The following is a 72,089-nucleotide window of genomic DNA, read 5'->3' on the forward strand; positions in this document are numbered from 1 at the left end:
AAGAGCCGAATGGCTCACAGGGCTATTACCAAATTAATGAAACTGAAACTCTCTCCCCCCTTGCCCGCGTGGAATTTTCTCCGGGTCCTCTGGTTTTCCCCTCCACATTTCGAATCAACGTCACGCGTTTTAGAGTATTTGGCCGCTATGCATTCCCACGTGATAAGCCACTTCAATCTGTGATAGCCGAGTCGCTTCTAAAAAAAATAGATATGTAGCTCAGTGGACTTTACCTGGGTAAAATAAAACATTGTTTATATTTTTTAAATAGTTTATAGTTTTATACCTGTCAACCCCTGATGAGTGACTGCCTTATTACAGACCAATTCAGAGCTTATTGGTCACCCCGTGCCCTTATAAATCTCAACGTTCATCCTACAAAGTGCCATCACAAGGGTATGGACCTGAAAACTCAATCTCCCCTGTACAAGAATACGGAGTAAACCGTATGGTTTGATAGCTATGTAGTTTTCACAAATGCTGAAAAATTAATGCCTAAGAGATGGAAAAAAAATCCTCTGTTCTGACACCCAGTAGGTCCAGGGGCCCCGCGTCCAGCCACATTAGAAACGCTACAACTATTGCGCCACCCCTCCCCCCGTGCCGTGGTTACGTCACGCCCGGCCCCTGCCGCCTCGGCTTAAGAAACCCCGCAGGGCGCCCTCCCCCACCTCGCCTTCGTCACCCCCCCCCACTCCTCCTCCCACCTCCGTCTTGTGCGTGACGAGTGAACGAGCGAAAAAGATGGCGGCCTCGGACAGCGACGATTCCCTCTACCCCATCGCGGTGCTCATCGACGAGTTGCGAAATGAGGACGTGCAAGTACGAAACGTCGTCTCGCGGCAAACGATAGTCGCGAACGAAGAGCCGAGGCGCTTTCCTTGGGCCTACGCGGCGGGGGTAGGGGTTCCCCCCGCCCGCCCCGCCACGTAGGCCTGTAAAATTGGCGGCGAAGCCTTCGACGTTGCCTGGTTCATTGTCGCCGGCGTCGACGTCGCACGAAGGCGCCCAAATTCTAGGAAAGCGCGGGGGGCTGGGGGGGAGTTGGCTCGGAGGGCCTTGCGGAGGCGTTCTTTGATGGCTATTTGGGAGCGGCGCTGGTTGTGTCGATTGATTCGGGAGCTATCCCCTGAACGATCGCGTCTTAATATGCAGGCGATGGTTTAGGAGGAGTACCTTATACAGCGTGGGTTAATATCGGAGTGTGTGCGTGTGAGACTTGGATATTGATATGCCGAAGAGAGTTGCCGCTCCGCAATGTCAATCACTGGGTTTTAGGCGCTGCAGCATTTGGGAAGAATGCCTCATGAATCAATAATTCGTCACGAATGTATCAATTGCAGCAAACAGTTGAGGTATTGTAAGTCACTTGGTTTACGTTTGCTGAAAATGCGTTAGATTAATTGCGTCCATAACGCTTTCCCGGTATCAAGGATGTCTCGATCACTGCGTTTATAATTACAGTACGTACCATATTTGTACTATAAAGGTGGGGTTGGGTAACTTGTAATCTTCACGTTTGTACAAAAATGCGATTGAGAATCCTAAGTAGCTGCAATTCGGTAACCCGAGTTAACATTTACTGTAGCAGTGGAATGAATGTGATCTAATTTTTTCCGAAGCATAAATTCGTTTTTAATTCATTGTGAGAAAATAAGGACGTCCATGTCACGGGATAAACCAGTAACCTAGAAATAGAATCAACAATTCGTTTACATTCGTGTTTATTACTGAGTTTACAATTAGAAGTAGAATAATTATGCCACTTATACCTGGATGGACAGATATCAGAATCGGAATCTTTATTTCGACTGGAAGAATCCGATGAGCCATGAAGCTCTTTCACAGTGACTGGTCAGAAAGTTACAACAACCAAAAATGCAACAGATAGGAGTGCAAAGTATTGAAAGCTAAGCAAGTCACTAAATATAAATGAATGTAATTAAAGTATACAAGTACTGTACAAAATGCATAATAACATAAATTATCGCCGATTTTTCAACACCAAATGCAATCTTGGGCAAGGCAGCAAACAAAAACAGTCGCATACCACACGACAACATCAATAAAATTGCACGTTATAATTGAACGAGTGCTTATTTCTATTTTGCTATTGTATAAAGATAACATCACCTTTCGAGAAATAAGGATGTGTAATGTTTGCTAATTAATGTACGCAGTATAAAATTACGTTGCCTTTATAACTAAATAATAAAAGCATCAAAAGAAAAAGCAATTTATTATCTAGGTAAGGCAAAGATGCACACACACTTCCTTGCACTTGTGTGCTCACCACTACTGGCCAAAGGGCCTACTCAAGGATTAATAATATGCATAAATGCATCTTTGCAGCTTTACACATTGGTGCGTTTTTCATAATCCTCAAATTCAGTTGTTAGAAAGCACTCTTGCTATTGTTGGCTTTATGTCATAATTTTTAAAGTGATGTTTTAAATAATGGGAAGATATTGCATAGTTTTTGGTGTTCAGTTATCTCCTGCCAACAATTATTTTAGTTTGCATAGCAAACTTGTACATCACTTGATTTGCTCATAATATTTCTTAAGCCTACTTTTTTATTATTACCAGTAGATTTTCAAAATTATTATACGAAGAGGGAACAAGTTTTGGAATCTGAATTTGATTGTGAAGAGCAACAGCGAAGTTGCGTGAAGTGCCCGAAATATTACCACTGACATTGAAAATTGGAGAAGTCTGGAAAATGCACAAACAAGGGTGGAGAAGATGTGTGCTTAGATTTACACTGAGACCTGAAGCGGAACACCTACATGGATTTGGTAACTTGTGCAAATGGTGCATTGATGGACGATCGACAAGATGTTATAATATTATTAGCCAAAGGAGAAAACGTGCCCAAAGAGGATGATGACTGCGCAGGTGGAGATAAGTTCATGTCCAGGAGTGAGATGGATTCTGGCATCACAAGATGTGAGGAATCGTGATATGGAAAGGCCCGCATCCTGCAGTGGATAAAAGTGGATGATGATGACACATTACTTTCAACTATTGCAAAAGAGGGGTTACCTACAATTCAGTTAGACAATCATATTGTGAATGGTTGGGACATTACTCCAATTGTACAAATTGAAGAGTTTTTTTATATTCTCATTCTCCCAAATGCAAATGACGTAAATAACTGGGGTTTCAAATAGATGATGGCTGAATGACCACTTACACATTATTGTCTCATTTACAGTGGCCTTAATTTATTTCATGTGCAGTTCTGCATCCTTTGTAATACAGTATACCGTGTTGAAGGCCTCCATGCCATCTGTTACCATGATTGATCATAACTTCACTGTGGAGGTCAGTGTGGTTGTCCATTACTGGTTGAAATGTCATTCCTCACTTGTTAGCCATGGCTGGGAATCGGGCTTAGGTAGCTGGGTTCACAGTGCTGGTCACTAAACCACTGCCATTGGTAAATTAATAAAAAATAAGAACGTATGTACATTGTGGGTCCTTTTTTGCTAGTATCAAAGTATGATAAATAAGAATAGGTTTAACCCTTTCTGGCAATAAAATATTTAAGATGTTCAAACGCCAAACAAAACCTTTTTGCAAGGAATCAAGTTCGCATTAACCACCAACTTGTGGTTAACATGCAAACAAACATGCCCTGATAATATATGCATTGTCTTTGAAACTGATTGGCCTACACCAGAGACAGCCTTCTTTAACATCCTTATTGGCAAATCTGCGTGATACTTGGTTAATTCATTCACACTATTGTCAAACCCAAGAAACCTAAGATCTCTAGAACAAGAATTGGAATAGGTGACATTTTGTCGATGCAGCACCGACGTTTTGGAATAACTTTGTATCCTCCCTTCGCCGAGTAAATCTTCCTTTAAAAATACCGTTAAACAGAGCATGTGTGCCAGATTCATCCACATTTGCAAGTGTAATTTAAAACTATGAACCTTACTCATGTATTTATAGTTCAATTATAAAGTGCAATGTAATCTTGGGTTGTTGCATTGCTGCCTTGCCCAAGCGGTGCATTCTTGATTAATTTGCAGCAATTCATATACGAGTGCAATTTTGTACTAACATGCTTTATATTTACTCCTGACTTGCTTAACTTTTTTCTCTCTATCTTACTCTTGTATCCATTATTGTATGTTTTCATTGATGTAACTTGTTGACCTGCCCCTACTGGATCTCTGAAAAAGAGCTTCATAGCTCATCAGATTCCTCCCTATTAAATAAAGATTCAGCTTATGACGAAAAAAAATCAACGGTGTAGACTTTTTTAGCCATCTTGGTTTTACAAGTCTTTTAAAAAGGGATACTGTACCAATGAATGTCAACTTGAATTACTGTTCCAGTTGATATGCCCCCTTTGTGTATAGATCCCTGTTTTGGTTTTCAGTAACCCAATAAAACGAAAGGATACGTGAATTGAAGCAAATTGTATATTAAGATGAAACAACCGTCAAGTGCTTTCACAGGATATTGCATGTAAATTTGTATTGTTAAAATATGAGATGGTTACTTCAATATGTAATAAAAGAGGGTTTTCTGCTGTACATATATTCAGGGTTAAAAAAACTCTAGTGGCAGATTTTGCTTATCCAAGTATTATTAACCCATGCTTAGGTCAATAAACACATTTTAATTTTTTTAAATATAATTTTGAGCACTATAAGTTAAAGTAAAAAATGGCCAAGGTGTTTTATGTAAACGACTGCTGTTGTGAAGCACATTGATGTAGTAATGTGATGTGGATGCCACATGCATCCCTGTATAGTACTTATTACATAGGCATGCCCTGTTTTGGAAGATCGGTTAATGGGGGCATTGCTTGGTAAGTGTTGTGCCAATTGCATAACAACACCGCTAAAAGGCTTGTGAGATCATGGAAGAAATCTGTCATTGAGTTACACAGTCAGATCTAGAAGATTTCGCCTCAAGGTCAAAATCAGACTTGTGCTGTGATTGCAAATCATACTGGAAATCCTGATTCCCTTTTCAGCACTGTAAATTCCCTCCTGTATCCTCAGAACTTGACTCCCTGCATTAGTCATCACTGCTGGTTCTGACGGTGGCTTGAGAGAAATTACATTCATTTGGGAGCCACAATCAGACGGGCCTGGTCCTTGAGCCCATGTGATTTTGGGTTAGAAATGATAAGGCTGTTTTGGGAACCCAGAAATTGTCCACCAGCCAAGTTTGTGAACTGAACTGGCTTACTTTCCTGTAACCTTGAAATGATGCATCGGTGTAGAACCTCTCACCTGAGGCTGAAAGAGTTTTTACAGTGCACCAGAGTACAGGTTTCCCTCACTTGGAGGATTCGGTTTGTGTGATTTTTGCATACATGCGGCGAATCTATTTCTATCCAAAGTTCGCTATATGCGGTTTGAGTTTGCTCTTGTGCGCCCTTTTGTTTTTGTCACGCATCTACCGAATAGAGCGAGGGAAACTTGTACCATCCATTGAATAAAAAATAAATCTTGAAGTTTGGTAATTTGCAGAGAAGTGCATCAATATGACTTAAGTAGCATGTGGACAAAGTCAATGCTGTATATTTAAAGGGACATTACGATGTTAATGAATTTGGTCAGGGTAACACAACAATGTATTTATATGAAAGTGAGCCTGAGGTTGGCAGCCACGTTAAATTCCAGACAAAACAAACTGGGCGGCAGTGGTGCAATGGTTATGCTTGTGCCTCGCATCAAGAAGGGCCTATGTTCGACTCATAACTCGGGTACCGTTGGAGATTGCAAACGTTCACAGCTTGTTATAAACGTGTTAAACTGTCAAATAAATATTGGAATGTTACGGTACATCATAAGAAATGCAATTCTATTACTTTTAATATATTTATAGCAGATTTGACTTTGAAAGAGATTTATTTTATTTCCAAATTCTGAAAATGAATGCAAATGGCCTCCTGTGTAGTGTTGTTTTTTTTCAACAGCAACCTTCACTCGGGCTAAGCATTATTCCTACAAACACTACTTCAACATGTACAGCTATTTTTCAGTCCATTGCTTGATAAGTGTCTCCACACGCAGTGTAAGTCATTGGGGTTATTTGACCATCTCTCACCACGTTTGTCAGTGTGAGTTCGTGATGGCAGAGAGCGTAGATAGGGGGCCATAGAAGTACAGTACAACCATGGATTTTCCTGCATTGTTCTTTGTTGCCCACCTCGTAGTCCTACAAACATTTCCACCTGTTATGCCTGGTGGTATATCCAAGCACACTAGGCTCAAACTTGCTTAGCTTCCAAGATCTGGGTAATTTGGTCATTGACACATGTCAATGTTCTCCAATTATAGACCGAAGTAAAATTTTTGTTGCCACATTCTCGAGTCATTAATCAGTTTGTTGCGACTGTGAAAGCCAGTACACACTTGCCATTAGTCTGGCGGGAATGTTTGTTACTTTTTGTAGAATCTGTAGTTTTTTTCTTTGACTTAATTGGAGGTGACGTCTGAAAGGGCCTAATCAGGAGGCTTATCTTTCCCTTACAGCTGCGTCTTAACAGCATCAAAAAGCTGTCGACCATCGCCCTTGCTCTTGGAGTGGAGAGGACGCGCAGTGAGCTCATCCCCTTCCTGACCGGTGAGCACATGCGTAGACGGCTGCTATTACCATGCATTATGTGTCATGTTACAGTGTAATAACATGTGGCCAAATGACATGTTTTCTTTGGCCACGGTGCCTGGAAACAGCCCGAGACGCCAGTGGTGACCTTGACAGAAAAGTCAAAAACGCTCGAGGGATGATTGAATCTCGCCCTGTTCCCGTGTGGAGTGCACCAGGTGTTTCAGATGTGATGAATTGAACGAACATTAGTTTTCCATGTAATTCATGTCTTATGCATTGGCTACATTATACTTCGGGTTGCTCTAGAAAAATCCGTGGTTAATTCGAGCATTAAATTGCAACCAGGTTCAAATTTTTTGAATGCTCTTGTTTGGAAATTTCTCTTTTTTTGTTTTTGAAGTTGTAAGACCTCATGAGACTTCCAGAGTTAAATTTTAATGTAAAAAAAAAATCAGTTTAAGTCATGTGTTTAACTAATATTCTTTTGGCATTACAACTGATTACCAGCTATGGATATGTTGTGAATTCCAGTCTTCTAACCATGAAATACGTTTATTGCTTGCAATATGTTCCTTTTTTAAACGTAATCTTTAAGCCTTCACTTTCTTGTGACAGTGTGTGGGGCCATTTTGATCTTGTCCCTTTGACCCCATTCTTTCTTTTTGTTGTGAGTAGCAAACAAAAGTAACAAAATGATACCAGGGGAACGCTTGGCATTGTTTACACCTCGGTTTACCATATATGATGGTGAACAAAAGTCCACTCTAAAATATTATAGCTTTATTGTCTAGACACCCTGTAACCAATTTGTATTGCGCCAAGGTTGCTGTTCACTCGTGTTATGAATGTTTGAAAGAGGGCAGGCTTTCGAATGTCGTATCAGTCATTTTAAGAGTGCACTGCAGTCTCTGTAGCTGCACTAAATTCTGTTGAGTGCCATATAAACAGTCTTGTGTTACATCACCAAATACCTTAGCTGTTCCATTACATATTCAATGTAAGTTCTTAATGTTTCAACAAAATATGTTTGTACAAGCATGAACAATTGTGTGATGTCAACTTGGCAAACAGTAGTATTTGCAGAGTTCATGCATGGCAAATGTAATATGGAGTGCAGATTGTCAAAATTAGTAGAGATATAAAACAGGACTACATAAGTTCCTTGACCACTCAGGGGTACGTTGGGAATAACGCTTTTATTTTACTCCTTTTGCAGCCGTTGGCTAATGAAATATCATATTCTTGGTTCTTTCGTTAAAGTCACGTAGAAGGGAAATAATAAAATAATACGAAAGCTTTAAATAAAAATGTAATGAAATATCATTACAGCGATATTGTTAGGCTCATGTTTATAGTTGATTTTATCCTCTGCTAGGTTTTATTTAACTGTCGGGCATAGTACAAATGGGTGTTTACAGTTGCAAACAAAAAATAATACACACGTTAATGTTCTAGGAATACACAATAGATATATCTTAAATGTGCCCCGTGTGAGTTTGTCAAGGTCTGTAACAAGTTTTTGTTGGATTTCATTTAGTTAATATTTCCAACGTGTTTGGTTTTTGAGAGTTTTATCTTGTTATTTTTAAACATGTAAGCACTGATTTAACATTTGCAAATAACTATTTGCAGGTGGGATAAGCCACTCCAATGCGTGAATTAAATGTTAACACTGAAAGGTGTCTTTAGCCTGTGATCAAATTGCCCAGTGTCGTAAGATGTCTGAAGCTAAGCCGGGTTGAGTTTGTAGAACCCTTGAATGGGTGACCACCATGCATAACCACAGGGCTATGTAAGCAGAGGAAAGTGCACAAACAAATCATTGATGGGCTGTACCATTATCCAATGTCTATCCTCACTTTCACCAACCCACACTGAGCAGCATGGTAATGAATGGTCCAAAAACCCTTGCACCCCCACATGACGTGGGGAGGGCCCTCATTCAGTAACTTTCTGACCCGCCACTACTGGACATCTCTGAAAAAGAGCTTTATAGATCATCGGATTCCTCAAATGAATAGATTCTGATTATTTGCATGTACGCGTATATTCATGTCTTTTAAAGTATTTTCTGCAGTTTTTCCATTGGATCAAACCGTTTTAGAAACGTGTTGCCGCTTGTTGCAATGAGTTTTTTTAACCGTACATTTTTTTTTTACAAAACAAGAACGTGTCAATTTGAGGATTGCCTTATGGCAACATTTTGTGGGACCAACTGCGTTATCCAAGTACAGGCCCAGGCACCCGTCTGCATGCACCCATTTTGCCTTTGTGTGAACCGTTGTCCTCATTTCATTCGTGCCGCATTTCTGACGTGCGTTGCTCCAGGTGGTCTCTCTAACTGTGCAGTTTGCATCACAGATTGACGCAAGTACATAATTGAGTGCATCTGACCGTGAAATAAGGCAGCGGGCTTGCCTGCGGAATGGAGTGGAGGGTTTGTTTTGGACGTGTTTTTTGCGTATTTTCCCATCTGTTATATGTATATTGTAGACTTGCATAGGCACAAAGGAATGCTGTTGACTTTTGCACTTGTGCAAGACCTTTTTACTGCCTCTAATTCATGTTACAGGTGTGATAGCTGTAATCAAAATATCGTTCTAGTTAGAGCTGTTACTTTGCTGCAAGAACTGTGATGCATCTGTTGGTGTTTTCCATGTTAAAATCTCCATTAATCTTACAGGGATTCTATCATGAAAGATGTGCCCACTAAAATATGTCCTTTGCCATTCTTTTGCAAATGTAGCTTTGCAAGGCTTAGCTTATGCTTAATGTAGCTAAGCATTATTCTACTTAAGTTTTCCTTATTCCAGATCGCCAGAATGTCGATTCTGACTGTTTCCTGGTGGCCAATATCTCAATTTGAAATGTGTTATCAATGCCTAGTGTGCAGAATTGGCCCAATTCCACCCTGGTGTTCCAGCGTTGTGTTCAGTCAAAAAAGGAAAGCCCACAGCCTACATAAATATCCTAAGCATCCTGCCCATACACGAGTAATCAAGATGTACAGAGGATGTATGGGTATAGCCATGTACATGTAGCTTCCCTGTATATATATGTAATGATTCCAACTGAGTCGCAGACGTTGTCTTGGGAGCAACACTATATATTTCAGTAACTCAACATAACATAACACAACCTACACTTGGGTGTTGAACGCCCATCTAGCCATGCTACGGCAGAACTAGACACGGTTCGCTATCCCGGCCCGGACCAAAAGCTGCGTCCCGGACCGCGTGGCTAGAGGCTGCTTTTACCCGACGTGGATCTTTATCACCAGCAACACGAAGAACCCCGAGCCCCTCACGGGGCCACCGTTATATCCGCCCGGGCTGGGGCTGGCTCTGCCCTTCGCCCCGCCCACCTTCTAGATCTCTCTAGCTCTTTCCCGAAGGCTCACGAGAGCTCTTTTATACCACATGACCGCCCGGCGACCCCCGTCCACCGGTGGCCCCACTCCAATATCATCCGGTCACGTGTCGGCAGGTCAACCAGCGTATCATGCCCCAACGTAACCCTGGCTGGCTGACGCTCCCTCTCGCTCCCTCACGGCACACTACGTGGTGCCTCCGTGCTGACCAGTGCTCACCCAAGCCCCGCTAGGGCTGGTACTACGCCCAGTAAGTGGGCTACACATAATGGCAACACATTATCCGCCGTGGCTTCGTAAGCCCGGCACCACACAGTGACATACACAGTCACTACATATATATAGCCAAGGCTGTATATCCATGGATTGTACCCCTAGTATATGATGCAAGGCTGCCGTCAAGGCTACATAGACACGTAGCTACCCTGTGTATATACAGTACGAGGCTTTGGCCAAGGATACATGTACATTAATTGCCCTGTGTATATATTAGGCCGTACACTTAGATGATCTTTGTATAGCCTTTGCTTAGCCCTTTCATTCATGGATCTTGGCGGTTTAATAGCTCGTATTGGCCCCAGTATCGGTCAATCTGTATGAGAATCATCATTGAAATATGTTACATCGGTATCGACCATATGATTCCACTTGGCCTGCCAGGCCCCATGGATCCTCCCTTCTTGCCTGAATGCCCTGCAGAGCTCCGAGTAGCCAGACCCATTATGATGCCTTGATTCTATTAAGTCCCCAACCCTGTTAGGAATTGGGTTTAATATTTTTTTTAAAAATGGAATCGCCATATCAGCATACGTTCGATACAATTGCGCAACTCCGGTAAGCAAACATGATCTCTCTAAAAAACGGGTGTTTGTTTTTTTGTGTTCTGCATGAATGCGCCGATTATAAAATCGCCCAGAATAGATTCGATCTTAGCTAGACTTCGGAAGCGAAGCAGTCATGATCCTCGATTGTACTTGGATGGATGACCACCATTCGTAACGGGTATTATAATCTGTGCGATTATATGGTGGGCAGCAGAGGCCACTGCGTAAGAATGTTTTGTACTTTTAATTTTTATGGCTCCCACTACTTAATCCCAGTGACATGCTTGGTTGAGTGTTGGTTGAATAATCTCTGCAATCCATGCAGCATAGGGAGGCCCTCGCCCAGCAGTGGATTGACAAAGGGCTGTACATGTATATGCATGAATGCATCAAAACATAAAAAGGGATTTTCATAAATCCAAAAGTTTCCATATTCAAGCCATTAAAGTTAAGATTTCAAAAATGGTATGTTATGAGATCTACCAATTTCAGTCATTTATGAACAAATGCAGCCTTGTTTGATTAAAGTGTTTGGCGTGCTTTTTTACTGTGTGAGGTTATTCCGAGCTAGTTAAAGATTTTGTGGTGCTGGATGTAGCTTATCTGTAATCCTTGAATTACAGGGGAACCGAATACGTTGACTGCTTTGCTGTGTTCCATGGTACACCCGCACATTAAATAATGATGTAAATGCAGAATTACTGGTCTGAGGAGCATAGCACTTTTCTTCTTGGTTCTTTCGGTAAAGTCACGTAGAAGGGAAATAATAAAATAATAAAAATAAAACATAATAAAATACAATTCTCACGACGTTTCGGCCACAACGCAAGCAGCCGTCCTCAGGTGAAGAACAGGTCTGTCGCTGTCTTTCCGACAGACCTGTTCTTCACCTGAGGACGGCTGCTTGCGTTGTGGCCGAAACGTCGTGAGAATTGTATTTTATTATGTTTTATTTTTATTATTTTATTATTTCCCCTGCTATGTGACTTTACCGAAAGAACCAAGAAGGTGAATCCCTGCAGTCACGAAAGCTTTAAATCGAAATATAGCACTTCTCGTTATCATTGAGTCCTGATTTAAGGCAGCTCTTTCTGGGGAAGAGTCATTGTCTGCTTCCAACATTAGATGCAACCATCAGCAATATTCTTGGCCACTATACCTGTATATCGTGTTTAGTGACATTTGTTTAAAATTAAATTCTAAAATGTACGTATGATGGGGGTGTTTGCTTAAATTTCAGGTAAGTTATCTGAAGGGTATGCTGTTTGTGAAGCTCGCACGTTTTAATAAAAGGTGTTGAATATTGATTATCCTTGAATTACATTTCTATGTTAGAATTGTGCTTGGATCAAGGTTTAATTCGCATTTCATTCTCACTAATTGGAGATTTTGCGTGCAGCTTTTGATCATTTTGTCTCCTTGTTTATATTCGATGCTTTTCTTTGCAGGGAGGTCACACGTCTGAATATTTGCACGTTCATCCAAGACATCATTATTGTGTTGAAGTGGATTATGTTTGCAGCTGATGGCCATCCTGTCCCTTTTGTTTTTTGTCTTTGTGCAGACACTATCTATGATGAGGATGAGGTGCTGCTGGCTCTGGCTGAGCAACTGGGCAGTTTCACCACACTGGTCGGAGGGCCCGAGTATGTGCATTGTCTGCTGGTGAGTACCATTCTTGTTGTCCCTGTGTGCTAGGAGCTCATTTTCTTCTGCCTGCCTGTACCATAGCGTATTATCCTTTCTTACTGTTTGGAAACTATGGGGCTGCCTTGTGTAAATGGATGAATTCAGTGCAGATTTCACCCAGCGTGATGTGGCTGAGGTGGGTTTAAGATAGCTTTGTGTGGCTGTCGGGATCTTCAGAAAGAGACCAGTGTCTTTGGTGGAAAAATCTGCAACTGCTCTGTGAATCTGTAATGACAGATTGGCAATATCGAGTGCTTCGGGCATAGCAGTGCAAGGCATGTGCCGAAATCTGTACAACTGTTGACGATGTCAAACTAGCTGAACATGTAGATTTCTAGAATGGGAATGACAGTCTCTCATTTTTTCTTGTCCCCCTAAAGGATTTGAGTCCAAGGTTTTCAGATGGGCTGTCGTAGCCTCAACATGGAAGTCACCTCCTCCTGAGCCAACCAGCTCTTTGAACTGACTTTCATGTAATGTAATTATAAATACAATCACCATATGAATGTAAGGCGCAGTATTAATACACATAGTTTGCAGTGTACACCGATGTAAAGCGAGACATTCACTCGTGCATAAATTTGTATATATTATTCCAATTGATTTACACTGCCATTCTACCAAAAATTAACTAATGATGAGTCCGATGCAAAGATGACGATAGGCATTTGGGTTTTGGTAGCGAAAGTTTCATACATATTTTTGTCATTATTTTGTGAGTTAATATTTCATGCGTTTGATTTTTTTTTTTGACCTTAAGGTATTAAATAAAACCCTGTAAGCAATTCACACACTACTTTGGCTGATTGAAATGTTTGGCATCTGCTGTGTGAGATAAAAAGCAGTGGATTAATTAGCACTGTCAGTCCAATTTAAACTCCCTGTAATGCTCGGTTGCTTGTAATCCAAGTCTAACTTAGTTACTGATGCATGTGTCAGTCTCTTTCTGCATTTGATTATTTACCTTTAAAAAACCCAAGTTGATGATTGGAAGAGTTGAAAGCCCACTGAAACAAATGTGCCACAGGCATTACTTATCTGACCAATCAGTTTGAAAAGTCGTATAATTAACAGTGATAATGTTTTGTGATATGCAGCTTCAATATCAGAAAAGGTGTAAACAGTAATTTTAAAATCAAATTGATTCACCTGAAAGTTGCCCTAAATAATTGCAGTGATTTTTTGAGAAGATGGCATATTTTGCGTGTGCCTGATTGATGCCATTTTAATCTTTTGAGACATTTTGCACTGAGCAAAAACAAATTCAGAATCCAACTCCCATGAGTGTTAACTTGGCCCGAAATAGGTTCTTCTGAATTGAAGGGATGTGAAAATGTTTATTCGGTCTTTCTATTGGATGAAATCCATTGAGATCCGAAACCAGGATCAATTGCCTGCAAGGGAATAGCTCTTTTTACAATGATTACGAGTGTGGATATAGAATATTTGTATCCTAACACTTGCATGCAATTCTTTCCTTGAAAGATGTCTATCATGGTACCTTGGCCATTGCCTGACACGACAGTGGATGCATTGAAATGATCAGAGAGCTTCAATGGTGAACACACTGGCCAAACGGCTCTTTATTAGATTCCACCTAGATAGACAACATGTTTATGATGGTGAACATAAACATTCTAGTACATGTACTCCTTAAGAAGTGTCAAGATATAATTCTAATGATGTTCCTTTCCAGACATGTAAAAACATTTCTAATATGAGCACATTTTTAAAGCCAGTTTCTTCACCTAACTTTTTTGGCAAACATAAAAATTAATGTGAATAAAGATGGCATGGTAGCCTAGTGAGAGAACGTGGCTAAATGACGTCCACCATAGAGATGAAGTGACGAAATCGCTTCTTGTAAAAGTGCTCCTCAAGTTGGAAGATTACATCGCATGACCGTGAGCGATGGTAACGAAGTGTTGAGGCCTTAATCCCCGCACCGGATAAATTGATTGATGCGGCTCGTAGCGTTGTTCACGGCACCTGTGGGAGGCTAACGGAGCGGGGATGCGTGCGGGTGTGTGCGAGCAGCCTCCGCTGGAGAGCCTGGCCACGGTGGAGGAGACGGTGGTGAGGGACAAGGCGGTGGAGTCGCTGCGTGCCATCTCTGCCGAGCACTCGCCCGCAGACTTGGAGGCTCACTTCGTGCCGCTAGTGAAGCGCCTGGCGAGTGGCGACTGGTTCACGTCGCGCACTTCTGCGTGCGGCCTCTTCAGTGTGGCCTACCCGAGGGTCTCCAATGCCGTCAAGGCCGAACTCCGGCAGTGAGTGCTTTGTGCGCGTGTGGTCGTGTGTGTGTGTGAAAGCCTATTCCGTGGCTTGTAGCTAAAGGGGCGATTACCCTTACTGACGCCCAAATAATTTGGTGGGCCACACATAAGCACACGCAACGCTCTTGCCGATGCAAGACGCTCTAAAATTATAAAGTGTTTCCAGGTAGAAAAAAAATTCCTCTCTTGCAGTGTGGATAAGATGCTTGTAGTGACGAATAAATATTACTTGTGGGCCATTTCGAGTTGGTAATCCTCGTGGAGCGGTGGCTCACATGAATTAAGGTTGCAAACTGTATCCAGCGCGTGGGCAATAGGTTACCCACTTCTACACTAAAGGAAGCTGTTAAACAATACATATCTCTTAGCATGTACAAATGCAACTAAGATTTAAGTCCCAATCTGACACAAGCTCTGTTAATGAGAAAACAGACTTTGCACTTAAGTTCAAGTGCGTCATTATGGCAACTGAGTGTCACTCCCGTACGTATTAAGACGATTTCAACTTGAATGACTGATTTAAAAGCCGTTATTTTCATTAAGGAATCTCTGAACGAATGTCAGAGCACCAGGATATACATATCGAATTCTATTGAAATGATAATTGATTTTCTATTATTATTATTTTACTTCGCCTGCCCCTTTAAAAGGTGTAGAGTGGAGGCTCGGTGAGTTGTCCACTGCAGTGAATGGAGCAAAGCAGATTCCAATTTATAGTAATGGCCAACATCAGCCTAGAGTCGTATCTAAACCAATCCTTTGCCTCACCCTTTCCACCCTCCCACATCCGCAAGGAAGCTGATGCTTTGTCCACAAGCTCTCGGAGAGGCCTTTGTCCATCAGTGGATTAACAAATGCCTGTTAATTAGAATGTATTAATAGCGATGGCGGTAATTGTCCCTGTAACCATTTGTCTAAACGTGCAGATTTGATCACAGCTTCTTGTACTAGCTTCATGTCAGAATTAAAAGATAGCTATAGTAATAATACAATGTAGTACAGTTTCAGTTAATGCAATAGCAAGATCCTTAAGACAGTGAAGCCACGCTTCTGCTGGGCATGCCCAGAAACAGCTCGAGTAGATTCGCAGAGATTTTTTTAAATCCTTTATATTAAGTTCGCTTGCTTGCTTGCGTGCTTGCTTACGACCGTGCAAATCTTTCGGTCGTTTTCTAACCCACTTCCCGTGATCCAATCGAGCTGACATTTTCCACACAGACTCGTTGTGCGTGACAATTAATTTTCGTGAAAATTTTTTTCCAAAATTTTACACTGTTTAGGGAAAAAAAATTAAATATTTCATTACCAATTGCTTAATGCTGGCAGACAATCATCTGACCCATAGGTGGCAGCCATCTCAAGCCAGAGGACGAGAGGACTCTAGCCGCCACGCATATAAAGGATTTAGAGTGAAAAACTTTGTTTTTACGGGTTAATTTTTTCTCTTGTCATGCGCCAAATGTTTGTCCCCTCACCGTGCCCGTTCATCTTTGCCATCGCAGACACTTCCGCAACCTCTGTGGGGATGATACTCCAATGGTGCGACGTGCTGCGGCCTCCAAACTGGGAGAGTTTGCCAAAGTCTTGGAGATTGACTACATTAAGAACGACGTCATCCCAATGTTCAACAACCTCGCATCCGATGAACAGGTTTCTCAAACAACAGTCATTATATATACACAAAGGGTGATTGTGACCAGCGGTCCTCCCATCTTCATTTGTATGTCACGTGACATCACCCTACTGTGTCAATAATACACATAGCCTTATTTTAGACGACTTACTCAAGAGCCAGCACATTTTAGCCTCGGTGGTTTCAGGTGGACAAGACCTGAATCACTCTTTGAATGGTTTCCCTCTGCCTCAAGGTGACCAACCAATTATTTTGCACTTATCAGGGATCAAATGTTCCTTGCATTCATCGTAAAGCTGCTCACTGTTCCAAATATGCTAATAATGATAACTTAATTTTAATATGGTCTTTTAAAAACAATTGTTTGGAAGGGAAACAAAAAAAAAAATATTTTTATGGAAAGCCTCTTGGAGTATGAGAACTCTTATTTTCAGGAACGGTCCTGCATTGTAAGGTTCGACCAATCTCGTTTTGATTAATGTTTGTTACGTGGGAATGAAACCAGAGTACCCGAAGAAAACTCGCGCTAACATGTATCCATTGCACACAATCCAGACAGAAAGTTTTTCAAGTAAAATTGTGGATTCCTCGTCCAGACGTGTGTTACGGGTTTTGAGTGGTCTCATATTGACACGTACGTGGGTGTGCAGGACTCAGTGCGCCTGCTGGCTGTGGAGGCATGTGTGAATATTGCCTCACTCCTCCCTGCTGAAGACCTAGAGGCCATGGTGATGCCCACACTCCGACAGGCAGCTGAAGACAAGTCGTGGCGCGTGCGCTACATGGTGGCCGACAAGTTTAATGAGGTGCCAAACCCCTCGCAGAGCGGGATTTCTTAGCATATACGGAGTTTCTTAGGAGTTTGCGATGTCGTGTGTATGTATACTGAACTTTTTTCGCACCGTCCGTAGCCATCCGTGCTAATAGGGTGTTTAGATTTCAGGAAAATATTGATTTAGAGCTTGAGGCATGTTTTTAATGTGTGCAAAACCTGATCATGAAAACGGTAATTTCGATTCATTGTTAGTGCTGTTGCAGTTGTGTATAAACATGTGGCTGGAGCACTGCTCAAAATAAATCCTCATTTTAACAATTTCACATTGAACAATTCTGAAAGATAATTCCGTTTGTGCATTGGTGAGAGTTAATTTCACAAGGTATTGAAAAATATGCTACCTTGTGTTTGACCTGACCAAACTGGTGTGAATTGCATGAAATCGAACGGTGATGTTGGATGCATCCATCATTATCACTCAGAAAGTGTGGTTGGTTTATTCTTGTAAGTTAAATTGACATGCAACACCCCACGAACCACAGATTGATGCAAATTAATAAAAACACTGTTAACAAGCATGGTGAAATAGTCTGCTGTGATCATTTGTTCTTAGTCTTTACCTGAGAATAAAAAATTCATTTTAAATTAGTTCTTTGTTTTACCACAGTGGTCCTTAGTACTTACTTTATAATACTAACATACCAGTTTTTAACGGGCTATTGAAATAATTACTTTTTCAGTACAAGTGCAAATCTTTTGAAACATAGCTCCATTTAAAATGCAGTTTACATAAATTTGAAGTTGTATTTTAAATGTTATACTACACCATTTTTTATTAAATCACGTTTTATATACATTTGTTCTTTTCTCTATTAATATAACACCCTGTTTTTTAAGTTTGATTATGTTTGCTGCATTACTTTTGCGACTCGTATCTCCCTTAAAATAACGACTTTGTCTCAACGGGCTCTCGCCTGGTTTTAAACAAAGCCTTCACTGCTTCTCCTGTGTTCAGATTCAGAAAGCTGTTGGTTCAGAGATTACAAAGACGGACCTCGTGCCCGCCTTCCAGAACCTGCTGAAGGACTGCGAGGCCGAAGTGCGGGCTGCTGCAGCCCATAAAGTGAAAGGTATGAAGACTCCTTGCTCTCAGTGGGGTGGCATGCACTGCTCTGAATCGATGTACTACTCGTGCTGTCAAAGGTTTTAGCACTTGAATAATGCATTCGTCAATACGACTTCCATGTCATCGAAAAATATATAATTACAATATTATGCCGAGAATTGGTTTTCATTTCTTCCCGGTGATGCTTTAACTCGCAGGAGTATAGTAATGTCCATGGGGTGATGTCCATGCTTTTGCTTTGTTGGATATAGGCTTGTGAAGCTTGTAAAGTGTCGGTAAATGCACTTTGTATGCCATTCGTACCTGCAGTCAAAATGTGATGCCTCTTAGGTTTCCAGCAGAGTGGAGTTTGTGATTTTATATACCTTAAAAATCTTGAACAATCAGGTATATTTAGAATGTTACTAAATTAGATCAAAGCTTTAGACTGAGTTTGATTTATTTTTCCCCATAGTGGGGTTACTTGTAAGACCTTAATTAAGGGATTGTATTACTTGAGTGCAAATCACTAACCATTGAAAGTATAACATTCTTGTCAGTGGCTGGTCTTAAATGAAAGCAATTGCTCTTTCCGATGCTCCAAGGTCATCATAAATACAGTCTGAACGTTTTCATATTTTCCTGTGTTCTAAAATGTAATTCCACATGGAATTAAATATATGCAATTTGTGAAATAGGTTGCCATTCTAATTCTCATTTAAAACATGGACACTTTATAGCAGGTAGGCTTTGACTGCGGTTTAGTTTCGTTGTGCTCGAAGCTATGTGAAATGCCAAGGACACTGTGAAACGGCATAATGGACTGGAAAAATCTGCGTTACAGAGTTTTGCGAAAACCTGCCATCAGACTGCCAAGAAAGCGTCATCATGTCGAACATCTTGCCTTGTGTCAAGGTATGCTCACGTGGTCGCTCCACTCCAATATGTGGACGTTTTATTTGTTCAATTGCAAAAAAATTTGATGACTAGCATGCCCACCAGAAGCATCCCACTGACAACTGTCAAACTCCATGATTGTACATTTGGGCCTCCCTTGATGCTGTTAACATAATGCTTTATTTGTCTTTGTAGGAAATTACATATTTGTACACACCTTTGAGTAGATGTGATATGGTTTTCCCTGAATTAAGTAAAATCCAAATTGAGACTAGCTTCTCAGTGAAGCTTTTTATTAGTGCTTTTGCTAAAATACTGCGACTCTACTGGTACGCCTTGCTATAACCCTGATATTGAACATGGGTTACTATTGGTGCTGAGTAAATACCCTGACATTGACATTACCCTCCTGGGTCACATTGGTCTCCATTCGTAAATGCACACATCACCAAAAAACATTTACAATTTACTTGGAACACTTGATAACGTCTAACAAAGGAAGGAAACAAAGGTGTGTGAACTGACCTTGACTCATCACGCACGCCACATGTTACGCTTCTTCCACAGTAGCAATGACATTCAATACAGGGATGGTCATGATTGTGCGCATTTCCCATTACCCCGGTTGCTTGTAATCTGATTAGATTTCCAATGACCACTAAGATAAGTGTCCAGAGAGCTTGAGCCACTTTGCTTTGATCGCTGCCTGGTATTCTTTGGTATTGTATAACTGGCAGGCCACCTAGGCTGGCTGTAGCTGTAACATTCCAGGACAACCTTCTGCTGACCAAAATATGCCTCTTGTCTGACATGGGTTATCTCTTGCAGAACAATGCTTAAAAATCATTAATTCCCAAGTGGTGGTGGTGGTGGTTTTACATGTTTTTTTGTATCATATTTAAGTGTGCAGTTTGAAAGTAATATATGTAAATTTAATGTCATGTTCGAGTACAATTTGTCATCTTACATTTTTTATATGAATGTCGTTTTGGCAAGGCCAACAAGTTGTATCTACATTTTTAATCTAAAACGCAATTTGAAAGCGGCGGTCGCAAATGCGTCAGCGGTTGCTGAGATTCTGCATTCAACGGAATCTTGAGAGACTCGATTTGCGTCAGCACCCTGTGTAATCTGGTGCCATCTCGTAAAATACATCAGGCGGCTGGAGTCTTGAGTGGGTCACTGTTATTTCTCGGATGTGGGCTAATGCCAGGTCTGTGTTCAGTTGTGTGCTGTGCAATGTACAACATTAACTGCCTTTTATCTGAGACCACTTTCAGCTTAGGGTGTAAGTTTTAGTTTCAAACATGCATTGAGATTATTTTGGTTATTTTTTGCCATTCCCACATAAACCACTTTTGTTGTTGTCGTGTGTGGGCATGTCGCTTCTGAAAAAGAAGCTAGCAACGCAATTTTAACAACTTTATGATTCCCTTATTGACGATGACTAATAATGAATGAGAATTTATATATTTTTTCCATTTCAATATGGTTTTCATTTGATTGGCGTAGCCTTGCCCTACTTCCTGTGCTCATTAATACAATCTGGAGGTATCAGCAAAGTGAATGGTGTGTAAGTGCCTTGTTAGTGCTCTAATGCTGATGATGTTGCTTTGACATAAATCTATTTTCTTTCACGGTTTCAAATGTATAGTTCATCGCCATGTCCGCAAATCGTTTTTTCCCCCCATCGACTACCTCAAAATGGGTCTTTTTGTGCTCAAATTGGTTTTAAGTCGTTGTGATACTCCCTTTCTTTTAGCGTCACAGGGTTATATACTGGGACATCCCTGTGATTAAAGCCTGTACGTGTGCAAAATGCTGACAATTGCACAATAACTTTGCTGAAAGTAGTAATATAGTGCATAAGGTGACTGCACTCTTATCTGTTATCAGAACCTCCCCTTGCTTGTAGACTGTACCAACTTGAAATAATCTTCTGATGAATAGATGCACTGGTGTAATTTTACTTTCCATTCCCATACCTTGAGCATGGTTAGGGAATGCACTGTTCGATCATAGAGGTAAATTAGTTTTGTTCTACCCGCTTGTTTAAAATGGCACATGCTTTTTAAAGTGTTTAAGCTTTTTGCAAGTTTTCATGGCATCCATTGTTAGTTAGGCACAAGCATTCATGTGTTTTTTCTGCGGACGTTTTAATTAGAACTCCCCAAGAGGGTCACGTGCCTTATTTTTCTTCTCTTGCAAGCTTTATAGTTGGGCGCAGGCAATAGTGTATGGCGTGGGTTGTGTGTGGGATGTGAGCCATGGAGGAATACATATTTTAAATTCTTCTGATGGTGACGTCACTGGTGGACTATATTTCACAGCGCGCATACCTCTTTGTACACCCACGCCTGTCCCTTCCCAGGCTTCAGAGCTCTCAAATGTAATGTCATGGGTTTAAAGTGCTGTAGGATCTATCTTTTTGCAACAGCTGATGGTATTTAAAATGTCATTTGTGACCGATTTTTTTTTCAACTTGACCTATACTGGCAACTTAACAGTCTTTGCCAAGGGAGCTGCATATTAACTTGTTACATCTTTTTGTTTCAATTTGTTTGGTATTTTTGTAAAATGTCATATTCTTATTATTATTTATAAGTTGCATAATTGTTTTGAAGGATGTATTATGACATCTACCTTAAAAAAGAATAATAGTAACATTAAAGGAATGGTAGTAGTTGCGTGCAATTTACTGGGTTTATTTTCAATTTCAAATATTCCATTGAAAAAATTAAAATCATCGACATTTAAATTTGGTTCATGATGGGGCCCCAAGTCCAAAGATGCCCGTTTAATGCCGATTTTAACAATTCATGCAAGTCAATATGTAACGACTGGACAGGAGGCACCCAAAACATTTGGCATGCTGCTCTAGCCAATTTGTATCTACCCTTTTGAAGCCAACATGTTCTATTTCAATCCACCTTTCAATTTGCACGTGGCGCAACATCCAGGAAGGTGTACCTGGCACCCCTTGCATGTTGACGGTGTGCAAGGAAACGGCACCCCACGCGCACGTAGTGTGTTGGTCCCCCCGCCCGCACGAGTTAGGCGCCAGTGAGAAGTGTATTTGCAAAAGGAGCACACGACCCCCATCGCGGGACCACGCGCGGAACCGCCCGCGGATGTTGACATTAGGGTTATGCCTTTGTACACGCGCTACACGTACAGCCGTTTGTCAAGTCATTCCACTGCTGGATGAGGGCCTTTCCATGTTCTGGGGGTGGGTTGGCAGGTTTGTTTGACTTTCCTTCAACAGGCTGGTCAAGGCCTGGAGCATAGTTGCAAGAGCGTAGAAGTACCGTGCAGCAATGTATCGATCGGGCATATTCTGTCTAATTTGGCGAAAGGCACGTTTTTGTCGCAAGGTACAAATTAGCCTCTGAAACTTTTGGTGTAGTCTGCGATGATGGGTGGGAAACCCTTTGTTGTCAATGACCTTTGTTGGGGGAAGGAGTTTGACGGGGAGCATACTTTTTACCTGCCTATACTGTGACGCGTCCTCACGCGTGCTTTCCCCCGTCTGCAGGAACTGGTATCCGATGCGAACCAGCATGTCAAGTCGGCGCTGGCATCCGTGATCATGGGTCTGTCCCCCATCCTGGGGAAAGACAACACCATTGAGCACCTGCTGCCGCTCTTCCTGGCACAGCTCAAGGACGAGGTGAGGGCGTTTCCTCGTGTGGTTTCCTCGCTCCGTGAGTTATTCTTGATAACCGAACTTCTTTCGCACCTCTGATTGTCATCGATGGCTACGTACGTTGCGAAGGAAGTGCAACATCATATCTACATACTGTTAGGTTTTTTTCGGTAAAGTCACGTAGGCAAAAAATAAATGATAGAAATAATAGAAATAGTAATTGATTTATTTTATTTCTACTATTATTTTTATTATTTATTTTTTACCTATGTGACTTTACCGAAAAAACCTAAGAGTATGAATCCTTGCAGTCACGAAAGCTTCAAATCTAGCATATTTACAACCAACCCTTGATATATTTGGCATATTAGCACTGAGCAAGCCACGGGCTGTTTTAGTAGCTGTTGGAGCATGTTAGGTTCATGGCCTTTGAGATAATTTTGTTACTTTTTAACTGGTCCCATACGTTGTTTTGTATGTGAATGATGTACGTCTATTTAGGCTAGTTGCTTATATGGCTATTATGACATAAACATTACAACATGAATTTTTATACATTTAAAGAGACAACAATTTAATAAAACAGTAACTTGAGAAAGGACTCCTTGATCCATTATCTGCCAAAGCAAACTGAACTGGAAAAACAAAAAAAACATAGCAGGAAGCCTTTGGCTATAGTTTTCTTCGTGCTTTTTTCATGCTCAACTGAAATCCAATCCCCTGCCAAAACAAATTTTCCATATTTTCAAGTTTTTTGTTTTTTTTTGTTTTGTTATGAATCTCTTTAAAGAGAACATTTCACTGTGACTTGGTGCTGTTATGTTTATAACCAAGATCGCTCGGAATTCACCTGCTCTCACAAGATTTTATAAGCTAAGCCAAGTTGAGCCTGGATAGCGTTTGGATGGGGGACCATCATACAAGCGGGCTGTTATCGACTGTGGGCCACACAATGGGCAGCAGAGGGAAGTTCAGCAAAATATTATGTTAAGCTGCGCTTCGATGATCCCATATCTTTGCTCGCCACTTTCACCAACCTGCACTGACCAAAATGGTGTGATGTATGAGCAAAGACAAAGATCCCCCGTATAGCCTTAACAGACTGTAGGGGCAAGTGCTGTTAGCGAGCACCTATGAAGGCCGGCACGGCACGCGTGGGGGTGGGTGGCCAACACCACGCCCAGCCGCCTTTGTCTCCCAAGTGGCGATGTTGACACATCACACCAGGTTCTCATTTGAGGCCGAATCGACCTAGGGGAGGCCCAGGACCGGTTCAGATAATCGTCACTAGTGTTGGCCGTGAGCGGGAATCGAACCCGGGTCGCCAGGTTCATAGCGCAGCGCGCTAACCGCTAGACTACCGCTCAAATAACCTCTGTGACCCACGTGCATTGGGGAAAGCCCTCATCTTGCGGTGGGATTGCCTAGAAGGACTCCACGTGTACATGTTGGCGTTACCATTGGCATGTGTGTTCATTGGCTCGTGCGCATATGTGCATGTGTCTCGCCACCACAGTGCCCTGAAGTGAGGCTGAATATCATCTCCAACCTGGACTGCGTGAATGAGGTGATCGGGATTCGTCAGCTCTCTCAGTCCCTTCTGCCCGCCATCGTTGAACTGGCCGAGGACACCAAGTGGAGAGTTCGCCTGGCCATCATTGAGTACATGCCACTGCTTGCTGGGCAGCTGGTGAGTTGAGCGTGTGGTCGAGTGCGTGGCATGACGACGGTGACGATGGTTGCTTGATTTGGGCGCGGACGGTGTGGGGGGCTCTTCCTGCCCGTGTCGCCTTGAGCAAAGGCCGGATGTGGCTACCTCATTCAAAACGATGCTTGGAGCTGCCTACTGGTGGTAACACCTGGTGGATGAGAAGCTTTTTCCATTTTTTTTTATTTGCTGAGCGAGTGTCCATCTAATCTCTTCGTCCACCATGGGTAATAAATTAATAAATGCAGTATATTCTCTAGATGGAAACGGATTCCCAGTCGTCATCACAGTTACGGCTATGTTTACTATTTATAGCTGCAGCTGAGATTGAGGTAGCATTCCTTAGAGCGCTAGACTGACTTTCTAAATTTGAGCGGCTCAAGCTGTGTGTTCCCCTGCTTTTCACTAATTCACAAGGGTGGACTTAAATAAATAAAAAAGTGCAAACCCCCAAGCTGCTGCCATGGTATTGGCCCCAAACATTAAAAGGAGTTATAATAATTGATGCCCTTGAATGCAGGATGTGAATTACAGTTTGCCATGTAAGCCAGGATTGTGTAGAAGTATTCATTGTGGTGCTAAGCGTAATGGGAGTTGGGAGGAGTGGTGTTCGCGGTGTTTAGCACACTGAGCTAAGAGCCTGGCAACCATAATTGTATTCCTGGCCACAGATAATTATGCGTGGACAGTGATATTTTATATTCTTAGGTTTTTTCGGTAAAGTCACGTAGGTAAAAAACATTAAAAAGTAAAATAAAATAAAAAATAAAAAATCACGACGTTTCGGAGGCAACACAAGCTTCCGTCTTCAGGTGGTACCATCGTGGCTGTGACGGTACCACCTGAAGACGGAAGCTTGTGTTGCCTCCGAAACGTCGTGATTTTTTATTTTATTTTACTTTTTAATGTTTTTTACCTACGTGACTTTACCGAAAAAAGCTAAAAATATGAATCCTTGCAGTCACGAAAGCTTCAAATCTAAAAAAAAAGTGATATTTTAAATGGTCCTGGACCCCCTCTCCTCTTCAACGCACACTCACCAACTTGGTTAAGTGATCAAACAGCCCTCATTACTAACTCAGAAGTGGATTGACATCACGATGTAAATAGTTTTACAGGGCCATAACCATGCTCATGGCTTAATATACTGAAGATACGTATCAAGTTCCATGGCACATTCACAAATGAACATTTCATTGTTAGCTTTTGGTGTAAGTTCAGATGCAGTGTTAGCCTAATTAAAGAGAGCTCATGCATTTATGTTAATGTTACCCACGGATAACTAATTGCGTCCACTAAATACACAGATTTATCTTTAACTAAAAATTCCGATGAACTCTGGGATATGTAATTAATATGAAGTACAGATTTTAGTCTTTGGGAGTGTAACCTCGATTGCGTAATTTGTACGTGTTTCTGAGAAACCCAGAATTCCCGGGGGCACCAGAGAGAAGTGGTCAGGAGTTTGCGAGGGTGGATGGAAGGCATTTGGCATTTTAACATTTAGCAGCTGCAAAACACCCACGAAGCAATGTGTGGTGGTGTGGATAACCTTTTCCTATTTTCATTGTAGTACAGTAAAGGGCATGTGGTAATGAGGTTATGGGGTGTAAAAAATTTGCCATTCGGTCAGGTAAACCCACGGGCACCAAACATTGACGTGTGACTAGAGCATTGAGCTGTCGAGTTTTTGGTGAGACGTAAGATATTTTTAGGTAATCTTTCCTGGAAGTCGAGAATTAACCCAAGTGGGGTGTTCTTTTCCACGTGTACGCTATCAATCGTGAACAAGTATGTAGGTGGATTCATTGGGTGGTAGGTGGATTGATGAGAAGGTGTGGAATTTTGTGGGTTAGTTGGATGGATATAGTTATTGAATGTGTTAGTGAGCTGGTGAATGGTTTGCTGAAAGTGTGTATGAGTTGGTTAGTAGTGGCATGGTTTCATTTCTGTGGGTTAGCAGTTTAATTAGTGTTAATAGGTGGCTTAAATGCTTAAAAACTAATTTGAAAATGTTAATTTAACATATTCTTAACCTTTTCAGTGACTCTGTCATAGTTGTTGAAAGGGGGCTTGCTCTTCATGCCACCAAGTTAGTGAACATTTATCCCAGGTTCCCAGCAGCATCTTGTGAACAAATGCCTCCCCTCTCCCTCTGATTAATATTGGAATGATGGTTTTTGGCACAAACAGCTAAGGCGGCTGGGTTTGCGTAAGTCGCCACTTGTCTTGTGAAGGATGTAACTGTAATTATCCAAAGGGCTGCTACAAAATAATGTGACAAACTGTTTTCCCTACGATTATAGACATTTTGTGTTTGTATCGCAACAGGGCGTGGAGTTTTTTGACGAAAAACTCAACTCTCTCTGCATGGCGTGGCTGGTAGACCACGGTAGGTTTACACGCTCTATTCTCAAATCTGCTGCTTTATGCAGTGGACCTCATCACTGACATTCTTTTTGTACACATAAGCTTGTAAAACTCCACAAGAAAAACCCCCCAAATTGTATTACGTTTTTTCATATTTTCATGTAATGATTGCTTCAGAGTTTTGATGTCAGTGGGTTAAGGGCAGGACGACCTTCCGCATTTGCCACGTGAATTTCCAAGTGCCTTGCCTTGTCTCTTGCGCCATTCTCGCCGTTCGCTTGGGACGGCTTTGTTCGAGTCGGATTTCTCAAGCTGCCCATTGAATACTTTCCTACATTCGGATGTGTCTAGCATTTGCCCCCTCCAACTCGCAAGCCTTTCCTCCAACTTGTGCAGCTTGGGTTTCCTCTATGGCCAACCATTTTGTTGAACCTCTAGCTGCCCAATGGTTATCGCCCACTGGTTCATGCTCATGACCTGTATTTGAATTGCTTCTTGTTGTTGTTGTTGTACATTCTTGAGGTGTAACCGGTTTTGTTTCTCCTATCAGTGTATGCGATCCGCGAGGCTGCCACCAACAACCTGAAGAAGCTGGTGGAAAAGTTTGGCAAGGAGTGGGCTCAGAGCACTATCATCCCCAAAGTCTTGGCCATGTCCAATGACCACAACTACCTTCACCGCATGACCACCCTCTTCTGTGTAAACGTGCGTTGTCCCACACCCGGATCAACACACACTGAGCACTTTCTTTGTGGCTGCTTTATGGGATTCTTCTTGCAAACAAGAGCTGTGGTCGATGTTACTTGACGGTGATGTTTATTCTAGATTTGAGGCTTTCGTGACTGCAAGGATCCATACTCTTTGGTTCTTTCGGTAAAGTCACGTAGATGAAAAATAAAAAATTAAAATAATAAAATGATAATAACTAAATAAAATCACGACGTTTCGGAGGCAACACAAGCTAACCGTCATCAGGTGGAACAGCCACAGCAACATTATTGTAGTGAATAGAGAGAGCTATTTGTGACGAGCGATTATATAGGGTAAGAGCGGGGGAGGAGCCTAGGAGGAGGGATGCGGGGGGGGGCCGTGTGGAGTCGGGGGGGGAGTTACCGAAAGAACCAAAGAGTATGGTGATATTTATATTTGGTGATATTGAATTTTCTTACTTGGCTGCTTTGGTTTCCTTTCCACACATCACTCACAAATCCTCCACATAGAGCAGCATTCTTACCCCTGCACTCACCCCCTTGTATGTGTTTTATGTGGTTGTGCCACATTGCTTGTCCGTCATATTTGGCACTATGCTCTTCTGATGACATTTTTTTGATATAGTATGGCAGATACAAATTGGCCCAAACATGCCAAAGCCACCACGATCTGTTACAAGAATGCAATTGTTAAGACAGGTGCAAGGTTTTTGCATCGCTTTGATATTTTTCTTCCTGTGCCAGTGTCATGCTGTTGGCCTCTCCTTGGCTGGATTTTTTTTCCCCATCCAATCTGACCATTAAAATTTCAACTATTTTGTATTTTACCAGGTAAGGCCCCCTGAGCTATAAAGCTTTTTTTTCCATAAGCAGAATGGCCACAAGTGATAGCTCAAAATGAAGTGGCTTATCACGTGGACATTTATAGTGGCCAAATACTCTTAAATGCACGTTGATTCTAAATATGGAGGGGAAAAACCGGAGGACCCAGAGAAAAATCCACGTGACCGCGGGAGAACATTCAAGCCCCAAATATACAGGTGTCTGGGTCTGGATCGAACTCACGACCTCCTGTATCCCAGGCGGGGTAGTTAACTTTGCGCCACCGCGGGGCCCATACAATGCACGCGAACGGTACGCGACTGTTGGTGACCTGACTGGTTGTTTTTGACTGCCCAATAGGTGCTGGCGGAGGTGTGCGGCCAAGACATCACGGCAAAGCTCATGCTGCCCACTGTGCTGCGCATGGCCCAAGACCAGGTGGCCAACGTGCGCTTCAATGTGGCCAAGTCACTGCAAAAAATTGGACCAATCCTTGAAACAAAGTACGTTGTGGCCCTATGCTCGCCCATTCTGCTATGCCTGAAATGTATGAATGTATGTTGAACTTCTTTCGCACAGTACGTAGGCAACCGTGCTAACCGGAGGTGCAGGGTAAGGACAACAAACTTAAAACAAAAAGCACAAAGAAAGGCCTTGATGCTTCATCGGCTGTTATGAACGGTCACATTTCATTACAAGCAGTTTGCGGGGCCATTAGAGGTGGTGACGGTGTGTGGGGGAGGCATTTCATCCAGCAGTCGCATTGATCGTGGCTGATGATGATAATGATGGAGGTCGTGTAAAGTCAAGAGCTGTGTTTGCCTTGCTTTATAGTACGAGTTAAGTTGTAGTTGTATAATGGTCTTGGGTTGTAAACTGCTCGTGCAAAGGGTATCATCAGTTTTGTACTTGGTGTGAGATAGATATAATTAGTTTGAGGTTGAAAAGGACGTTGTGGTCCAGAAATGTATCGCTGTCTGTGGGAAACAAAGCTTGACAGGGTGACATTGATTCCTCTGCACCATCATGTGTTCCAGCAGCATGGGTGCTTTCTGTGACCGCACGACGCCTAACATTGTAGCCAAGATAAAATAACGGTGGGGGGGGGGGATTATCTTGTGATCGCTCGAAGGCTGCAATTTGACATTCACATGACAAGTTGATAACACAATTACATTTTAAAAATGTTATGTTTGAAAGCCCGCCTTTTTATGACTGCTAGATGTACCATTATGTAATTACTGTGCTCTTTGCAACATTGTATAATGAAGGAATTGATACTGGTGCTTGTTATAGTTCCCTGCACAATTGAGCTGTGTCTATGCTGCTGCCCCCCCCCCCGATTTATGTTGTATCTGTGTACGTTAGATTTCCTTCGCAGCCGTACATAGCCAATCGTGCTCATCGGAGGTGTTGTGGAAGGACAACAAACTTGACACCGAAAGCAGTTCTAAAGAAATTGGTTTTCACTTTTAGAATTGAGATGAATCTTTGGTGGTCTGCAACGCGACACGTGTGTGTGTTTTTCCACAGCACCCTCCAGTCGGAAGTGAAACCTGTGCTGGAGAAACTGGGAGGCGATCAAGACATTGATGTCAAGTACTTTGCACAGGAAGCCCTGTCTGGTATGTGTGACGCATCCACTCCTATAGGAAGAAAAATAATGTGCGTTGCCAGAAATAATGGTGGCTTTATTGAAACATCAGCTCTTGTATTGTGCACAAAAGTGAAACGCCAAAACTATCATTCCTTCTTCACGGTAAACCATACCAAGTTTTTTTTTTATATTTGTTAGAATGTATTACCTGGCCATTTTATGAAAAAGAACAATGCAATATATTTATTATTTTATTATTTCCCTTCGACGTGACTTTACCGAAAGAACCAAGAATATGAATCCCTGCAGTCACGAAAGCTTTAAATCAAAATGCAATATGAGTTTATATTTGTGTTGTTTTGTTTTTCAGTGCTGGCGCTTGGAGCCTGAAGGCCACATTTGTTACCCAGATCCCAGAACACTCGACGTACATTTCCACATTTCCATACACCACCCACCGCCCCCTCCCCCCTTCTTTCCCTACCCTTCCCTTGCCCCCCCCCCAACACCTCTCTTGTGTTTGCGATATTCACTAATGTACACTTAAAGATTAATAAGTGAGTATTGGATAATAAAACCTTCAATTGGACGTGTGACAATTCTAATGCTGTGGTGGGAGAGGCTTGTCTCGGTTGTCGAAATAATTGCTCGCGCTGATCTCTGTAATAAAGCATGACAACTTGATTCTTTACATTTTTTGTACTCTTTTTCGTCATGTGCTTTTCAGCGCTCTCTTAGGCTTAAAGCATGCTGCTCTCATTGGTGTTCAGTAACTTGCTGCCTGTCAACAAAACAAACGGCCCACTTCGCTAAACATTTTATTTTACATCCAAATGAATGGTCAAAATGTAATGATGCCCTTTTTGCAAAATTCGCTGTTATTAATAATGATCAGGTTATGTTAAGGGGAAAATTATCTGACAACATTTGACCAAGTGAAAATGTAGTTTTTTTTCTGTTAAACGTAACTGCATATAATTGCTATGAAGGACTTCTTCTTGTGTTCATAGTTTTTATGTTGTATTTAAGTATGGTGTAATCGTTCCACAGGCTAATAAATTGTTGCGGTGAGAAGTTCCTTTAAAAAAAAAATCTTTGAATCCTATAATCCCATTTTAGTGCAGGATGTGAATGTGTGAGCACCTGCTGATGGGTCGTAACGAAATAGCATTTTCGAGCGAATGCTTTTAAATCTTCCTGTCTGAGGGTTAAAGATTGTGTGAATATTATTTGTCTCTCTTTCGTGTGCTGTATGTTGGTTTTAACACTTTTTTTGCGGACCTGGTTCTTAAGCGCTCAAGTTTGAAAGGATAAATTAAAACATCCCTTTTGATTTTCACAATGAGCCCTCGGCAGTTTACAAAGCATGTGCATCTGGTTTGGCTCGCACTGATTCACTCTGCTGTTTTTCTTCACCTTTGCTTTTAATTGGATTATCCATGTCTGATGTGCAGATACTGTAACATTTAGAATGGCTTTTCTTTTTAGCCAAAGTTCCCTTTTAACGCCTTTGCTAAGCACTGCATAATAAGACTGCTTGTTTGATATAAAACCTCTCGACCACATGCTTTTCTGTGGACATTGCAGTACGTGTGTGTGTACTGCTGCCACATGGAGCAACTTGTGAGCCTAGCCTTGTATCAAATGAGTTCTCTGTTGTCTTATTGGGCAATGTAATAAAGTGTAAAAGCTTCTCCCTGAAAATGTCCCGTCATGCTCGCTCCCTGGTGTGGGTTGTGGTTCTTCTGCTTGTGAACTCAATGACGTGTCTGCCCTTTGTTCCGTTGTCAAATGTCTTTCACGAGGTTCAGTGTCACAATTCACGTGTCCCCACACCCCCTCATCCCCCCCGACGATACCAGCTGCCAATAATAAGCTTCACTGCCAAAGAAAATTGTAACCCGGTGTTCCCGTTTACTGTACGAAACGTGTAACGTACAAATAGAATATTATTCAAGCGAAAGAGCATAACAAGCGGATATTGGTCTAGTTATGTAAGACATCGGAATAGGTTTTCCACTTTCTGGCAATAACACAGGTGTTAAGATGTTGAAGACGCCAAACTGAAACCTATTGCAAGGAATCATTGTCTGCATTAGAAACCTATTATATTTCGATAATGGCAAGGGAGCTCCCATGACATGCAAGACATTGTTTTGTCTGACAATTAAGTAGTGGTGCACATTGCAGGCAGTCGTGAAGCCTCATGGAAATGTAATCAATCGTGAAAGGGATTAGTCCTGATGGAATAGCTTTGTATTTCCAGAACAAATGCACACCCGGTTATATGGGCTATGTGCTGGAGGGGGTTTAGAAAAAATCGACTTCGTTAACATGTATGGTGCGTGCGTATGTGCGTGTCCGCGCGTCGGTTACATTTTCTTTTTTAAAGTGCTCCCGATTGAGCGCCGGTGTTTGGGTGGGTGGCTTTTGAGAGCAGTGATTTAAAGTTCGACCGGCTGCTGTTCGAGGGCTCCGACTGCGGGCGATGCGTTATTAATGGTCCGCCAGGCACCTCGTGACGTGCAGAGCACTCGTTCGCGCGTCATTGCTGGCGTAATAGCCGCTCGCTTCGGGGCTCCAGGACAAAACCCTGCCGACTGCACGCGCGGGCGTGTGACTTGACGAATCCGCGATCTGCCACTTAACCCTTCTCTCTACCTGTGCACGTGGCCTCAATTTTAACCATCTCCCCACCACCACACCTCTCTTTTTCAATGTGTGAACAAAAGATGAAATGATAGTAGGTTTTTACCCTTTTTTCTGGCAACAAAACGGGTGTAAAGATCTTGGTTCTTTCGGTAAAGTCACGTGGAATGGAAATAATAAAATAATAAAAATAAAACATAATAAAATAATTCTCACGACGTTTCGGCCACAACGCAAAGAAGGGTGTAAAGATGATAAAACACCAAACTGAAACCTTTTTACAAGGAATCGTGTCTGCGTTAACCATTGATTGTGGTCAGAATGCAAAAAAAAACACACTGATAATATATGCATTGTCCTTGAAACTGATTGGTCCACACCAGAGACAGCTAAAAGGGGAATAACCTATTATCATATTTTGGTACTTGCAAAGGAGGAGGTCCCATGAAAAAGATTAAATGCATTGACGGAGGTTATGTTGATTTTGCACGCTGCGGAAACCTCAGGACTTGTTCCGACTATGATCGCAATCTCGCTATTGCATGGTGCCTCCTTGAGATGTATAATTAAAAACAAATTACGTTCACCCCATTTTATGAATGCACTACTGGATAAAGATCTCCCCCCCCCCGCTCTCTCTCCCTACAAACGCACTTCTGGTCATAGAGGTGCTTTGACCATACTTCGCTGTGCTGGTCAATCCGTGTGTTGAGAGGGGAGGGGACCACACAACTGGATGGGATATCTCTCACTCGGCTCAGGCCACCGATCAAAATTCAATTCGTCAGATTCATGGTGCAGTGCGATTATATTCAGTGTGCGCACCACCTCCACCGTCATACGACTGCGTAAAATAATTCTTTTTTTTGCTGCACGCGTTTCAAAAGAAGATCATAGCGCATGATATCAAGTTTCAAGTTTCATTTATTTGGTATAGCCCTATGCGCCATGCGGCTCTTAAGTCGGGTGCAACCGCAACAAACTAAATATGAACGGAGAACATCTTAAAGCGACGACGCGCAACAGAAACATCCTGGATAAACCAGCAAATCTTCCAAAAAAAAAACGCTGTGTGCAAAAATCCCTTAACTAAGTGCCAAGCGCACACGCTATGAGCTCTGCATTGCCAAAAAGTGTGTTCTTCTGCCCTTCATGGCATCAACAGCAACAAAAAATTAACCCGTAAAAACAAAGTTTTTCACTATAAATCCTTTATATGCGTGTTCAATGGGCCACAACCCAGCCCACATTGGTCTTTGAAACGGGCGGCTAGAGTCCTTTCGTCCTCTGGCTTGAGATGGCTGCCACCTATGGGTCAGATGATTGCCTGCCACCATTAAGCAATTGGTAATTAAATATTAAAACATTTTACCTAAAAAGTGTAAAAATTTGGAAAAAAAATTTCACGAAAAGAAATTGTCACGCACAACGAGTCTGTGTGCAAAATGTCAGCTCGATTGGATCACGGGAAGTGGGTTAAAAAACGACCGAAAGATTTGCACGGTCGTAAGCGCGCAAGCAAGCAAGCAAGTGAACTTAATATAAAGGATTTAATAAAACAAATTAACCCGTAAAAACAAAGTTTTTCACTATAAATCCTTTATATGCGCGGCGGCTAGAGTCCTCTCGTCCTCTGGCTTGAGATGGCTGCCACCTATGGGTCAGATGATTGTCTGCCAGTATTAAGCAATTGGTAATTAAATATTTAATTTGTTTTCCCTAAACAGTGTCAAATTTTGGGAATTTTTTTTCACGATCATTAATTGTCACGCACAACGAGTCTGTGTGCAAAATGTCAGCTCGATTGGATCACTGGAAGTGGGTTAAAAAACGACCGAAAGATTTGCACGGTCCTAAGCAAGCAAGTGAACTTAATATAAAGGATTTAAAAACGGCACACGGTGCTGGAAACTCGTGCTCGTCATGTCGCTGTTACTGATTTGGCTGGGGCAGCAGCTGTGTTGCGGGCTAGATTGACTGCTTATTTCCACGCACGCCCATACACCCCCCCCCTCCACCACCACCACATTGGACAATTGAAGAGATTGCATTTGTAAAACGGTGACCCGCCCTTGGCGATTGATGATATTTATTTGTTCGGTCTTGAATACGGTGGGTTTTTTTGTTGGCATTTTGCTGCAGTGAGGGGGTGGGGGACAATGTTTTTAAAGTTGGAACCTCAAGTTTTCCAAGTTCATAAATGTTTGGCTAAATCCGTGCAATGCATGCAGCCGTTCACACTCGGTTACCCTAACTGCCCTTCCAAGTCTTGCAGCTGACAAATGTTTAAGCTTTTGGCCGAGAGCAATTCTAGGACACCTTTTTCTACAGCCAGAGGTTTACTTTTGAATGCTTACATCTCTTTGTCATAAACAAAAAAAACAAATGCAGTCGCGCAAACGGCGTGCGGGCAGAACTTTTGCGAATGGCTGAATGTAAATCTCGTAAGTTTTTTTTTGGCAATTTCTTGCCACCCACAATCGCGCATTTTGTATTGTAGTCACAGGGCCATCCGTTCACAGGGATGGGTTTTAGTTCGGTCCGCTCCATATGCGTCGTCCTCTGCTAACAACGGCTCGGCAGTAAATATGCCACGTTAACGGCGCTCGTGACAAAACAAATAATAATATATTTCTTGAGAATAAACCCGCGTCGCACGAATCCAAACAACGGCGGAGCTTCGCGTTCGTCCTGCGGGGTTAAATTCTGCTCGAGGGAAAGTTCATCCTGGCACGCCAAGAGACATTGGATGTACAGTCATTGGGAAGGACAGTAGTGTGCTGTAGCCATGTTAAGTCTGGTTTCACAATGAAGACAATGAGCTGCTATATTTAAACTTTTTCATTTTACCAGGTAAGGTTTACTGAGCTGTATAGCTCTTTTCCAGAAGCGACCTGGCTATCAAATGATAGCTCAACGAAGTGGCTTATCATCTCGTTGACATTTGAAGCAGACAAATACCCTGAACGCGTAATGTTGATTCTAAACGTGGAGGGAAAAACCCGGAGGACCCGGAGAAAAATCCACGCGACCACGGGGGGAGAGAGAGAGAGACTGACACGCAAACTCCAAATATACAGCAGACGTTAGGGTCAGCTTCGAACCTACGACCTCCTGCATACCAGGCGAGCTAGTTAACATCTCGCCACCGTGGTGCCCTATTCCTTGTCTACCACACATCCTAATCTTCAACACGTTGTCCGTGTACAGCCGTGTCGTCAATCCGTATAGGGGAGCTGTGTTAGCGCGCTGCGATGCGACACCCGGCCGCTCGAGTTCGATTCCCACTCGCGACAAACACCGGTGACGAATTATCTAAATCCGTCCTGGGCCTCCCCTAGGTCAACTCGGCCTCAAATGAGTACGGTGTGTAAACATCAAGGACAAAGGCGGCCGGGCGTGGTGTTGGCCACTCACCCCCTTCGTGTGCCGTGCCGGCCTTCATAGGTGCTACTCGCTAACAGTACTTGCCCCTACAGTCTTTGCAGGATATACGGGGGTGGGGGGGGTTGGGTTGTCACACGCTGGATGGGTGAGAGGTCAAACAGGGGTCATGGAGTTGGGATGGGAAATGACTGTCGCTCAACGACTGGTATATTTCATATTACAGGGTACTACAAAAACAATGTTTTAACACTTCTGAGAATTTGTAACGACACCACGAGAAATGTTGGTGCCTCCGAGCTCTGGAGACCACGTGGAGAAAATTCCCAGGCACGCGTTGACAACGATGGCGAAACAAGTGGGGAGACCCTTTGACTTTTTGAAGATATTAACATTGTATTCTTGGTTCTTTCGGTAAAGTAATTTGAAAGGAAATAATATAATAATAAAACATAATATAATAAAATTCTCACGACGTTTCGGCCACAACGCAAGCAGCCGTCCTCAGGTGAAGAAACGTAGCTGTCTTAATCATTAAGACGCTGTCTTTACGACAGCTCTGTTTCTTCACCTGAGGATGGCTGCTTGCATTGTGGCCGAAACGTCGTGCGAATTTAATTGCATAGTTTTAATTTTATTATTTTATTATTTCCCTTCTCCGTGACTTTACCGAAAGAACCAAGAATATGAATCCCTGCAGTCACGAAAGCTTTAAATCGAAATATTAACATTGCATTTGTTATCATGTTATAGTGTTATTAGTATCCGTTCTTTTTCCATTAAAAACGATAGTCCCATATAAGAGTTAAAACATGTTTTTAAAGCACCCTGTATTTTATTATTTTCAAAAAATTTGTCTGGCTGGCTGGAGGGAGGGGAGATGCTCGTTGTCATGACGAATCAAGTATCAAACATTGTGAAGATATTGCCTTAAGCTCATTAAAACATGAGTGCAATTGGGTAAAAAAAAAGACAATCTCTGCTTTTTAAAGTTCTTATATGTTATACGCGGGGTGGAGTGGTGGTGCAGCGGTTAGCACATTGCGCTATGCACTTGAACATCCGAGTTGGATTCCCAGCCGCAGCTCACATCGTCCGTGTCCGACTCGTTGCCGGGCCTCTCACTCCGAACTCCACCTTCAGCAATCCGCACTACGACCTCACCTGGTATACAGGAGGTCGTGGATGACATCCCGAAGCTGACGTCCGTTATATATTTGGAGTTTGCGGTGAGTGTCTCTCCCTGCGGTCGCGTGTATTTTTCTCCAGGCCCTTTACTGTTTTTTTCCTCCAGATTTAGAATTAACATCACGCGTTTAGAGTATTTGACTGCCATACATTTCCACATTATACGCCACCTTGTTGATCTATAATCTGTGGGCCAGGTGTCTTCTGAATGAGAGCTACATAGCTCAGCGGGGAGAGAGGGAGACATGCAAACTCCAAATATACAGGCGTCGGCGTCGGGATCGAACCCACGCACACAGGGTTGGTGTACGGTGCTTTTTCTGCAATATTTTGCTGTCTTTTCTTGGATTTTCTGTTTGCACATAGTCACTTTAAGATGTTTTCTTGTTCATGTTTTTGTTTTTTTGTTTGTTGAGGTTGCACCCGATTCAAGAGCCGAATGGCTCACAGGGCTATACCTAATACATGAAACTTGAACTTGACCATCTTGTATACCAGGCGAGGTAGTTAACATCTCCCAGTTACCGCCGCGTTAGCGCTGTTTTACCCCTCCCCCCTCCCATCGCAGTGGTCGGAGGATCAACAGTGCACATGAGCGTCGCAGGCAGGCAGGCAGCAAGCAGCAGCAGCTCTCAGCTGCTCGTCAACTCTTGAAGCACGCTCTTAAACTTTGATTTGACTGCTTGTTTACTTTCCGTCTAATCGACAGTTCTTTCATTTCTGTGACTGCATTTTTTCCCCTTCGCTCCAGTTGTGTAACAGTTTCCCTTCCTTCGTGAAACGTTTCGACAGCGTGTCATTTGCATACACGTTTCATGTCACCTATTCTTATATTTTGATACTGTCAAGGGAGGTCAATCATGTAGATGCTCACACCGAGCTCTCAATGGCCTGATAGTGGCATTATCTTTGTGCTGTTCGCCTTTTGGCGTCGTCCTCTGGTCTAACAATGCTTGAGACTTGGCTCTAAAGAAAGCTGCCTCTGGTGTGGACCAATCAGTTGCAAAGACAACGCACACACTGTCAGAACATGTTTATGTTTGTTTGCATGTTCACCATAAGTACATGTGGATAATGCAGTCCATGATTCCTTGCAAAAGGTTTCAGTTTGGTGTGTTAACGTCTTAACACAACTGTTTTATTGTCAGAAAGGGTAAAACCTATTCTTATATATTCTTTTAGATTTGAAGCTTTCGTGACTGCAAGGATTCATATTCTTAAGTTTTTTCGGTAAAGTCACGTAGGGAAAAAATTACAATTAATAAAAGTAAAATGAAAAATAAAATAAAAATCACGACGTTTCGGAGGCAACACAAGCTTCCGTCTTCATGTGGAACCGTCACAGCACGATACTTGATACAGCAAGCGTGCTGTGACGGTTCCACCTGAAGACGGAAGCTTGTGTTGCCTCCGAAACGTCGTGATTTTTATTTTATTTTACTTTTATTAATTTTTATTTCTTACCTACGTGACTTTACCGAAAAAACCTAAGAATATTCTTATATTGTGTTACCCTGACAGCCACCCATCGGTTTCCGTCCTTCTTTCTCTCTTGTAGTTTGGGAGGCCGACTTAGATGCAGAGCAACGACCAGAATTTCACATTCGGGTGACCCGGCTTTGGATGAACGCGTCAGGAGCGGCAGAGTTAGTGCATCGTCGTCGGCGTGATCGTCTCCTTCGTGTCTTGTGGATCGGGCCATTGCGTCGTTATACGTGGGACTCCGAGCCTGTTCTGGATGGTCACGGTTGCACGACGGGGAGTATAAATTTCGATTGAAAGCTTTCGTGACTGCAGGGATTCATCTTCTTGGTTCTTTCGGTAAAGTCACGTAGAAGGGAAATAATAAAATAATAAAACATTTTACATGATGAAATAATTCTCACGACGTTTCGGCCACAACGCAAGCAGCCGTCCTCAGGTGAAGAACAGGTCTGTCGGGAAGACAGCGTCTCAGGTGAAGAACAGGTCTGTCGGGAAGACAGCGTCTGAAATTCAGAGGACGGCTGCTTGCGTTGTGGCCGAAACGTCGTGAGAATGATTTTATTATGTTTTATTTGTATTACTTTATTATTTCCCTTCTACGTGACTTTACCGAAAGAACCAAGAAGACGGGGAGTATTTTTAATTGTCCATTTGTGCATCAGGTTTCATTCGCATCTGCTGCCATGGTTTGTGCAGCGGGATGCGATCGGCTACCGTATTGCGAATTAACGTCCATCGATGACGAACACAGATTCCATGCGCGTGCTCACGATATTTCTTCACTTGGCGCTGCCTGAAATATACAATTAGCATCCAATTAGCATCTAATTTGCATTCATTGTTAATAATCGCACGAACAATTCCATGCGTGTACAGTATATGCCGAAAGCGCAGCCGTGCCGAATTGTCCCTAATTACGAATGATCAAATACCGAAATAAGGAGGTTTAACTGTATTGGAAGTGCATGAATCAATTGTAATTTGGTGGATCGATGCCTCGCCGTACGCACCGCGTGTAAATATATGCAGAGCGGAACACTCCTTGTAAGGGTGGATTTTCAAGGGCATTGTGCCTGGGGCTACATTTTGTTAGCATTACCAAGCTCGCTAGTTATATCCCTGCACGTGGAAATATGTTCAAGAGCTAAATACCCAATGTTACAAGATCTGCTAGCCACGAGGGGGCTATCGGGAGAGAGCGCGTGTAGTGTTGCTATTCCCCCGCAGAAGCTAGCCAATTAAAATTTCCATTGGTTCCACTGTGTATGTAGCAGTACTAAAGTTCATAACCGTGTCCATATCACACGGAGATGCACGTTTAAAACATATAGACAGGCATGACATGTCAATTGAATTTGCAATGGTGAGTGGCAGTGATTTAAATGCTAGATAGCTGAAAATCAAAGTGAGACGTGGGGCCTAGGATCAGTTAAGATGCCACTCGCTACTGGCGTTAGCTGTGGCCGGCATTCAAACTCAGGTCGCCGATTTCACGGTGCAGTGCGCTAACCATTATCCCACCATTCTGTCCGAGTGTTTGCTGATAACTCGTCGAAATCGCCAACAACTGGTGTCACACCATCGGGCGGTCCAGCCTAAGGATCTAAATTGCTTGCAAGGCACTTACGAATGCATGATTCCAATCGCCAGTTAACAAATTAATTAGTCTCCCGTGGAGTAATAGCAATTGATTTTGTATATATGATGCGAGACGCGATATAAAGCAGACGACCACACTGCCAGTCACTCGTCACACCTTAATTTGCACCACGAATATTTAAAATACCGAGTGAGAGGGTTGCCATAGATGGTGACTTGAGCATTAGGAATATTTTGTAAAGATTTCTAGAACTGAATAATGGCAGATTTTTAAAAAGCTAAATTTTTTGCATAAATATCGTGCGCTTTAAAATAAGCCTGATACTAAGTCAGCGTCAGATAAAATGTTTGACCAGATCATTCAACTTTTCGTGTAAAATATTTTTTAAAAATTAACATTCCCCGAGGGTTATAACCTTCTAAAATGGCACGAGAGCAAATCAAATGAAGAGGAGTAAAATGTACCAAATTGTAAAACTAGGTTTTATCCGACAGAAATAATTTGTAACGCTGCGGCATTTTGCCAATGCGTATTAGATTTGGAGGACATCATCGCAAGTGGTTCAGATATATACGGAGGAGGCAGTTAATAAATTGGCATGAATGTACTCACTCTATAAATTTCGACAAAAAAAAACGTAATTTTGTTCTCATTAAAAACACACGACCACCAGCACACACACACACGACCCAAGGGCAAGCTGCTGGGGCGGGCATTAACAATCTTCGTGTCGCGTGTCGCGGTGTTGTTTCAGGCACACTCATTTAAAAAAAAAAGTTACTACTACAAACGCAAGCGGCAGTCCGTGTGCAATCACAAGAGACCCATTGCGCATTATCTGCTCACGTCATTCCCGTGGTTTACGTGCGCGTGCGTCACCGCCACAAGCTGTGACAGTCGCGCGCGCACGCACGCGCGCACGCGCACGCACGCGCACAGAACCCCACGATCATCTCTGCGTGTTACAGAGTCCTTTGAGGGCATTGGGGCTCAGCTGGGCGTCGCGTCCACTGGGTTGAAGAGAACGCGGGGCGGAGGAAGGCGATTATAGAGCTTGGAGCGTTGCAGATAGGCGAGGCGACAGCGCGACGCGATTGCGTCAGCCAAAGCCATCTCCCCTCCTGCGCCGAGCGACTCGTGACCAACTCCTGCCTGGGCCGCCACCGGTCCCCCTCCCACTACCTCCATGTCGGGTACAAAGACAAAGATGCCCCGTATATCTTCTTGGTTCTTTCGGTAAAGTCACGTAGAATGGAAAAAAAAATAATAGAAATTAAACATAATAAAATATTATAATAACATAATCTTTTATTTTTTTTACATTTTTTATTTCCATTCTACGTGAATTTACCGAAAGAACCAAGAAGATGAATCCCTGCAAGTCACGAAAGCTTTAAATCGAAAAAATCCCCCGTATAGCCTGTGACAGACTGTCGGGGCAAGAGTAGCGCCAATATGAAGGCCGGCACGGCACGCGGCGGGGATGGACAGCACCGCGCCCGGCCGCCTTTGTCTCTCCCACCAGGTGGTCATTTGAGGTTGAGTCGACCTCGAGGGTGGTGGGGGGGGGGCAGGGGGGCCATGACCGGTTCAAATAATTGTCACTGTCGTTAGCCGTGAGCGGGAATCGAACTGGGGTCGCCGGGTTCGTCTCTGACCGCTGCACCACCGCTCCCCCCTCAGACGGTGGGTACATGCAGTGCTTCAGTCGGCGATTTGGAATGTGTGCGTGCGTGTGTGCAATAGCGTTGTCATTTAAACAAAAAGAACTGTGCTGAGTACATGCCCCGAGGCATTGCTTGTGCCCGCTTCCCTGAACCAACATGCACACAAGACTGACTAACAAATTGACTTGAATGTTTAAGGGGTCGTCCATAAATGACGTCACGCACCTGGGGGGGGGGGGGGTGACACATTTGTGACGATGTGTGACGAGGGGGGGGGGGGGTGAGAAGTGTGACGTCACATCAAAATGCGCAACTTTAAATAAATATAGACAACACGTTCTACTTAATTAAATAGACTTTTTAATAAATGTTTTCTCCTACAACATCAGAGTGCAGCGCCACATTAAATACGCACTACAATTACATTAGTTTAAAGCGATTTGAAGCATGTTCTATTTTTGTGGGGGGGGGTCAGAGCTTTGTGACGTCATATTTGAGGGGGGAGGTCTGACTTTTTGCGACGCCGTGTGACGAGGGGGGGGGGTCAAAAATCGTCCAAAATCGCGTGACGATATTTATGGACGGCCCCTAAATTATATAAATAAATGTAAGTTAAAAATAATGTAAAGCCCTTTTGGCCAATCCACTTTTGGCCGAAGGCCTCTCTCTCTCTCCACGCTGTTATGGTCAGGGTTGTTTGACCATACTTCACCACGCCGGTCAAATGCGGGGCGTGGGGAGCCCAGAACTGGTTCAGATGCCACTCGCCATTAACACAGCGCAATGCGCTAAGCACTGCACCACCGCTCCCATAATGTTTGTTAATTCGGGTATGTATTCGAGCCACCGAACAGCACTATTAGCGAATACTCTTAGTTCTTTCGGTAAAGTCACGTAGGTAAAAAATGAAATTAAAAATAATAAAAAATAAAAACAATAAAATCACGACGTTTCGGAGGCAACACAAGCTTCCGTCTTCAGGTGAAACTGCTGTGACACTGTCACACTGTCACAGCAGTTTCACCTGAAGACGGAAGCTTGTCACACTGTCACAGCAGTTTCACCTGAAGACGGAAGCTTGTGTTGCCTCCGAAACGTCGTGATTTTATTGTTTTTATTTTTTATGAATTTTAATTTCATTTTTTACCTACGTGACTTTACCGAAAGAACTAAGAGTATGAACCCTTGCAGTCACGAAAGCTTCAAATCTAGAACTATTAGCAAATGTTTTTTTCAATCTCCTCCACATGCCCCCCCCCCCTCATCATCAAATTCCAATCAGCAGCGGCAACTTGCGCGCAACGAATCATTGCTTCCTTTTACTTGCGAATGGAAAATGTTTTGCTAAAAAATTCACGACACCCAACTCTGCGTCAGCTGACGTAAGGAGAGACTTTTTTGGGCAATTGTGTGTGGGGGGGGGGCGGCGGCGGGCGAGGGGGGGGGAGATAAAAACATCTCGAGCCGTAAGACAGCCGCCATTAGGTTACTCGCAGGCTTAGCCATCAGTTACGGAGGGAATCGGGGGGCTATTTTTTGTTTTAAAGACACGGGGATGGCTGATGCGGGTCACGCCGTGAAAAGCGCTCGCGCGCTCACGGCTGTAAATGAGCATGACCCATTCATACTCTTTGGATCTTTGGGTAAAGTCACGTGGTTATAAATAAAATAAAATGTAAAGCCCTTTTGGGGCTTTCTAACTGCGTGACTTCGTTACAGCAGCACGATGATGATGGTGATGATGGTGATGGTGATGATGATGGTGATGATGATGATGGTGATGATGATGGTGATGATGGTGATGGTGATGATGATGGTGATGATGATGATGATAATGATGGTGATGATAATGGTGATGAGTATGGTGATGATAGTGATGATGATGGTGATGATGGTGATGATGGTGGTGATGGTGGTGATGGTGGTGATGGTGATGATGGTGATGATGGTGATGATTATGGTGATGATAGTGATGATGGTGATGATGAGGGTGATGATGATGGTGATGATTATGGTGATTATGGTGATGATAGTGATGATGGTGATGATGATGATAGTGATGATGATGATGATAGTGATAATGATGGTGATGACGATGATGATGGTGATGATGATAGTGATGATGGTGATGATGATGGTGATGATGATGGTGATGAAGATGGTGATGGTGACGATGATGATGGTGATGGGGGGTGTTGTCACCATTTGTGTTTGTGTCGGGGTGGCCTCACGTCAGGGGCCGCACTAAAGGCCACCACGGGGGGCCCGCCCGTGACCCCCGGGGCCACGGAATGAAGAACGCCGCTCTAAACCAATAAATACAGAGGGTTTTATGAAACTGAGTAGTGATACAGTTTACTTGGTTTGTTTTCTCATTCATTCATACCTGATGACGGTTGCTTGTGTTGTAATCGAAAGGTCGTATTCTATTATTGATTTTATTTTCTGTTCTACTGTACGTGACTTTACCGAAAGAACTTAAGAGCAATTCCTACCCATCGGAGGCCGTCGGACTGCGAGAAGGGCTGCGTGCAGAACGAGAGAGAGCGAGAGAGAGAGAGCGAGCGAGAGAGTGAGCGAGAGGTGGGGGTTTACATAAAGCAAAGTTTTAAATTTTAAATAAAAATAATAATAATAATTTACGAAATTATGAACGAAGCAAAGTGCCGAATACACCGAGCATCTTCTTGTTTCCACTGATCGTAAAAAAAGAGCAATTCCTGCAGTCACGAAAGCTTCAAATCAAGTTAGAGGAGTGATACTCAAGTGCCCGTGCTTAATGTGTGTGTGTTCAATGATTTGCCTTCTCAAAAAATAAATCTGGCCGTGCCTCGCACCCCCAGAAAGGGCATCTCGCACCCCCGTTGAGGGTGGGGGGGGAGGGGAATTGGCGTTCACCCTCACATGAAGAAGAATAACCACTGCGCAAATCGATAAGGTTGGTTGTGAGAACTGTTCTTCAACTCACCGGCGCTTGTGCGACATATCGTTTGGTCGTGAAGAGTGCCGGGAGGGTTCTTACGACACCGATTTGGGCAGATTAATTAATGTGAGCTGAGACGTCCCCCTCCCCCCCAAAATAGCCACACAATTATTCATTACACAAGCGCCATCCATGCAAACTGCACCTCAAAACCGGTGGCGTGTGCACCCAGGTTAAGAACCACGCTCTAAAACGATCTATACGTGGTGGAGGGGGGGGGGGAGCGTTTGGTTAGGGGGGGGCAGATGCAACTTTAAAACTGTGACGACATCGGCGCATGTCCCGCGCCGATGTCGTCACAAAGAGGTCGCCACGTGATCGTGTGACGCGCTCCTCGGGATTGGACTGGGTTAGGGATAAAACTCGTGTGGGGAATTAGACTGGGTTAGGGATAGAACTCGTGTGGGGGATTAGACTGGGTTAGGGATAGAACTAGTGTGGGGGATTAGACTGGGTTAGGGATAGAACTAGTGTGGGAGGTTGGACTGTGGTTGGGCATAGAACTGAGTTTGGTGCAAAGGGGGGGGGTGGGGTGAGGGGGGGGCTCGTGCCAACATTTCAGCGCAAACTTTACTTCGACTGGCGCTGCCCGTTCCATTTAAAGACATTTCAAGGCAGCCGTGGCGACAAGCACTTACCACCGGGCAAGTGCATCTCTGGTGGCCCGATTGACCTGCGCACTGCTCGCAGCTGACTTGGCTCGAGCTTCTCCATTTAGGGCGTCTCAGACTTGAGAGAGACAGCGGGGAGAGGAGGGGAGGTTGGGGGAGGCTTGGGCTGGCGTCGTCTGTCTGGTTCCTGCATGCAGCCAACGCCGAAGCACGCTCACAGATTTTAGCGGGCGGTGGATCCTTGCCCAAGATGAATGCATCAACGTTAGGACCCTTGTGAGATTTCCTTAGCCGGGGCAAATCTTTGCACTGTCACTCCCCCCCCCCATGACAGTTTGCTTGTTTTCCATTGGAGCCTTGTCGCGCGCTTGCTTTGCGTGCCGTGTGTTTGTCTTATTTGATGTCACGTTGAGGCGTACGCGATGACACGAGATGTCACGTGCGACTCTGCTGCTGCTATCTCTGCACCGCCATGAAATGTGGCGAGATATTATAATGGGCATTTTTACAGGGGGCGGGGGGGCATTCCTTGCGTTGCAGCGCCTCGGGAGAAATGCCGTCTATCCAACAGGGTGCATCTGTACACCCTTACGGGTCGTGTGGTGGCGGCAGTGGGCGGCACGAGGCACGAGTAAGCTCAGCAAAAGTGTCGGGGCTCCAAAAGAGGATCACCGATGCATTGGATCGATAACAGAAAATAGGGGCGCGCCAAATATCACCTCGAATTCCCATCCAAATAGACGTAAAAATGGAATGACCGTGACTAGGCTATTTAATATTTATAATGTGTGCTCTCTGCAGCTGCCTTGCATCTCACTACAAATCTGTCTCTCTCTCTTTCTCTTTGGTCTATCAAATGTTATGAACCTACATTTCTACCCCCACACGTGTCCTCTCTCATCTCGTGGCGACCAGATCTTGCGCGCGCGTTCCTCTCACCTCGTTACGTCTCCCTCTCGTGTCCACATCCCTTCTGTGATCTCACGCGGACCACGGAATCGACTCTCGTGTAATCGTGGCCGCGCAAACCCAAACGACGGACCCAAAGAGGAAACGGCGCGAGCAAAACCGCTCCTTCAAAGGGGGAAGAGCAAACAACAAACAACACGCTCCTTCGGAGTGGGCAGGTAGGAACTTGTTTGGACAGCGCATTCGTGCACGACAGACAAATATGCACGACAGACAGACAAATAATCCCTGGTGGGCAGTGTGGAAACCTGTTGTTCCTACCTGTATAAAAGATAACTTGACTTTTGGTAGCCAGGCAGCCAGCCAGGTAGCCAGCCTCCTTAACTATCGGCCCCTCCCCCTTCCTTAGGCCCCTCCCCTGACCACCCCCCCCATAACCTTAGGCCCCTCCCCTGACCCCCCTTCCCTTAGGCCCCTCCTCTGACCCCCCCTTCCCTTAGGCCCCTCCCCTCTCTGCCTCCCTCCCTCTCTCTCTCTCTGTTTGCTGTCTTTGTTATTTTAGCGATGCCGCAGCCAGTCCCTGCCGAGTTGACCCGGGCAAACAGCGCCTGATGAGCGTCACGTAAAGCCAAGGAGGACCTTTCATGGCAGCCTTGAAACGGTAAACTATCAGAGGGGTTCACATCCTGTGTGGAGCAAGCGCTTACGTGCGTGGAACGAACACACACACACAACAACATCAACAAAGCACTCCACCCAAACCCGCCTTTGGGAAAAAGAAAAGTATTTTTTTCTTATAAATACGCTTAATCATCACGTGGCTCAGAGGTCAGATTGTTGAGCTGAGACTGCTTCGAACCTCGGTTCGCCTCTTGATACGTAGAGCAGGCTCTCCGATTTTTGACCCCCCCCCCCCCCCTTGTCACACGGCGTCACAAAAAGTCAGACTTCCCCTTAAATATGACGTCACAAAGCTCTGCCCCCCCCCCCAAAATAAAACATGCTTAAAATCGCTTTAAACTATTGTCATTGTAGTGCGTGTTTAATGTGGCGCTGCACTCTGATGTTGTAGGAGAAAACATTTATTTTAAAAAAGTCTATTAAATTAAGTAGAACGTGTTGTCTATATTTATTTAAAGTTGCGCATTTTGATGTGACGTTTCATTTCTCAACCCCCCCCCCCTCGTCACACATCGTCACAAATGTCTGACCCCCCCCCCCCCCCCCCCAGGTGCGTGACGTTATTTATGGACGGCCCCAACGAGAAGTGAGCAGACGGTCTTAGCCCAAGTCACCAATTGGCCCTGCAATGATTGTTTGGCTAAATTCCAGCCCTGAGGAATTTAACTACAGCATCCCCCCCCCTCCCCGTTTTACGTCGAGGGATGCGTTCCCGAAAGGTTGCGACGACGACTATCGAAACGACGTCAATGAAAGCGATTGACAGGGTAGTGGTGGTAGTGGTGGTAGTGCCGGTGGGTGGTGGTGGTGGTGGAGGAGGCGAAGGACGAGAGGCGGCGTGATAACGAGGAAGGCCGGACGATGCTGTCAGCGATGTGAACGTGTTGGGGTTGAGGCGAAGTGAATCGAATTGTGGTGTCAATAACACTGGTCAACACACTTTTTCTGGCATAAGGTATTCCAACAATTTTAAGGTAATGTTGGGGTGCTGATTCCAGATCTGGTATCAGTTTTTGTCCATCACATCAGGTTTTTGAGATATCAAATATAGCATTTTCAATAAAAGCTGCAGAAGAAAAATATTAAATGTGGATATCTACATAAAATGATATTATAAACACACTATCCTAGAAATACAGCACCACATTTTAACACTAAAGCAGTCACTGACTCGCAACAACTTGCAATCATAAGTGACAGAGTTAATTTCGGGTAAAATCAATGAAAATGGGGTATGCCGATAGCATAAAAATGAGATGTGATAGAGCAAATCTGAGATCAGATTTGGAATCAGCACCCTGATATTAGTCTAAAACAGCTGCAAAAGTCCAGGCCAGAAAAAAATGTGTTTTTTTGTTGTTGACCAGTGTAATAAAGTGACGGCGTATTTGCGAAACGACGTCAAATGTGGGGGGGGGGGGGGCAGTGGCGGATTATCCTCGTAGCAAACGTAGCTACACATACTACGGGCCCCGCACTTTCAAGGGCCCCGCGCTAAATGCTTTAAAGCTATCAATTCCGGTTCAGTGATTCTGCACTTGCTCTATTACTATAGTACTATACCGCCTTCAACTTTTATGAACCACTGGGTGTTTAAGGTTAGCGGTTTGTCGTATTATCTGGCGGTATAGCAAATACAAAATACAAAACTTTTACTGTACAAGTAAAAAGAATTTGTTTTAATATTTACGTGTTTTTTATTTTATTTAGCCGACTCTCTGTGTTGTGTATTGCATTATATTTCTAAGTTTACTATGTTTGTTTTCTCTTCCATTTATACCTGATGACTATTGCTTGTGTTGCAATCTAAACGTCGTATGCTATTATTAAATTTATTATTTTCTCTTCATACGTGACTTTACCGAAAGACCCAAAGAGTAATCTCAGGAGTAGTTCTGCCATGTCTTCTTTCGCGTGCTGGCCGTTCGCTAGCACGGAGCTGTGGCTGCACTCCGCCGCGAGGAGAACCAAGTGGATTGTTTTTTTTTAATCTCACGGCACGACAGCGATGGCACTGTCAGGATACATCTGGGGGAACAACGTGAACGCGGGACACGGGAATAAGGGTGAGGTCAGACTCTGTCTTCTCGACAGACCTGTTCTCCACCTGAGGACGGCTGCTTGCGTTGTGGCCGAAACGTCGTGAGAATTATTTTATTATGTTTTATTTTTATTATTTTATTATTTCCATTCTACGTGACTTTACCGAAAGAACCAAGAAGACGAATAAGGGTGAGGTCGTTGTCTGCGCGCGTGCGCGTGATTTCTCTTTTGTAGCACGCATCAGCAGCCTGCCGTCAGCCGCTGCTTGTTGAAGACAAAGCTCTCTCGCCCTTTGAAGTGTTTTTATTGTCGACAGGCGACTGGCGGGGCCGCACGCGCTATATTTATTTATTTATGACTCGACAAGGACTCTTTTGATTGAAAACGCATCGGCATGCCGAGTTTTTTTTTTACAAAATTTTAATTACGACGTAAGCTTTCCCGTGCCCGGTTTTTTTTTTTACTCAAAATTTTTAACGATTTAATTGCGGACACGTAAATATAAATATATATACGTAGCATTTTCCAACCGGGGTCCGACAATTTGGATCCAATTAATTATTAGGGGGCATTTCGCGTCAATTTTCCGTTGGAGCCGATTTTTTTTGGTTTAATTTCGTCGCGGCAGTCATCACTGGCCGTGCAGATGTAATTGTTGCCGATTAATGCATTTGCATATGCCAATTAGGGACCAATAATTTCTCGCAATTATTTTCCAGCGCCAATAAAAAAAAATTGCCAACACTTTGCAGGGCGGTGAAGCATTCTGGGAAAGTGTTTTTCCACCCCCCCCCCACCACCCCCGAAATCAATTAACCCCCTTGCCCAGCCCTCCCCCCCCCACCGAGAATTGGAGATCTGAGCCCCCCCCCTCCGCCACTGAGAGGCGCGTCACGCCACGTGCATCACGGTCCTGGGGGTGACTTTTGCCAGCGCAGCGCCAAGACCAGCTGCCTCTGATAATTATGATTATTGTAGGACAATCAAAATCTTTTAAAACTCACCTCCTTAAAATGGCCCTTTCCCAATAGTTGTGGCCGTTTAGGCTGCTGGCTTTGTCGCATTTCCCTGCTTTCCATACACGGCGCGCATTGGGATCCTTGGATGAAATACGCCTTACAAATGTAAATTATACTGGTAGGAACCTCCTGGTTACACCAGCCCACATGGGATTATTGTGTCCGTCCGTCCGTCGTGCAGGGAGGGGCTGGGTGGAGAGGGAGGGGCTGGGTGGGGAGGGGAGGGTGGGGAGGGACTGGGTGGGGAGGGTGGCGAGGGTGGAGAGGGGAGGGTGGGGAGGGGCTGGGTGGGGAGGGTTGGGAGGGGCTGGGTGGGGAGGGTGGGGCTGGGTGGGGAGGGGCTGGTCACCCCGTGGTGCCCTTATAAAACTCAACGTTTAACCTACTCACGCCGGCTTGTGCCCGCCCTCACAGTCGGGCATATTTGCGGAATACACCACGCCGCCGTTGACCCTGGCCATTGACCGAGCAACCCAACGTTCCTACCAGCTCCCTCCGCAGGAATGTGTTTATGAAGTAGTGTCACACGCTACGATATTCTCAATGTTTTATATTTTTAAGCAGACCCCCCCACTCCCCTATTCCACCCTCCACCTACCTCTTTGCTTAGGCCACGATGTTAACTACCTCGGCTGGTATACAGGAGATCGTGGGTTTGATCCCGACCCTGACGACGCCTGCTGTTTATTTGGAGTTTGCATGTTCTCGCCATGGTCGCGTGGATTTTTCTCCGGGTCCTCTGGTTTTCCCCTCCACATTTAGAATCAACGACACCACGCGTTTAAGAGTATTTGGATGCCGCTATAAAATGTCCACGTGATGATGATAAGCCACGTGGTTGAGCTCTCGTTTGTGGCGGCCAGGTCGCTATCGAGCTAAGTGGACCTTACCTGGTAAAATAAAATCGAACAAAAAATAGTTGAGTTCATAGTCTGCTCTTGTGTTCCCAACGAGCACTTTGTGAATGCTCATCATGGGCCGTGTACACCACGAGCCTTTGGTAGTGGGAGACGCGCATAGCGCGGGAGTTTGTCTAAACACTCCAAAACATGGAACGTCACCTGAAACACTTCCTCCCCCACACCACCATAAACAATATTGACTCTGATAATTGGTTTTTTACCCTTTTATCGGGCAACACAACTGACACCTTTTTTTACAAGGAGTCATGTTTGCATTGATCACAATACCTGCGGTCGGAATGCAAACAAAAAACATAACTCTGATAATATATGCACTGTCCTTGAAATTGATTGGTCCACACCCGAGACAGATTTTCTTAGAGCCTCGTCTCACATGGTGTTGGACCAGATGATGCCAAACGGCACACTACTGGCAGAGGAGGTTCCAATGGTGAATGTTGACTCCCTTTCGAGGCCAGTGCGGACGTGAAGCCACAAGGGAAAGCCAACGTTGACAAGGTGGTCGCGCCCATATGCGAGACTTGTGGTCAAAGTTGTTGATCACATTTGGGTTATTGGAGATGTTCTGAACTCATTTTGATTGGGTGTTGAATGGAAAAAAAAATCATCGCCATATTTGTCATTAATATTCCGGTAGCGGTTGCACCATGAAACCTCACGATTTATTAACTTGTCGCAAAATTCATAATCGAGGTTTGATTCCAGAAATTATTTATATTTATTTAGTTAAAGGCGAAGAAATCATCTTTTTCGCTGTAGTAATGGAGGACACATATCGCGGTTCCTATTATCTGCGGGGCTATCCCTGAATCTCCTCCAAACGTATCCACCTGGTAGCCAAGAGGAGGAGACCTGGAACTTCACAGAGGCTCGTTCGGCGCAGGGCTTAACTTGAGCCGCAGTCGTCCGGAGCTGATCTCAAGAAAACATGTCCACGAGAAATAAAAACCCCGCGGTTAGGCCGTGCCAGGGGAGAGAATCGGAATCTTTATTTAGACCGGAGGAATCCGATGAGCTTCGAAGTTTTTGTTTTTTCACAGACGAGAGAAGAAGAAGAAGAAGAAGAAATTAAATATATTCTTAGGTTTTTTCGGTAAAGTCACGTAGGTAAAAATAAAAAAAAGTAAAATAAAAATAAAATAAAAATCACGACGTTTCGGAGGCAACACACAAGCTTGTGTTGCCTCCGAAACGTCGTGATTTTTATTTTATTTTTATTTTACTTTTATCAATTTTTATTTTTTACCTACGTGACATTTCCGAAAAAACTTAAGTATATGAATCCTTGCAGTCACGAAAGCTTCAAATCTAGAAGAAATGAAATCACGCGTCGGAAACTGCGGCCAAAGCGTGGCGCGCGGATCTGTCGTTCGAGCGGACGGGCGAGCGAGCGGTCGAAATGATTTGCGGCTCAGTAATGGAACCGGGGGGGTGGGGAGTGATCCTGGTCACGTGCCGTTGTGCTGCTGTGCCGGCACTTATGGGCAAGTGAGGCGCCGAACCTGGCGCCTTGGGGAATGACAGGGCCACCCCCCCCCCTTCTCACCCCCCCCCCCCTAACGCCCACCTTAGCCCGGAGATGAGAGCTGTCTGCTGGAAGGTTGCCTGATGAACGCCACGATATAATAGCGTGTGGTGAGGGCGGGCGGGGGGGAAAGTGTGTAGCTGTGAAGATGTCAAGAAGAATTATAATTATTATTTTATAATTGAGATTTTTAAAACGAATGTGAAATTATATAGGGGTATTTTTTTTTTACCCGAATACCTGACCTACATTTTTTTTATTGTGGTAAGCACGCAAGCCCGGTACAACGCACCGGTGGTTTCAGGGTAAAGCGACGCAGAAAAACGGCTTGGGGGGGGGGTTGGAGGACTTTCGAAGCTTCAGAAGCATTCGTAGACGGGTGGCGGGAAGAGAGCTCAGATGCAATGTCACGGACGCATTGCAAATAAACTCACTCGAATAAACTCGCTCACATTTCGGCTACTGCACCTCCATCAAAACGAAAGAAAATAATCCGCGATCATTTGCTGATATTCTCGCTCGATATTCACTCGCTAAAGCAGTTTCCTCCGAGCCGAAATCTTGCGCGATTTTACATTTTAATATCCGCACGTCATCTTAATCGCACGAACAGATTACAATGCGAGATGTAGTCGACTGGAAAATATGGCAAAAATGCCAATTGTTTTAATATTACATTTTTTTAGGAAGCCATGCATGTGAGCACTCAGGGCAACATTCTGTGCACGTTCAACTTTTCCACCCTCGGCCGTCAAGAAGCTAATGCTTAAAGTTATTTGCACAAACAAGAGTTTAACTTTGGATTACCCCAACGACTGGTCAAACAGAAGCCGACAAGCTTTTTTCTTCCTCTCGTACGGCTGAAAAGCGTAACATCGGCTCACTGTGAAGGATGCACTGCTTGGTAATATGTGAGTTTGTACAGAACTGTCAAGGGGCGGCTGTCAGACCTGTCTCGCCAATCGATTACGCGATGGTACCGAGCAAATACATCGATGGCAACGACGACTTTGCGAGCAAAGCGTTCACAAACCCCACGCGTCATTGAGAGGTTTTGGCTCGCGCAAGCGTCGATTGATGTTTATTATTTCCCCAAGTCATCGGTTGGAAAATAACTAATAAATAAATAAGAACTATTGTATAGACAGCAAACGTCCTTTGAGCACTTTCTCGAACCGAATGGGACATTCAACAGAGGGAGAAGAGTTAACGTCATCTTGACATGCACAGCATGCTGAAATTCATGTTTTTATTTTTTGCTCTTTAGCTACCTAGATGTTAACTATTTCGCCGGCGATACAGGAGGTCGTGAATTCGATCCCGACCCTGACGCCTGCTGTATATTTGGAGTTTGCATGTCTCTCTCCCCGTGGTCGCGTGGATTTTTCACCGGGTCCTCTGGGTTTTCCCTCCATATTCAGAAACATGTAATTGGCTGCTATAAATTTCCACGCGAAAAGCCACTTCGTTGACCTATCAATTGTGGCCAGGTCGCTTATGAAAAAGAGCAATATAGCTCAGTGGGCCTTACCTGGTAAAATAAAATAGTCTAGTTTATAGTTCGTTGGCACATCTTTTACATATGTAGTGCATACTCTGTGGTTCTTACGGTAAAGTCACGTAGGTAGAAAAAACAATAGATCACGACGTTTCGATCGCAAAACAAGCGACCGTCTTCTTTACCGAAAGAACAAAAGAGTATGGATTCCTGCAGTCACGAAAGCTTCAAATCAATAAATGTAGTGCACTTATTCAGAAACACGAGTAGGAGGCACTCTCTCTCTTTAATTCTGGCCTTTACAGCCATCGGGGATAACTACATACCGGGTCAGGACAGCCAACATGCTTCCAGACCCACAGCTGAAAGAGGCGAAGACCACAACGATAGCAGCACGACAAGTCCCACTCCCGATGGCAGCAGCCCCGACTGTGAGTCGGAGCTCGCCTTTTATCCTCTCCAGCGTGGCCAGGCTCCGCCCTCGGCCACGCCCCCTTCTGGATCCCCCAGAAGGCTCCGGGCTTCGCCCACGTGTCCAACTGGTAGAACGGGCTGCTACCCCCACTCCCATTCTCTACCAGTCCCCAGCGCTACGCGCTCCAGTGACTCATTCTATGTCAATACACATATATAACCAAGAACGGATATCTTATTTCGTGTACATTTCAATAGGAATTTGTTGCTTGCGTCCATGTGAATATTTCTGTGTGTGTCTACATGTGGCGAGCGGTGGCGCAGCGGTTAATGCACAGCGCTATGAATCTGGCAACCTGAGTTAAAATTCCAGGCTACGGCTAAGATCAGTGGCGAGTGATATCAGAACCGTTCCTGCCACCTCCCTCTCTCTCTCTTCACCCGGCGCAGTGTGCAAACTTCAGCATCACACAACAGTCCGTGTCGGATTATAAGACGCACTTACCTTCCCTCCCTGGTTTTTTGTTTCAAATAAAAGTCAGGGGTGCGTCTTATTGTCCGGTAGGTTTGCCTGCGTATATGTGTGTGACCACATTTGTATAACTCTATCGGCACAGTAGGTGTGGGGGTGGCACAGGTGGTGCATCGGCCACCGCATGCCTAAACAGCTTTTGTTCGGCCGGATCGAGGGGGCTAAACGGGCGCGGCCCGGGCTAGAGAAGAGATGGAGTGATGTGGTACAGGAGGACGTGGAGCTGAGTGGACTTGCCGATGACTGGTACCAGCGGTGTCAAGATCGGCCTCAGTGGAGGAGGCTCGTGAAGGACGCTACTGGGCAGTTGGAGGCAGTCGCCCTCCAACAACAACGGAGGGCGGAGGAGCGACGCTCACAACAACGAGCGGAGCGCCGGGTGGCTAAAGCACAGCAAGTTGGCACAGTAGGGGGCACAGGTGGTGCATCAGCCAGTCATCTCGGTCATCTCGGTCAGTCGACCCGTGGCACCTGGGTCTGCCCGTGACCTCCTGCCAGCGGGCGTTCGACACTTCACGTGGCCTCAGGGTGCACATGGCCTGGCACAAGCGTCGTGGTGACGTCACCGCCACTTAGTGGCGAATGGCGGTTGTTGTTGTTGTTGCATCGGCCAGCCATTTCAGTCAGTCGACCCATGTGGCCCCTGGATCTGTCCCGTGACCTCCTGCCAGCGGGCGTTCGACACTTCACGTGGCCTTAACGTGCACATAGCCTGGCACAAGCGCCGTGGAGACGTCACCGCCACTTAGTGGCGAACGGGGGTTATTGTAACTCGATTGACACCGGGCACGAGTGTAGGGCTACGTCGTCCGTTCTGGAGCAACCCTATAACCTAGAGAATACGGTAGTATCTCACACACACAATAAAGAAGCAGCGCCATGAATGGCACCTGCAAATTGACCCACTCCATTCGAAGCGGTGAAATACAAACTGGGCTCTGGCAGGTTTTGCTGTTGCCACTCCAACGAACATAAGTGCGGCACTCTTGACTACTCTCGACAATCATGTTAAGACGGTGACGCAAATATATATTGCCCAATTGTTTGAGAACAATCTGATTCATAGATCATTGGCAGAAAAAAAAATCGCGAGTCTGGATTGCTTCATTTCGTTACTGAGAAGCGGAAACATACGTGGATGTTAGGATAATCACATGTCTCCGTCGTGGCAACCACGAAAGATGAATGTAATGAGGAAGCTCGATTGTTGGACTTTCTCTTGCCAAGCCTGTCAACTACTGCGGAAATTGGTCCCAATTCTGTCTTCAAAACAAATAGCACGTAACATGACTCTTTTCATGGAAATTCTAACAAAGATCGCGTGTTCATGTAACTACAGCGTACAGACTTAAAGCTTCCGTGACTGCAGGAATTCATATTCTATGGGTATTTCGGTAAAGCAACGTAGATAGAAAAATAATACAAATATCGCGACGTTTCGATCGAAACACAAGCAATCGATTGCGTGTGTTGCGATCGATCGCTTGTGTTTCGATCGAAACGTCGTGATATATTTTTTTCTATCTACGTGGCTTTACCGAAAGACCCATAGATTATATACAACGTACAGCATTGGCTTTATACAAGACCCAGAGCAACAGTTTCCACGAGGGTTTAACGCCTGACACAGCCAGCTGATACATATTTACGCGCACCCGGCAAAACCCACATCCAATGCACAGTAACCCCTCGCTGTGGCTTTGACGACTGGGTTACAATGCCTACTGCAAGTCCACCGGGCGATCCATTCAGCGACAAATGTGAACACGGCTGGACGCGACCTGAGCTGCTACAGTTACCAAGCATTTTTGTTTCTTTAGAACTGCTTATTGTATTTAGTTCGTTGTCCTTCCCCGGCACCTCTGATTATCACCGGTTTGCTACGTGCGGTGCGAAAGAAGTTCAACATGCAAACACCCGAATCCACTGGCAAACTATATTTAAAACAATTAAATGCGCAGCCATCGAAGTGGACGTACGCTCTAGAAGTTCGTGCTACATACGCCCCTCTCAGTCTTGTTAGCTTTACCTGAGTGTGTGCTCATTCCAAAGATTAAATAGGTAAATGTATTTAGCCCTAGTGACTGTTCCCTGTACAATGGGGCCCAGCGTACACGCCAGATTAGATAGCCACGGCTCAAGGGGGGAAAAAATACACATGCCACAGCTGAATGTGGAGTTCACTGCTTGAATGGGTGGGTCAATTTGCAGGGAGGGCATTCGTGGCAATTCTTTGTTTCGCAAGAACTACCGTATTGTCTCGAACATAAACTGCTCCAGGAAAGTGAGATCGCACCCCAAACTTGTGAGCTGGTGTCAACAAAGTTACACAAATCTGGTCTCTTCACACAAACACACGCACACACTTGTATGATTATTAGACGCACTCCCCCTCCCAACTTTTGTTTTAAAAATACAGCGGGAGACAATGCATCTTCTAATCCGGACAATACGATACTGAACAAGAATGTTAACTGGCTTCGCATCAATTCAGCGATTCTTCTTTATCCTGGTCTGAAAGTGTACCTATCTTGACACCGGCGCTGTGGCGATGTCTCTGTGTCACGTAGAGACCAACGAGCGAAACATCTGTCCACTGAGAATCTTGGCTGTGTGTGTTACCCTGATACAAAGCAAACCTCATTGCCAGATAACACCTATAGGTGGAGAGACGGGTACTTATAGCCATTGTAGACTACAGGATGGTCCAGCTGTCCTGTGGCCCCCAATTAATTGACCCCTAACATCGTTTGTGCCTTTGCATATTTATTTATGTTTAAAATAAACCTTACTTACAAAAATAAAACGTTTTAGAGCATTAAAAGGGGGAGGGGGGGTCACAATACATCCAGACCACCCTGTACTGTATTGTAGATAATGAGCAAAATCTTAATTTGTTTGAGTCAACCTCTCAGTCACATCATTATCAGCCATGGTCAATCAACTGCTGGATGAAGACATCGCAAAGCCGCCGCCACCTTTGACGATCCCACGATGTGACATCGATCCACGCAGGACCCGCGCACGACCTCATTCCATCTCCTCTTGGACGCAATGCCATTCATTGTCTGCCACTGAAATATTTGAACGTGCTTTCATAAACGGTGTTGAGCAAGGGCTCGTTCTGTCCGGAAAAGAACCAGCGACCTGTCCTCCTGACAAAATAAAGAGTTAAAATAAGATAAGGTGAGCTACATACGACCGATGTTCTTTGATCCGGATACAAAAAAACACGTGACCAAAAATGTTCACCACGTTAGCATGTACGCTTATCGTTCGCGTCACGTGTGCACATCAGATTTCTTTTAAACTAAGGATTGTAGCTCAAAAGACGGTTCGCCCTAATGTGTAGGACAATCTGACCTTGGCTTGCTAGAAAGAACATCGCAGGCACGAGAGACAGATTCATCGTTCTCATTTGCCTTGATCAAACTGAATGAAGGCCTCCCCAAAACCGTTGTCATCTGTATGCATGTTGAGCTTCTTTCGCACCGTACATAACCAACCGTGCTAATCAAAGGTGGTGGGGAAAGGCAACAAAGTAAACACAAAAAGCGGTTCCAAAGAATTTAGTTTTCCATCTGGATTTAAAAGTTGCATATATCCAGTGGCTTCCTAATATCGGAAGGAAGAGCGTTCCAGACGGCCACAGGAGCGCGCGTCTGAACGCGAGCGATGCAGCGACCGTCTTCTTGCTCCACACGTGCTCCAGCGATGTTCCAATCCACCAGGTACCTGCACGGCACAACGCGTGAGCCTGATGCAATCGCTCCATCTCCTCTGCTGACACCCCTCTTGGAGACATTCCATTCCTTGGCCACCACTCCGTCACGGAAGTTAAACAGTGAGATGTGCGCGTTCTTCCGAAGATACGGGTCAACGATACGTTTTGTTGCCAGCCTTTCATTTTCGTGATAATAATTCAAATTTATAATGCGCATTCCACCGTAGGATCCAAAATGCGCAATGCATGAAACACAGGGAACAAAAACAGAACCAGGGCAACCGACCAAACTAAAGAGGGAAGGCCACTTTAAAGAGATGGGTGTTCAAAGCAGACTTAAATATATCTACTGACTCTGATTGCCGGATTTCAAGTGGCAAGGCGTCCCATAGTCTGGATGCGTACGCTGGCAAAAGCCCGATCAGCAAAAGAGCGCTACCCAGACCTGGAAGTGCTGAGCAGTTGGAGATCAGAAGATGTCAAGGACCTTGATGGAATATATAAATGTATTAGTTCCTGCACGTAATGTGGGGTGAGCCATTTTAAAGCCTTATAAGTAAGTATCTTAAAAATGAGCACAGGCAATGTGGGAGGAAGGCATTGTTGTTATGGTAAATGAGAAGCTGTTCTGTAAAATATTTGATGATGAATAGTGAGGCCAGACTTTCTCCAAGCACGTTTTGCTTCGCGAACCGTAGATGTTTGTGCCCTCAATCGTGCAGTGCGCCATGTGGAAGGGCGGTGTGAAGATACCACCATTGGAACCTCCTTTGCCAGTAGCAAAGGGGGAAGGCCACTTTATTTTGTTACTGGTAAAGGAGATTTCAATGGTGTAAATGCTTACCCCGAGCTCTCATACTCTGATGGTGCATTGTCTTTGAGTTGTGCTCCTTTTGGCGACATCTGGTCCAACACCATGTGAGACTAGGCTCTAAGAAAAGCTGTCTCGGGGGTGGACCAATACATTTCAAGGACAGTGCACACATTATCAGAGTTATGTTTTTGTTTGCATTCCGACCGCAGGTGTTGTGGTCAATGCAAACATGACTCCTCGTAAAAAAGGTGTCGGGTTTGTTGCCAGATAAAAGGGTAAAAAAACAATTATCGATGGGAAGATATCCAAGGGGTTTCGGTGGGGAGCCAAATGGTCCAGGATCTCTGACAGAACAGAGTTATATAATTGAGCTCGCACTCATCAGCGAGTGGAGAACTCGATATGGCGTCTGTGAGAGAGGCCGTGGTGATAGATGCAACTTTGCTAAAGGGATTTTGATGTTTAATGGAAGGACCAGGAGGAGACGGGGTTATATCAAAGATGACCAAATAGTATTCTGAGATTCCTGGATCAGTCACAGTCAGTTCAGATAGTCAAAGCCCAAGAGAGAAAACCACATCTAACGTATGTCGGCCAGACTGTGTCGGCTGTTGGACATGCCGGATGAAACCAAAAGAGTCAAGGATGGGCAAAAAGTATCTGCCATGAGGTTTGGATGGTGTATCGACGTGAACATTGAAATCACCAATTATGAGAATCCGTTCAGAACGAGCACACACCGCCGAGATAAACTCTGAGAACTCTTAAAGGAATGTGGACATTAACCTTGGAGGGGGATAGAGTAGAGAATAGGGGATAGAGTAATATTAATCATGGGTACAAATTTGCCTCCAATTTAATGCCAGGTGCTCAAATGACTGGAACGTTGACAACGGGACAGGTTTCACAATTGGAGAATTTGCATGAAATAAAGCCAGGCCCACCACGCTTACATGATTACCGTGGTTTCGCACAAGAAGAAAATCCTGATGGAGTTGCCTCGTTCAGTTAAAAAAAGTACCTTCACAAGGTAGAAACACAAAGAAATAGACAATTCCTTTGCCCGTATTGAAACGGCTCTACGCCCTGTGGACCTGAAAACTCAATTTCCCTGTACAAGAATACGGTGACAGCCCGTATGGGTTGACACGGCATGCAAAGCCCGGGTGGGAGACGGCACCAGTGGTGGAGGCAGCAGCTGCACACGTGTAAGAACACATCGCTCCACAGTTTCAGTTCGTTTGACCGCAGTGTCTCTCGCAAGGGCCTTGCTGAGAAATCCATCAGTTGGAGGGGGGGGCGGGGGTGGGGGGGGTCACGGCTCGGTTGGGGGAAGGGGCCGGTCCGTTTGACCTGCGGTGTGTTTTGTGATGCACGCGGGAAGGGCGACTTCGCAGGACACGAAATTCAACTATAAATGTTTTACTAATAGGGGGTTTTCCCCTTTTTTCTGGCAACAAAACTGACACCTTTTGCAAGGAATCATGCTTACATTAACCACAATACTTGCAGTCAAATGCAAACAAAAAACAATACTCTGATAATGTATGCATTGTCTTTGAAACTGATTGGTCCACACCAGAGACAGCTTTCTTTAGAGCCTAGTCTCATATGGTGTTCGACCAGATGACGCCAAAAGGCGAGTATTGTGGTTAATGTAAGCATGATTCCTTGCAAAAGGTATCAGTTTTGTGGCCAGAAAAAAGGGGGAAAACCCTATTAGTATATTTTGGTACTGGCAAAGGAGGTCCCATGATGACATACATGTTTTATTTTATTTTACCAGGTAAGGCTCCGCTGAGCCTATATACTGTAGCTCCTTTTCAGAGGCGCCCCGGTCTCCAGAAATGATAGCTCAACGAAGCGGCTTTTCCACATCGCGTGGAAATGTCTCGCGACCGAATGCTCTGAAATTCCCGTTGCTAAATGTGGAGGGAAAATCGAAGGACCCGAAAGAAAAATCCACGCGACCACGTGGAGAGAGTTAACATGTCAACTCCAAATACACAGCAGCAGGCGTCAGGGTCGGGATCGGGATCGAACCCACGAACCTCCTGTATACCAGGCGAGGTAGTCAACATCTCCTGGCCACCGTGATGATGATGAGAGAGAGAGAGACGCGAAAACTCTATATATACAGCAGGCATCAGAGTCTCGATCGAACCCACGAAAATCTTGTATACTTGGCGAGGTAGTGAACATCTCCTGGCCACCGTGATGATGAGAGAGAGACGCGAAAACTCCATATATACAGCAGGCATCAGGGTCTCGATCGAACCCACGAACCTCTTGTATACTAGTGCGAGGTAGTGAACATCTCCTGGCCACCGTGATGATGAGAGAGAGAGACGCGAAAACTCCAAATATACAGCAGGCATCAGGGTCAGGATCGAACCCACGAACCTCCTGTATACCAGGCGAGGCAGTTAACATCTCCTAGCCACCGTGATGATGAGAGAAAGACGCGAAAACTCCATATATACAGCAGGCATCAGGGTCGGGATCGAACCCACGAACCTCCTGTACACCAGGCGAGGCAGTTAACATCTCCTGGCCATCGTGATGATGAGAGAGAGAGATCCGCGAAAACTCCATATATACAGCAGGCATCAGGGTCGGGATCGAACCCACGAACCTCCTGTACACCAGGCGAGGTAGTTAACATCGTGGCCTAAGCAAAGAGGTAGGTGGAGGGTGAAATAGGGGAGGGGGAGGGTCTGCTTAAAAATATAAAATATTGAGAATATCGTAGCGTGTGACACTACTTCATAAACACATTCCTGCTGCGGAGGGAGCTGGTAGGAACGTTGGGTTGCTCGGTCAATGGCCAGGGTCAACGGCGGCGTGGTGTATTCCGCAAATATGCCCTCCCTCCCCACCCAGCCCCATCGCATCACCGCGTGCGGCGCCCTGCCTTGCCTCCGCGTCCCCCCTGCCTCGTTCTGTGGGCCTCACACGCGGCGGCGCGGGGAAGATTTGCCACGTGGCCCTGGGGCTGTGGCGGAGACGTGCCACTGGGCCTGGTGTCACGAGACAACTGACAGGGGCACGACCACAGCCACAGCGATGCCTTCAGGATGCATGCCTCGCATTTTTGCAACCGCAAAAAAACAAAGAGAAAGGTCCCACCCACCCCTGTATAGCCTTAACAGACTGTTCAGGCAAGAGCTGTTAGCGAGAAACTATGAATGCGGGGGTAGGTGGACAGCAACATGCCCGGCCGCCTTTGTCTCCCCAATGGTGATGTTTGCACGACGCACCAGGTACTCGTTTGAGGCTGAGTCGACCTATTTCTTAAACTTTTTGTCCTTCTGTCGTCTCTTTTCTTTATATATATAAAGGCTTAAACAACTTAAGTCTGAGAGCGTTTGTTGGATTCGTTCTTTTCATCCACACGCATCGTGGGGATGCACAGCCGATAACTCTCATGGAAAGTAATCCAATCGGAACCAAACTATTCTTAGGTTTTTTTCGGTGAAGTCACGTAGGTAAGAAATTAAAATTAATAAAAGTTAAATAAAAATAAAATAAAAATCACGACGTTTCGGAAGCAACACAAGCTTCCGTCTTCAGGTGGAACCGTCACAGCACGATAGCTGTATCAAGTGAGAGAAATTCCAAAAAAACAGTCCTTGTATATATACTGGTTGAGGGTGGGAGGAGCCAAGGTAGGCCCTGGATATTATTGTTGTGAGGTTCGGTGCGGCTGAAGCACGCTGCTAGGAATGAGCCTTTGTTGTGTAAACTAGGTGCGGATGATGTAAAAAACTGTAGTTGCACCGTCGTTCTGCTGCAAAAAAAATGTGGAGACACAAACTAAGCCTGCAAAAAAAACACAAGGGACTGTTTGCAAATATGAGAAAAGGATTTTGCTCTGACAGGCTCCTGTAAAGCAGCCTTCCTCCATAATGCGCACCGCCAAAGCAAATACTTTTGTAAAGAAACGCATGTTTGGGAATTGTTATGTAATCCATGCGTACGCTCGGTATATTTTTATATATATTTTAAAATACTTGTTTCTTTTCACCCGTCGTTTCCAGGCTGGAATGCCCGACGTCGGCACCTCGCTATAGAATTTCAAAACACACCGGCTTAAAGCATTTGAGCGTAGAACGTCTGAGCTTTTCTTTATTTGTTTAGTTACACTCATGCAGTTAAGTAAAATTGATATTAGTTCCGTATGTTCTTTGGCAATCACCAAAACAAAAACCAACAGATGATCACGTGGGGTGGCAACATTGTGTGTCATTGTAAGTGAACAATGTGTCCGGCTTAATCTCCATCATTCTGCCCTAATTCTAAACTTACTCAAACGTACAGTCAGCACGTTGATAATAGCAGGGTTTCTAAAGTTAAACACAGTAATGCAATGATAGACGTTACTTCAGCCAATGCCCTCTTTCTCAAATGTATTTCGCCACATTTCGCGAATTGGTACCCACGTGATAATTGTTTTTTTACCCTTCTATCTGGCAACAAAACGGACACCTTTTTTACAAGGAGTCATGTTTGCATAGACCACAATACCTGCAGTCATAATGCAAACAAAAAACATAACTCTGATAATGTGCACTGTCCTTGAAGTTGATTGATCCACACCCGAGACAGCTTTCCTTAGAGCCTAGTCTAACATGGGTTGGACCAGATAACGCCAAAGAGTTATGTTTTTTGATTGCATTATGACTGCAGGGATTGTGGTCTATGCAAACATGACTCCTTGTAAAAAAAGGTGTCAGTTTTGTTGCCAGATAGAAGGGTAAAAAACCAATTATCATATTTTTTACTGGCAAATGAGGTTCCAATGGTGCTACCCACGTGTTGTGACGTATTCGCCTCTGACCACCAAATCGCCCGCAAAAATCTCCCAGATTCTCATCAGATTGGGAGCTTGGGGGGGGGGGGGTGTGAACCTGCAGAGTTCTTTGATAAGCCACCACCATGCATATCAGGTGTTATAGATTATTTAGAATATTTGCCTCCTAGAAATTTCCACGTGATAAGCCACTTCGTGGAGCTATAATATAATTTTTGGCCAGATCGCTTCTGAAAATAACAATGCTAATATCCCAGTGGGCTTTACCTGTTAAAATAAAATAGTTTATTTTTATTTGTATATATTTTTAGTGTTTTGTTCACCTTTCCTATACTTTCCACTCCTTTTGTTTTTTTGCATTGTTTGTTGTTGCAACGTTCTGAGCCGCCCCTGCTGAACACCTGCGAAGAAGAGCTGTATTGCTCACCGATATAGTCCGATGTCGCGCACAGCAAAAATCCACTGCGCAAAATCCAAGGGGCTGTTTGCTGAACCAGCGACTCCACCTCTCCCACCAAACCCACACTGACCAGCGTGGTGAAATATGGTCAGTTAACCCCCGCCGCACCTGAGCCCCCCACCCCCCATTCCATCATTGGTTTAACACACTTGTTTTTTTAAAAATACAAGTAAATTTTAAGGATGTTTTGTTGTTATTGAAGCACATTTTGTTCCGTGAGAATGGAAAAAGGCCAGCAGGTGAAATTGAGATGGCCATTATGGCTGCTTTTTTTTTGCTGCTGCTGCTTGTCATCTCGTGTTTGTGACGGTAAGCTGCCTGACACCCGTAATGCTTCATGTCAGACTCCGGACAACGGGCAGACCTGTTCACTATGACCCCCCTCCCCACCCGCACCCCCTGCCGCTTAGCTAATCGAGCAAGCGATCGGGTTGAGTGAGTGACCTTTTTAAGCAGTTTGGCGTTGACAGCAGAGCCGCCACCGACTCGCCCCGCCATGTAATAGAAGAAAACACGGTGATGTATACGCAACAAAATACGAAGGGGCCGCGTTTCCAGGGAAGCCTTAACCCCACAGGCTTGACCTTCAAGGGCGGATGCTCTTTGAGTGTGCGGTTCACGTTTATGAATGAACGCAGGAGGCATCTCTGGTGCGACTGACCCAGACGCTTTAAAATTACTGCACGTTAGGATGTGCCAATGCACGGCCACCACTGCCCTTTGGTTTGGTGTTGAAGTAAACGCTCCCCATCCAGCCCCCGTGACGAGTGATAGGTAAAAAGTGCAACAATTGCACATTTTTCGATTTAAAGCTTTCGTGACTGCAGGGATTCATCTTCTTGGTTCTTTCGGTAAAGTCACGTAGAAGGGAAATAATAAAATAATAAAAATAAAACATAATAAAATAAATTTTAATTTTAGAACTTTCGTGACTGCAGGAATTATTATTTGGTTCTTTCGGTTAAGTCACGTCTAAAGATAAAATAATAAATTAAATTAAATAATAGAATATGACGTTTCGATTGATGATTGCTTGTGTTGCAATCGAAACGTCGTATTCTATTATTTAATTTAATTTATTATTTTATCTTTAGACGTGACTTAACCGAAAGAACCACGTAATAAAATACTATTCTCACGACGTTTCGGCCACAACGCAAGCAGCCGTCCTCAGGTGAAGAACAGGTCTGTCTGAAAGACAGCGTCTGAATGTGACTGCAAGGATTCATACTCATTCAGACGCTGTCTTTCCGACAGACCTGTTCTCCACCTGAGGACGGCTGCTTGCGTTGTGGCCGAAACGTCGTGAGAATAGTATTTTATTATGTTTTATTTTTATGATTTTATTATTTAAATTCCTACGTAACTTTACCGAAAGAACCAAGAAGATGAATTGCACATTTTCTTTCTCACCCACACTTTAGCCCACCACGCGCGGCCTGTCAATTGACTTTACGGTGTCTCCTTGCAACCCGCGTCTGGGTGGACAGAGGAAAGAGGAGTTTAACACGTAGTCGGCTTTCACAACCAATATTATTCATAATCAACGTTTTTGGGTTTAGATCGCGTTATTTATAAATGTGTCGTAACCCTCCACCACCTGACACGGCCATCAGCAAAAAAGTGTCACGTTGACAAAAGACAAATAGTTCACTGCTTTAGCCCACCGGTGTGTTGAAGCGTGAAACCACAACATTTACAATTTTTGAGTAGTACGACGTTTCGCTGGTAATTGCATCCAGCATCATCGGGCAATCCGCCAGAATGGTGAGGCCTCTGCTCTGTCTCCCGTTCTTATATAGAGCAGCAGCAGCAGGGTGACGTCATCATTAATTAATGATGACGTCACCCTGCTGCTTATATAGAGCAGCAGCAGCAGGGTGACGTCATCATTAACTCATCAACTCATCAGGTGCAACGATTTGAGGCGGGGGCGGGGGGTTATTGCAATTATATACTAGATTAGTAATCAGGCAGTTGTTATGAAGAGGAAAGATGAGTGGGTGGTCTTGATTTGAAGTTTTCGTGACTGCAGGAATCCATACTCTTTGGTTATTTCGGTAAAGTCACGTAGGTTCACGTTTATGAATGAACGCAGGCGGCATCGCTGGTGCGGCTGACCCCGAAAGCTTTAAAATTACTGTAAGTTAGGCTGTCACGTAGGTATAAAATACAATTTTACATAAATAAAAATGTATATAAATACAATTTTATACATACTCTTAGTTTTTTGGGTAAAGTCACGTAGGTAAAAAAATGAAATTAGAATTAATAAAAATAAAATAATAACAATAATAATTATACTTTATTATTTTATGAATCCTTGCAGTAACGAAAGCTTCAAATCTAAAATTTTATACCTACGTGACTTTACCACAAGAACCAAAGAGTAGGGGTGAGTGGGTTTAAGGAACGTGTCCATTGTTTCAATCGCCGTTAACCTCCCGGCGTGCAAAACCATTAAACACTTTACGCGTTTATCACACCTCGTATCCACCTGCGGATGACCGCGTGTGCACGCACATGCCAACATCACGTTTTGTTCACGGGAAAGCCGACGGTTAGCAAAATCGGGGCACAACACGTTTTCAACATTTGATATCGTAATCCTTTCTGTTGCTGCTCTGGCTCGTCTCACAAGTTTTTTGGGCAGTCCTTGGATTGACGTGGCCGGGTTTTCTATGGGGTGTGCGAGCACCGAATGGCCACGGAACTTAGGGCAGTCCGTTCTCCTACGACGCCGCGTGTTGTTTTCAAGAACGCGAATTGCATATAACGCGACGAATGTATTCGGGAAACATGCATCTTTTATAACGCGGATGCGAATTGGATATAACGCGATCATCGAGTGAACAGAACTACGCCGCGCGAGGAGGAACCGAACGGTGGCACGAGTGCCTCGCAAGGCGGGATGCGTGTGCATCCCAAGTGTTATCGCGGACTGTGCTTTACCCTGTAATATTTTTTATTATAACGAGATTTTTCTATAACGCGGTGTTCTTCAGGAACGCAACTGCCGTGTTATAGAAGAGCAGACTGTCCTGCACTTTGGTTTATATTCGATCGTCACGGGAGTTATGGTGACCCCATGTTACAGACAGATCGGCAGACGGGCTGATACGGTTATTGAATTAACGCTTTCAATCGTAGTTGGACAGCGTTCACAAGGAACCGCAATCCCTGAAGAATGATGCTGGTCATTATCTCAGCGCTTAACTTCAGTCGGAATGGTCCCGAAAACTGTTCCAGGAATTACGACGTATTTTGGTATTTTGACCTAAGAGTATGAATCCTTGCAGTCACGAAAGCCTCAAATCTAGAAATAATTGTTTGCATAATATCTTGATTTTAGTTTATCTTAAATCGTTCCACCTCACAAAGCCACCTCATTAAAAAAATACGGTGTTCACTTTACGTGTCGACTTCAATGTACAAATGACCTACATCTGAACCATATAATAATCACTAACACCGCTGTGGAGAATATCAGTGAACAAAATCGTCAAGCGGACACTGTAATACTCCATCATCATTCACCGTTCCTTCAGAACCCACAGACACGTGTGTTGCTTTCAACGTATGGCTTTTCGGCCGGCACTACTTAAAGTATTACAAATTGTTTATTTAAATGTACACTTGAAAGATGTCTTTTTTTTTAAACCCTTTGAGCGACGTTTTGGGCCGGGCATAAATGACGTCACGCACCTAGGGGGGAGGGGGGGTCAGACATTTGTGACGATGTGTGACGAGGGGGGGGGCGGTTGAGAAATGTGACGTCACGTCAAAATGCGCAACTTTAAATAAATATAGACAACACGTTCTACTTAATTAAATAGACTTTAAAATAAATGTGCAGCGCCACATTGGGTACGCACTACAATGACAATAGTTTAAAGCGATTTGAAGCATGTTCTAATTTTTTATTGAGGGGGGGGGGCAAAGCTTTGTGACGTCATATTTGAGTGGGGTCTGACTTTTTGTGACGCCGTGTGACGAGGTGGGGGGGGGGGGTCAAAAATCATCCAAAATCGCGTGACGTCATTTATGGACGGCCCCTTAATGGCAATGGGCATCACGTTTTTAAATCCTTTATATTAAGTTCACTTGCTTGCTTGCTTGCGCGCTTACGACCGTGCAAATCTTTCGGTCGTTTTTTAACCCACTTCCCGTGATCCAATCGAGCTGACATTTTGCACACAGACTCGTTGTGCGTGACAATTTATTTTCGTGAAAAAATTTTCCCAAAATGTTACACTTTTTAGGAAAAAATAAATTATATTTAATTACCAATTGCTTAATGGTGGCAGGCAATCATCTGACCCATAGGTGGCAGCCATCTCAAGCCAGAGGACGAGAGGACTCTAGCCGCCACGCATATTAAGGGTTTATAGTGAAAAACTTAGTTTTTACGGGTTACTGTTTTTTTCCCTCCAGACATAGACATTGGCTGCCACCTGCCGGCTGGTTACTGCAACAGCACCACTCGGGACACTTTCGGAGGGTAGCGGACTTCATTGCAGTCCTGCAATTGGGTCGGGCTACCTACAAAAACAAAGATCCCCCGTATAGCCTTGACAGACCATTGGGGCAAGTGCTACTAACGAGCACCTACGAAGGCCGGCATTCCGGCACACGAGGGAGGGGTGGGTGGCCAACATCGCGCCCGGCCGCCTTTGTCTCCCCCAATGGCGATGTTTTTTACGTACCGTACCAGGTACTCATGTGAGGCTGAGTCGACCTAGAAGGGAGGCTCAGGACCGGTTCAGGTAATCGCCACAGATGTCGGCCGTGAACGGGAATCGAACTCGGGTCGCCAGGTTTGCAGCGCCGCGCGCCAATCGCGACACCACCGCTCCCCCCCCATACACGCACGCACGGCTGTTAGGGGCCGTCCATAAATGACGTCACGCACCTAGTGGGGGGGGGGGGTCAGACATTTGTGACGATGTGTGACGAGGGGGGGGGGTGCAACTTTGAATAAGTATAGAATTGTTATAACAACACTCCTACAATATCAGAGTGCAGCGCCACATAAAATATGCACTAAAATAGTTTAATGCGATTTGAAGCATGTTTAATTTTCAAAATAGAAATATGCTTTTGGGGGGGGGGCGGGCAGAGCTTTGTGATGTCATATTTGAGGGGGGTCTGACTTTTTGTGACGCCGTGTGACGGGGGGGGTAAAAAATCGTCCAAAATCGCGTGACGTCATTTATGGACGGCCCCTTACCCGCTGGGTGGGGACCCGCAGCGGGTGTAATGACAGTAGAGTCAACCAACGGTGTGAGTGGACTAGTGGCCACGGGAGGTAATGACAGGGGAGTCAGCCTGCAGTGTGAGTGGACTAGTGGCCACGGGAGGTAATGACAGGGGAGTCAGCCTGCAGTGCGAGTGGACTAGTGGCCACGGTAATGACAGGGGAGTCAGCCTGCAGTGCGAATGGACTAGTGGCCACGGGAGGTAATGACCGGGGAGTCAGCCTGCAGTGCGAATAGACTAGTGGCCACGGGAGGTAATGACAGGGGAGTCAGCCTGCAGTGCGACTGGACTAGTGGCCACGGGAGGTAATGACAGGGGAGTCAGCCTGCAGTGCGAATGGACTAGTGGCCACGGGAGGTAATGACTGGGGAGTCAGCCTGCAGTACGAATGGACTAGTGGCCACGGGAGGTAATGACCGGGGAGTCAGCCTGCAGTGCGAATAGACTAGTGGCCACGGGAGGTAATGACAGGGGAGTCAGCCTGCAGTGCGAATGGACTAGTGGCCACGGGAAGTAATGACAGGGGAGTCAGCCTGCAGTACGAATGGACTAATGGCCACAGGAGGTAATGACCGGGGAGTCAGCCTGCAGTGCGAATAGACTAGTGGCCACGGGAGGTAATGACAGGGGAGTCAGCCTGCAGTGCGACTGGACTAGTGGCCACGGGAGGTAATGACAGGGGAGTCCGCCTGCAGTGCGAATGGACTAGTGGCCACGGGAGGTAATGACAGGGGAGTCAGCTTGCAGTGCGACTGGACTAGTGGCCACGGGAGGTAATGACAGGGGAGTCAGTCTGCAGTCCGAATGGACTAGTGGCCACGGGAGGTAATGACAGGGGAATCAACCTACGGTGTGAGTGGACTGGTGGCCACGGGAGGTAATGCCAGGGGAGTCAGTCTGCAGTCCGAATGGACTAGTGGCCACGGGAGGTAATGACAGGGGAGTCAACCTACGGTGTGAGTGGACTGGTGGCCACGGGAGGTAATGACAGGGGAGTCAGTCTGCAGTCCGAATGGACTAGTGGCCACGGGAGGTAATGACAGGGGAGTCAACCTACGGTGTGAGTGGACTGGTGGCCACGGGAGGTAATGACAGGGGAGTCAGTCTGCAGTCCGAATGGACTAGTGGCCACGGGAGGTAATGACAGGGGAGTCAACCTACGGTGTGAGTGGACTGGTGGCCACGGGAGGTAATGACAGGGGAGTCAGTCTGCACTACGAGTGGACTAGTGGCCACGGGAGGTAATGACAGGGGAGTCAGTCTGCAGTACGAGTGGACTAGTGGCCACGAGAATGATCGAGAATAGGAGCGTGGCCAGGTGACGGAAGAGAACGGTGGAGTCTGCCGGTAGAGCGAGCGGTCTAGAACCAGAGAGAAGGTTCGGGAATGGGGGCGTGGCCTCGGACCGTATATAAGGGGGAGATGCGCGGGAGACTCGGTGCTGTTGCAGTTGGGGTCTCCGCCTGTTCGAGTGTGAGCACGCGGCTCCTTAATAAAGAAACCATCTCAAGACAAGTGCGTCGAAGTCGTCTTTACACTTCCACTACGCGGGTTAACCGAGACCCCCCCCCCCCACGTGTTGGACTCTTCCGGTAAAGGAAGTCTCTTATAAAAAAAAGTAGGTCACCGCATTTAACAAACGAAAAATCACGTGTAAGAATGGGTTTTACCCTTTCTGGCAATTAAACAGGTGTTCAGATGTTAAAACACCAAATAGAAACCTTTTGCAAGGAATCCAGTCTGCATTAACCACACGTACTTGTGGTGAGCATGCAAACACAAAACATGCTCTGGTAGTATATGCATTGTCTTTGAAACTGATGGGTCCACACCAGAGACTGGGTAAAACCTAATCTTCTATTTTGATACTGACAAGGGAGGTCCCATGATGAAAAATCACG

At 44.6% G+C, this 72,089-nt stretch overlaps 1 protein-coding gene across 1 annotated transcript; it reads left to right on the forward strand.

The window, feature by feature from the left end:
• Positions 1-677: 677 nt before the first annotated feature.
• PPP2R1A (protein phosphatase 2 scaffold subunit Aalpha) lies at positions 678-30,696 on the forward strand. The gene is made up of 15 exons (XM_078870030.1): positions 678-822; positions 6,510-6,600; positions 12,344-12,444; positions 14,506-14,738; positions 16,247-16,394; positions 17,028-17,183; positions 18,168-18,282; positions 19,102-19,172; positions 22,690-22,824; positions 24,317-24,490; positions 26,840-26,900; positions 27,429-27,583; positions 28,771-28,913; positions 29,944-30,035; positions 30,378-30,696. Exons 1-15 carry the CDS (start codon positions 745-747, stop codon positions 30,395-30,397), a joined length of 1,773 nt encoding a protein of 590 aa, XP_078726156.1. The 5' UTR covers positions 678-744; the 3' UTR covers positions 30,398-30,696.
• Positions 30,697-72,089: the final 41,393 nt, after the last annotated feature.

Source organism: Lampetra fluviatilis, chromosome 29 (genome assembly GCF_964198595.1).
Source record: "Lampetra fluviatilis chromosome 29, kcLamFluv1.1, whole genome shotgun sequence".
In the NCBI taxonomy this organism is placed as follows: domain Eukaryota; kingdom Metazoa; phylum Chordata; class Hyperoartia; order Petromyzontiformes; family Petromyzontidae; genus Lampetra; species Lampetra fluviatilis.

Excerpts from the sequence above, each read along its gene's own strand:
- PPP2R1A (XM_078870030.1), top strand. The coding sequence starts at position 745 with ATGGCGGCCTCGGACAGCGACGATTCCCTCTACCCCATCGCGGTGCTC. Across the intron at positions 12,445-14,505 it reads AGTATGTGCATTGTCTGCTG|CCTCCGCTGGAGAGCCTGGC; the intron begins GTGAGTACCATT and ends GTGTGCGAGCAG. Across the intron at positions 26,901-27,428 it reads GGCGTGGCTGGTAGACCACG|TGTATGCGATCCGCGAGGCT; the intron begins GTAGGTTTACAC and ends TTCTCCTATCAG.